Raw genomic sequence first — 72,089 nt, 5'->3', positions numbered from 1 at the left:
TTAAGTTTTACGTCCTACGATTATGCCGACTACGCTAAAGGAGACAGTCATAATGAGAAATGAATAAAACGGTGGAATGAAGGAAGTAGCAGGAAACGGGAGAACCCCGAGAAAACCCACGCACAGTGTTAATCCATCACAAAGTTCATTTGGCGTGAGCTGGTATCGAACCCAGGAGCCCCCATGCACTAGAGATGAGCGATCTACCACTGAGCCACCGCGGCCGCGAGAATCAATTTTGAACTGGACAATTCATATACGTGTTAAAAAATATCCCACCTTAAGACTTCACGTTTGTGTAACGCTCTCTCTTTGCACTGAAGTACCAGTTGCCGATTGCAGTTTTCGGATCAAAGTCCTTAAGTGAAGGGCCGTTGATGGAAATTGTCAGCAAAACTCGCAGGAAAACTTGCACAAAATGTGACTCGGAAGCAAATTTGGGAATCTCGTAATGAATTTTCGACTGAGAGTGGGAACGGAAAAACGAATTACAACCTTGTGAAGAATCCACTTTCCATTTCCGTTGTGAAGACTTCATATTCCGTATTTTCTCTCACTCAGTGATAATTATTTTCGTGCGAAACAGAAACTGGCAGCCCTGTGAGTCTAGGCAGAAACAATTCCTATCAAAAACTGGTCGCCAGCTCTAAATTTTTAGTCGCCAATGACGACAGCAAATTTTGCGCCTTATATATATCCTCTTTACTTCCCTGAGCATAGATAACCTTTATCAGAAACCTTTCTTATTCATTGCTTTCGTAACAAAAAGAGTTTCCTGTCCAAACTTCACCTTTGTAGATATACACGGCAAGTCAAAATGATTGACCCGATTTCACAAATTTATTTTGTGAAATCTAGTAAACATATGTTATTGTAAGACATGTGTTAAGAAAAGCAAATTATCTAAGTTTTCTTCAAACATACCAGAAATGTTTTATTTGAGCACCTCGCGTAACACGGCACAAAACAAGCCAATAGTTTATCTCCTGCCAAACCATGTTGCGGTCAATATAAGTAATTTATTTCATGCTCGCTGCTGACTCTTCGCGGTAGACAGTAAAACTTCGCGTGGAAACTATAAACTTTGGTGTTTATGAATGAGTCACTTTTTATTCATTCATTTAATAGTATAGACTGCTGCCTTTCCCCTATCAGGAGCAGGATTTTTTCAAAATGGTGAAATACATGTTTCTTTATTTTTAATTAAGAGTTATAATCAAAAACTTTCTTACACTAAGTATTAAGAGTTTATTTACCGAATTTTACATCTGCAACTCAAGCGAATCTTTGCATTCAGCATTTTCTCAATAAATAAAGGGAAATTAAGATATTATAAAAGTGTTTCTCTTTTTTAACTTAAGAATTGAATTTTCGAAAACGCCGAAATACATGTTATCCTTATTTTTAAAGATTTTATATATATCGATTTTACATCTCCAACTTAAATGAATCCCCACATTCGTCAGTTTCTGACTCGAGGAAGGGAAATTTGGATAACATAGAAATGGTTTCCATTTTTCTCCTTACTAGAATAATGTTCGCAAACCCTGAAATAGGTCTTTTAGTTATCTTTTATAAAAAATCTAATTATGGAATTCACATCTCCGGATTAAGCGATTTTTCACATCAGGTACATTCTACATAAACAAAGGGAAATTTGAGTATTTTAGAAATGATACCCTTTTACCGTTACGAAGGAAATTTTTGAAAACGCTGAAATATCTTTTGACATTTTAAATGAAGGGTTTACATGCCTGTTTTTTTTTTTTTTTTTTTTTTTTTTTTTTTTTTTTTTTTACATACGAAACTATTTTTCAACATCTTTTAAATCAAGATTAGCCTCCTTGCTTGAACAGAGACACATTTGACGATCTTGATAGGTCAGAGTATTACTTCCAAGTGAGCAACTAACTCTTTTCTCTCACGCTAACAGCAACAGAACAAAACAAACAAACATGAGATTCACAGAATAAGATACTTTTCTGAATTTGTTAGATTACATGGTAGATAGAAACCTAGTTTCTAATACCTGATTATACATTCGCAACATAGCTAATAGATTTTTTTTTGTAATTTAAATGAGAAGGAAGAGTAGATATGTATAGTTATTCGCATAAACAAACTACTAAAATGGGGAAAATTTAGCACTAAAACGTGGTGGATAATTTCCTATAAAACTCAAGTTTGATATGCTTTTCAGTGTAAAATATCATTCGTGCCATAGTTGGAACTATATCATAAATAAATAAATAAATAAATAAATAAAAAACATAACAAACGACCAGTATGGCGACTATAGTCCGCGTAACTCTATTTGGCGTGTGGGTTCAGCCAATAAGCTCGCAGTGCCCTGTTATTAGACCTTCATCGAGGAATCAAATCATTCGTAATTGATTTTGTTCGTTTTTGTGTACAGTTATGAATGATTCGATTCCTTCCTGAACGCTTAGTAACAGCATAAAGCGAGCTTATTGGCTGATGCCAAACGCCATTTCGGGTGATGCGGACTATAACAATTACAACAATTTATTAAATGTTACATTTTCGCAAAATATCCCGTTTTTCATTGGTTAAAGGCTGGAAATTTATGTGTAATTGTGCCTGGATATACCTCGTTACCTGTTGAAATGGAATCAGTACTTTTAAAATAAACTAGTTACTGATTTCTTGTTATATTTAATGCGTGAGAAAGAATCACTTACTTCGAGAATGTTTATAGTGATCTTGGAAGAAAAACGCTGATGGAAAGATAACAAGAGGTGCTGGCTGGGCTCACGGCTTAGTGGGCATCTGTAAAATTTCTTATGTGAATGCTTCCAACGACATTTCTTGGTTGGATGAACACAGAGAACACTTTTTGCTCTCTTATTGAAGATTGAAAAATATGATAAAATGTGGCCCATCCGGTTAACCTTTAACCTTTTTATTTACCTACCCACTGGGTATTTACCTGACTTACATCACTACTTGTACCTCATGAAGAGCATTGTACTGTACCGAACAGAAATGTAGGAATATGGGAACGAGAATGAAAAAAAAAAAAAAAAAAAGACAAGATCAAGTACTAATGTCACTAAAAGGAATTTTCTTTGTGGTGGAAAAACACCGTGTGCGTGGGTTTTCCCTGGGGCCCTCCCGTTTCCTCCCACTTTCTTCATTCCACCATTTCATTTATTACTCATCATCACCGTCTTCTTTAGCCTAACCGTCATAATCGTGGGACGTAAAACTCAAAGATTTCATTTTTTAGAAGGAATTTTGTTAGAATGTTGAAAGTAACTTAATGATATGCAACCAAACTGCCGTTGAGATATAGTTGGGTTGCATACTATCAAGGGACAACCAATCACAATAATTGACTGAATCGATAACTCCAACAAGAAATTCGATTCCTAACTTCTAACCAGTGGCGTAGCACACTTTTGCGGCCCCCCCGCAAAGTATAAAGAAGGGGCCCTAGTTGTAAAGCCGACAGAAGGTCGAAGTTCTACTTCTTTAAATCTTTATTCATCGCAAGACTTCGGGGCCCCCCATACCTCGGGGGCCCCCCGCACTGCGGGGCTTGCGGGGGAAGCTGCTACGCCACTGCTTCTAACCCTCTACATCCTGAAAAAAAAAATGATGGTGATCCATAGTAGTAATGGGGACACTTGATCTCAATTTTGTGTTGCTGGGTCCCTGGTAATGGCCATGGGTGAATAGGAGTAATAGCCATGGGTGCATAGTGCATAGGGCAGAGGTACACTCATGTCCAAAATGATTGTCGCATATCCATAACCGTCTTCTTGTAAGAATATAATATGTTAATGATTTTGCAGGCTACTTTTAATACTGATACTATGTATATAATCGGGAAATGTATATTTGTGATAAATTTCATAGGAAAACAAATGAAATCTTTAAGTTTTACGTCCCACGATTATTCCGTGTAGGCTAAATGAGACGGTGATGATGAGAAATGAATAAAATAGTGGAATGAAGGAGTGGGAGGAAACGGGAGAACCCCGAGGAAACCCACACTCATGGTGTTTGTTCACCACAAAGTTCACTTGACGCGAGCTGGGATCGAACCAGGGACCTTATGCACCAGCGGTAAACTTCATAGGAAAAGGATTATAAATACGAAAATTAGAGTGCGTAAAACAAAATCTTTCTAAATGGAGAAGAAAGTTTTATTGCTCTTATTTCCTGCTCTTTTCACATGAAATTTTCCACATACGTGTCTTTGCCGATTATACACATACTAACAATATAAGAAATATCGGACGAATTCGTTATCAAATTATATTCCTACAACAACATCATTATAGAAATGCGACAATAATTTTGGACAGGCACGTAACCATGGGGGAGGTCCGGACCCCCCTTCGCGACCAGAAATGAAAAAAAAATAAGGAAGGATTAAACACAATGGAATGAGAAAAAGAAGGATCAACGTTAAAAAAAAACTACAGGAAGCTTTGAGTTACTCTTTCTTATGAGGAGATTTGTATTATTTGCAATACATGGTGGCGAGGTAAGCGAGATACGCTGGAAGACTCAGAGAATTTGTAATTTCAAGAAAAGTTACTGAATTCTCAGAATTTCTGTTACTAGTCAGGAAGATTTTAAGCTTCCGAAAGCATATTGCCGTTGTGTAACAGCGTGGACATTTTTTATCGTAACTTTTCGTCATACTGCTCCTTTAATGTCATTTGGAACCGACAGTAGTTGGCGGAATAATAAAAACAAAAATTTGTGTGGAAAGTTCTGTTAGCATTTGATTCAACAGAGAAACGAACGCAGATATTGTAAAATAGTTTGCAAGACATATTGAGTATGTAGTTTTTATAATAGTGAATATGTACTTTTTATAATAGTTGAGGTCTTAATGAAAGGAAAATTGTTATATTTGAATAAACTGAAGAAGAAAGTGAATATTGTAAAATCTTCAATACGTTTTTTCTATTATTATTATTTTACTCGAGATTTCTTTATAGTTTGTTATTAAAATAGTTACCAACATATGCTTATTTTATTGTCCTAACAAACCAATATATGTTGCTAGTAAACTAGTTTAGATTGATCAAGCTCCTGAGCCTTCAGAATTTCATGTCACCTCCCACACCTCGCATTCCGAAATCCTGGCTAAACGAACCAATATATGTTTCAGTAAAATAGTTTAGAATGATCGAGCCCCTGGTGTGATGACCACAGTATTTCATGTCACGGACCCCCCTTCTTCACGAAATCCTGGCTACGTGCCTGATTTTGAACATGAGTGTACACGGATCAGGGGCCCAAGGGCACACAATTGAGATCAAGTATCCCAATTACTACTTCCATCAACTAGTTTTTGAGATCTTTTCGTGGCCCGAACGGACGATAACACAAACTGACAAGTTAAATATATAAATGAGTTTTGATTGGTGTATCAGCAGTTTCCTTAAAAACTGAGAAATGTGGGTATATAACCAAACCACTTGGGCGTTTTTGTGGGCCTAAGCTGCTCTAGCGCCATCTGTTAGCGATCGGCTGAGCTACGTTTAGCCTAGAGACCGAACGCGTGGTCAGCGCGGTGCATGACTCTGTCTCTAACAGGTGTATCAGCCGTCACGTGTTTTATTCACGTGACTCCGCAGTTGGGCTCACGACGCTACGTGGACGCCGAAAATTGGGAAGCATCGGCAAGAAATCGAACCCGGGACCACCCGGAAATATTATCCAAACTAAGGAAAAAGTACCAATATTAGAGATGGAAAGAAAAAGAAAGACGGTTATAACGTTATTGGAAAAAAACATATTCTAATATTGATGTTATAGAAAGTAAACGAGAAGAAGAAGAAGGAGATTAAAATTAATGGATTATATTAAACAAAGTAAGTGGGTACTTGAATTGAAATTTAAATCAATTTTCAATACCTAGGCTATATAAGACGTGAACCAAAAGCCCTAATAGGGAAATCGAACCCCATAATCTCCCACCGGGAATCGAAATTGGAACATCCGCGCCGCTAACTAAATAGCCACAAGCTCACTATTGCATAAAAACGAAAAAACGGAAGATCAGTGCTCATAGAAGCTTGTTAACTTTTGACCAGTAAACATAGAGAATTTAACGATAATGATATCAGCTTAACTTGACAAATGTAGTGGCAACATTGTAGAAATTTACTGTGTATGTTGGGACTCTGAAGATACATAGAAAAGAAATTCACATGAATTGTTCTTTGTTATCAAAATTATTTTTCTTGTTGCTTTGATTTTAGAGAGAAAACTTTACTGGTGGGTGCTGTTTTGTCCTTCAGGAGAGGAGAATCTACGTTCACTGCCATAAAATTAAAAAAAAAAAAAAAAAAGCTTTGAATATGAACGAGAAAAGAAGACAGAGATATTCTCATAATTCATACACATGCAAGCTTGGAAACGTCAGTTATCTTTTGCTTCCTTTTCACTGGATTTTCCTTTTTCACAGAATAAAAACCACAGCTTCTGTTCTTAATGATGAGTTATCATCATCAACTAGTGCCCAGCAACAGCTACTGCGGGGAAATTTTTTTATTTTCTTCTTTCTTCTTCTTCTTCCTTTTTTAACGGTGGTAATTTGCACTTCATTTTATATTTGACAGAAAAGGGGGCGTGAATTACATTTCCATGCGTAATGAAATCCTTTACTTGTTCAACTTACAAATTTAATTTTGTCTTCGAATACAAGAAGTAGTAGAGGGAAAAATACTTTTTTTTTTCCTTTTTCTAGAATACTTATTTCAGCCTTCTCTGCGTCCAATGCCTATTGTCAGTATCTGCCTTCAACATTTCTTGTTCGTTTTTGTGCGTTAATGAATGCAAAAGCAAGTAAAAAAAAAAAAAAAAAAAAAAGAAAAAAGAAAAAGAAAAAAGGAACTCAACTTCACCACAATTCATTCAGAAACAGCCAGTTCTGTCCTTCAGATGAATACTTAACGTTTCCAAAATGAGATTTTGCTGTTCTTTCGGCTTCAATTTCGTTGCTACAACACTACTTTAATACTGAATATCTTTAATGCTTGCAATGCATATTTTTATTGCTGTAAAGCCGACTTCTCTTGTACGTTTCTCTCCAACATTTTGATATACTGTAATACTACAGGATATGCTATCCTCATAATCATGGTATGTTCTCAACAATTTTTGTATGTATATTTTCTTCCTTTTGAAATATCATCAAGTTAAAAAAAACTGTCTTGAAAATAGCTGTTAATAAGAATATATTTCTAAAATTCAGGATAATTTTCAGTTGGAAATATTATAACAAAAAACATACTTCAAGGTATAATACAGAAAGTTCAAAAAAGTCACGCAACCTAATTAAGTTTCAATTTCTGTTCTGTTCAGGGTTGAAGACGAACACTGTGTCGAATCGGATTTATGTAGCTATTGTGTAAATGTTGTAACAACGTAATTCGTTATCATACGGTGCATTAATCCTTGTAAACCTGGCCCCCCACCTCTCGGTACAAACGATTTCAGCATATCAATAAAAAGTACTTCGTTGTACCGTTTCGTACCGCAAATATTTTAGTTTGTACTGTACTGTAGTATGAAAAATTAAAGAAAGAAAGTGGGGGGCCAGTTTCACTCATCCCCCTCACAATGACCTAGGATCGATTTAATTGGTTCATTTGAAAGACTTTTGTTTGTACAGGATTTACCTTAATTTGTTTCGTTTGTAGCGTCTTCGATTATGAAAAAATAACGAAAAAAAAAATTGGGGCCCAGTTCAAGCAGGCTCTCAAATCAGGACTTAACACCGGGTACACATGTCTTTTGTATTGCATGTCATGTGAAAGTACTTGGTTAGGCCCGAATTTTACCACAATGAGTTTTAGTTTAAGTATAATAGATTATGAAAGGTTAAGAAAACAAAATTAGGGAGGCTGCGTGAACTTGGGCACCTCACTTCCCAGTACAAACGATTTAATCAACTCATTTGAAAGAATTTCGTTTGTACCGGATTCTACCGTAGCTTGTTTCATTTGTACCGTTTTAGATTATGAGAAATTAACGGAACAATTCAAAAAGGCCCTCAAATCAGGACTTAATTCACTGGGTACACACGACTTTGTATATCATATAAAAGTACTTCATTTGTACCGGATTGTACCGCAATTATTTTTATTTAAATCTTAATAGATTATGAAAAATTAAGAAAAAAATTTGGAGGCTGCATGAACCTGCCCCACCAGTACGTTGTATAAACGATTTAATCGGGTCATTTGAAAGATCTTCGTTTGTACCGAATTGTATCGTAGCTTATTACATTTTATCGTCTTTGATGAGAAATTGAGGGAACAAAAAGTGGGGACCCAGTTCAAGCAGGCCCCCAAATCAGAACTTGGAGGCCGCGGTAGCTCATTGATAGAGCATTCACCTCTGCACCAAGGTTGGGTCCTTGGTTCGATTCCCGCTGAAGTCAAGTGAAATTTATGGTGGACAAACACCGTGTGCGTGTTTTTTGTTTCCCCCACTTTCTCCATTTCACCATTTCATTTATTTATCATGATGACCGTCTCCTTTAGCGAGCTGGTGTAATGGTTCAGTTTTACCTCCTTAAATATTTAACACTGGTAAAACTGTCACGGGATATTTTTCCCCAGTCATATTATTCTTAGTGAGAGATGTATGTGTTATATATGTAGTAATCTTTTACCTAGTTACAGTAGTAAGAATAATATGGCAGGATGGTAATAATATCCCGGGACAGTTTTATGCCCTTGTGTTTCTCATTGTTGAAATTATTGTGGGATGTGAAACTGTGTTGTTGGTTTTAGTGATGGATGTAGGTGTCATATATGAAGTAATATTTTACCTAAGTAACATAGGTAGAATAATATGGCAGCGGGGTAAAAATATCCCGGAACAGTTTTACCGGATTTAAATATTTAAAGGGGTAAAACTGATCCGTTACATCGGCTAGGCTAAAGGAGACGGTCATCATGAGAAATGAATCAAATGGTGGAATGAATAACGTGGGAGGGAACGGGAGAACTTCGAGAAAACGCACGCACACGGAGTTTCAAAACGCACACTTCCGCCACAAAGTTCATTTGGTTTCAACAGAGATCAAGCCTAGGACCTCACGCACCAGAGGTGAACGCTCTACCACTGAGCCATCGTGACCCTAAATTCTGATTTGAGGGCCTGCTTGACCACTTTGTTCCGTTAATTTCTTATAATCTAAGACGGCACAAATGAAACAGGCTACGATACAATCCGGTACAAACAAAGATCTTTCAAATGAGCCGATAAAGTCGTCGATACAACGTGGTGGAAGAGCCAGGTTCACGCAGGCCCCAATTTTGTTTCCTTAATTTTTCATAACCTATTAAGATTTAAATAAAACTAATTGCGGTACAATCCGGTACAACTGAAGTGCTTTCATATGATTTACAAAAGTCACGTGTACCCGGTGTATTAAGTCTTGATTTGAGGGCCTGCTTGAACTGGGCTTCCATTTTGTTCCGTTAGTTTTTCATAATCCAAAACGGTACAAACGGAATAAATTACGGTAGAAACCGGTACAAACAAAAGTCTTTGAAATGAGCCAATTAAATCGATCCTAGGCTATTGTGAAGGGGCTGCGTGAACCTGGCTCCTACTTTGTTTTCTTTATTTCTCATACTGCAATACAGTACAAACAGAAATATTTGCGGTACAAACCAGTACAAATGAAGTACTTTTTATTGATATACTGAAATCGTTTTTACCGAGAGAAGTGGGGACCAGGTTCACAAGGGAGGTGTATTTGCTCTGGCAGTTATACAAAAACGTAAATACAGATAAGCTCTTTCAAACAAATTCTCCAACAAACAGCTAAACAAACAAACAAACAAAAAAAACGTGAAAAACGAATGAATTAATCGGATATATCGAGAAGAAAGTTGACCAAAATCTGTTATGGAGTAAATGTTCACCCGAAGTACCTGTTGCATATGTTGTGATTCCCAAGTAATGATCTTGTCAGAAACAATTCCCATCCTCAAGGTAATTTTTTCCATAATTATCCAGTTCTTGATGTATTATCATGTATTTTTTTTTTAATACTGCTCATTCTAGTTTTAGAACTGCATGGTAACCATTGTTCGTAGGTATCCGAGAGAAAATTTTCCTCGACTGGCATAAAATGTGTATTTTTTTTTTTTTATCAAATTTTCCCTAGTTTGTTGATTGTTCAATTTCTATGGTAGAAGTTATGTGATAAGATTCATTAAGGTGGATCACCACCCGGAATTCAGTACATGTTTTAGCTCATTCCCTTAAATACTGCGCAATGAAACGTTACATATTATAAATATTGTACTATAAGATAAAGTTATGTTTCAGCTACAACACAAGACACTAATTCATTTGGTTGTGTCTTCTGATATCGAAAAAGGTAACAAATAAAATAAAATATTTGATTCGTTTTACAATAAGCACACAAGATGGCACTTGCTGTTAGATCTTACTAGAAGTGCTCAATTTTATGAAATGTTTATTTGAATGTGTAAGGTACTTTAAAGTAACGATCTTATTACGAAATAGATATATTTGACCGATTTTCGTGTTATGTTTCACATTTTATTTAATTATTAATTTACATTTAAGGAAATAGATTTTGAGATGAAACTTGCGCAGAACGCCATAATGCGTTGTTGCTAAATGTGTACGTTTAATTCCTGGAATCTAGCGTTGCAGTTCTAGAAGCGGAACTTAGGTGTGAGTTGCGGTAAGGGCCGAAAACTAATTTCTCCAGTAAGTATCCAAACAGAATTCCATGATTACTTCCTTTATTATCTGGCACCAGTAAACACTCGATACTATCTGGCAACGCCGCACTATTCAAGCAGTGTTTAGCATAGCACGGAGAACATGTAGTGATCCACCTTAAAGGAAGCGGCAACCACATTTGTTTTATTCATTTGCTTTTCCCCCCTATTTTTTTTTTACTATTTTCTGCATTTTTTAAACAAAGGTACACACAAAAACACCTAGCCAACAATGAATGCAAATTATGCTACTTTGAACAGACGAGTGCATACACACACACACATATATATAGGGCCGGATTAAGGGGGGCCTTAGGGGGCTGTAGCCTCGGGTCTCCAGGGGGGGACAGGGCCTCTATTCTGATCAAAATTTTAATTGGTTATATGACCAAAAATATGAAACATATTTAACTTTCCCTTAACTTTCCTACTGGACTTTCACAGAATAGTATTAAGCGAAGTCAGTGATGCCACATTTTTTTTTTTTTTTTTGCCCCGGGCCTCCAGATGGGTTAATCCGGTCGTGCACACACACACACATACAGACACTACTGCTATTGTGTTGATTTATTTCTGAAGAGCAAAGAAGAATTAAGCATTTATATTGGTCAATCAGTCAGAGCGAGAGTTTCCCTGGATTTTTTTTACGTTTTATCGAAAAATTCCCTTTTTCCCTTTTTGCTAAATTTACCTACGAAATTTCCCTAGATTAGGGAAATTTCCCTCAAACTACGAAACTTCCTCAAACTTAAAATAAAATATGACCCTAGCAAACACCTATTATTAATAATGATCTGTGTCATTGACTAATTGTTAATAGTATGTGTGCTGATAACAAATTAATAATAATTCTAAAATGCATTATTAGCGTTTAACAAAAACAAAATGTCCTACTATGACATAACACTAATCAATACATCTTATTAAGCTGAACAAAATAATATGAATGAGCAGTGGCGTATTATGGGGGGGGGGCTTCCGGGCATAAGCTTTCTCCTGAAATGTTATTTACTATATCAAAGTAAATGAAATATCTTGCAGAATGTTCACATTTCGTGCAGAATTTTCACATTTCCAGAACTAAAGTAGACAAATCCCCCCCGAAACAAAATCGTAAATATGCTACTGTGAATGAGTATAAAAGCTCATGCGTGGTCTTTGAGAAAATCAAGAAAAAACGAATTTGTGAATTTAAAAGTTGGTCCTGAACGAGAACCACGCCATCTGTTAAGGTGAAACCCGTGTCCGCCTATCTGAATGTACAGTTAGGGATAGGCAAATTCTGATAGATTGAAGTGGCACCAAACCTAGAATTGTATTTATTTATTTTACAATAGCGCCCTCTAGAGCCACTGTGGTGCGCTCAGGAAGTTCAAAAATATTCAATATGGATCGTAAATAGTTAAAGATAGTCAAATTCATATTTCAAATTTAGATAACCCGCGATCTTAAAATTGCAATCACGTAAATGTTTGAAAGTATCTTCTCATAGGACACCAGAAAGATCGCAGATAATTTATTAATTACTTCGGATGGGAACTTTAATTTCAAATTTAAATCTTAAATTAGAAGTAGTCCAAGACGCAGAGGGATGCAGCAATTTACATTCTTTCCCAGTGATGCCCTCTAAAATCAACAAATATATACGAAATAGTCTTTATTTCAATGTTAGTAGCTTGCCACATTCTGAACATTACGCACATATAAAATGAATTTTTTCGGTTTACGTCCCACATATATCCCCCGTAGGATAAAGAAAACGAATGATTAATACGAGTGAATTATTGTGAAATATTTGATAAAATAAGAATGTCGGAGAAAACGGGAGACCAACTAGAAAAATCCACGAAAATGATGTTATTAATCACACACTCGCGTGTTGACTGGAGATCGAACCAGACTCTTCGTACCGAAGGTTACAGCTCTACTACAGAACCACATATCATCATAGAAGTATCTAGTTTAAAGCAGCAAAAAGTAGAAATCCCTGGTCAACAAGGTTTTTGTCACAAACAATCTGAATAGTGTTCTAAGCTAGATCGAGAGTGCTAAATTCGAAAATGAAATCAGTTTTCTTCTATCTGATATATATGCCTGGTGACATGCTATCCCCTTCCTATTGAAATTCTTGAAAATCGGTAACAACGCTGCATATGGTTTATGCTGTCATGGCTGAATTTAAGTAACTTGCAGATTTATTGATTGAAATAAAGTTGAAAGAAAGTGAGATAAAATCGAGAAAAGTGCAAGGAATTCCGATGCATGCCCCTGAGGTCAAGGAACAAACTCCAGGAAATTAACGTTTGGCAACATTGCCGATAAGTCATATTCAATCTCACAGAATTGCGTCGTAATTCTTGTCAGTGTCGCAACATTGTGAGTTCTGATAGCGTGGGAAGTAGCTGCATGTTGTTCTGCGTTAGTAAAATTTGAGTGTTGCGGTAATTCAGAAGAAGAAAATGCCTCGTACCTGTGTCAATAGTACAAATTCTTTTTGTTACATCTCTGCAGAGGTGACTCTCAAGTCGCAAAAACGACAAGTGACCGCGCTCGGAAAGAAGTGCTACAAACTTTATTTCGGATGGAAGTTTGGCGACCAAGACCAGAAAAGGGCCGCCACATATGCTGCTTGATGTGTGTGAGACTCCTGACAGGCTGGGCAAAAGGTTCACGACATATGTCATTCGCTATTCCCATGACTTGGCGAGAACCAACGGATCACAGAACAGACTGTTATATTTGTCTAACAAAAATAGCTGGAATCACGTCAAAAACAAAGGAAAGTGTGCAATAGACGAAATTTACCATCTGCTATGACCTGTATGCCACAGTGAGGAATTACTGGTACCGGTGCCTCCAGAAAATGTGATAGTGAGTGACGATGAATCTGGTAACGAGGATGAATAAGGTTAAGAAGATATGGATCCACTCATGCCGATCTAACATTTGAATTGCCCTGTGAATCAAATATCCCACATATTTTGACACAAAGTGATCTCAACGATCTTGTTCACGATTTAAATTTGTCAAAGCAGCAATCTGAGCTTTAAGCTTTTCGATTGAAAGGATGTAATCTTCTTTCTTCCGATGCAAAAGTGAGTGATTTTCGTGACTGCCATGCTGTTTTTTCTAAATATTTCTCGAAGGAAAGTGACGTGTTTTATTTGTCACAATATCGGAATTCTTGGCCATGCATACAGTGTAAATGAGCGGCGTTTGTTCATAGATTCTAGTAAATTGAGTCTGAAAGCAGTTCTTTTCGTCAACGGGAACAAATTTCCTTCTGTTCCGATTGCTCACACAGTTAACCTTAAGGAGATTTATGAGATTTTTAAACTGCTTCTCAACCTTATTCAATATCACAAATACAAATGGAATATCTGTGGAGATCTTAAGGTAATTGCTATTCTGTTTGGTATGCAGCGGGGGTACACAAAATACTGCTGTTTCCTATACAAGTGGGACAACATGTACAGAAAAAAAATCAATATTGTGTGAAAAAAATGGCCTGCTCGCAATGAACTGCTGCCTGGACATAAAAATGTGGCGAACACTCCTCTTGTTGACCCTAAAAATGTGTATTTATATCCACTGCACATTAAATTGGAATTTATCACAAACTTTATGAAAGGCATGGACCAAATATCACGTTTGTTCGTAGGGAAGTAATGAATAATGAGAATTTTCTTGACTTGTTAAGTGATGTTGAGAAAATGACATGACTGTCCTTTGTAAATGTGTGAAAGAACTTTTAGGCAATTATAAGGCAGACAATTATGGTCATATTGTATAGTGCCGGGCAGAAGTTTTTGATCAGGTAAGGGCGACTGCTTTCAAACAAATGCAGAGTAAAGTACGTACATACATAGTATGAGAATTAAATCTGTCATATCTGTAGTTTGGTGTGGAGAAGAAACAAACTTGTGAACCAAAGGTTTAAGAACAACTCACGTTATTAATATTAATTATGCCAAAGATCATTGACTTATGTCATGATAAAAGAAATACAAAATAAGTTTTGAAACGAAGAAATAGAATGCCACTCATTCTAGCTTTGGAACTTCTTTTATAAAATAACAGACAAATTCTGACCAAAGCATATATTAACTAATAAATAATAGCGTTACAGTTTCGGCAAATTAACTTTGCCTTCATCAGACACATTAACGTGTCTGATGAAGGCAAAGTTAATTTGCCGAAACTGTAACGCTATTATTTATTAGTTAATATATGCTTTGGTCAGAATTTGTCTGTTATTTTATAGAAGAAATAGAATGTCAAACTTTGTAAGCGGAGGTAAAGAAACCTACAGTAAACACACTAAAGACGAGTCACTTACTGCATAGTGATTGCGGTTCAGTGGTCAAGGCGCTCAACAAGTAGTATGGAGGTACTCGGATCGAATCCACGTCGGGCAAATATTTCTCTCGTTCTTACAAGTTAGAGTTGAAACGACATCCTTCACAGGGGAAATACTAATAACATGACGTCACAGTCTACAATCTTGATTCGTACTGTCTGTGCACTTAGCGTGTTTAGCAAACAATTCTGAATACAAAAGGGTCATCCTTAGGGCTAGTATGTGTCATAAATACAGTATGTCTGAGACGTTATTGTTTCATTGTGGAATTGTTACTAAGATCTTCTGCACTTACTAGAAATAATAATATTTTCGTTCGACATTTCCAACACGTTCCATATATCCGTTGAACCACAATTAGTAAATAGGAACTATTCTTTTTATATTTGTATTTATACTATTTTGTTAAAATATCAATATAACGCATACATAATCCAAAGTCTTTTACCCAAAGAAAGGACGTTACTATGTATCGTAATGAAGACAAATCCTACTTAGTTTCTGTTAAGGCATCCGAAGATTCGGTTTCATATTGTCCTGGAGCTGACACCTTCTTTTCCCCCTCTTTTCCTTCTAAAGTATCTCTTATAAGGCAATTCATCCTTATAGAGGGTCCAAAAAATTTCATTTCATTTTTCTTAACTTCAGTATGTTCATTTGCATTGGAATAGGACGTAATATTGAGATCTCAAATATTTAGTAATAATAATAATAATAATAATAATAATAATAATAATAATAATAATAATAATAATAATAATAAATATAGAAGACAAATTCCGTATGAGGACAAAGTATATTAAAATCTGTAAAACCGCTCCTAGCGCTAGGCAAAAGTTAGAAAATAGTCGGGATTGGAGACAATTGTAAGAACCATCAGGACATACCCTCTGCATACGTCCCTAACTAGCTAAATGTTAAACGGAAAGTTTCCAAGCAAATGTCATGTAGAAAGTAGGGATACTGAACTCACAAGAGCCATAAAAAATTTGTTTTTAAGTAATGGTTATGCCGGCTAAGCTAGAGAAGACGTCGATGATGAGAATGAAAGAAATATTGGAATAAAGAAAGCGGGAGGAAGCGGAACCCGGAGAAAACATACACACGCTGTGTTTGTTCAGCACAATGCCCACTAGGCAGGAGCTGGGTGGAACAGGGTGATCCATTAAATTCACAACACTTCATTAATTAATAACTATCATCGAACAGTAAGGCATATAATAAACTAACTTGCAGTATATGTAGATATAATTATAAAAGCTTTGCTACAAAAATATATACACAGATCATAATTCAGTGAGCTCTGAATAACAAAATAACAAAATAGTGTATAAGATTCAGTATATAAAGCAATTGTTACTTAAAGTGTGGACATACACTATTTCGAGAATCGAGATAAGACGAAAAATGTATACGATACTTTTCGCCTCCTCCCAATTCTCTTCTCGAAAGCGAGACGATAATTTGAGTTAACCTTGTCTCGTCTCGAATGTAAAATGTTAATTCTCATCCCGATTTTGTTTGTTTTGTTTTAGAATCGAGAGAGAAATTCTTCTTCTCTTGGGCAACATTAAACAAAACCGATTTTTTTTTTTGCCAAATGTTACGTTTATGCTTGTAATGGTATGACCTGAGCGATAATAAGTTTCTAATATTTAATCTCCTATGAGATTTATTATTATTAGTTTATTATTATTATTAATATTACTATTACTAAAGATTAGATAGTTGATGTATTGAAACATCCGAGTATTCATATATCAGAATATAATAAAACGTGTGTCATCGCTGATCAATCGCTAACAAAAATCCAAAAATAAGAAAAAATGCTTACCCGACAAGGATTCGATCCAAGAACCTCCAGATTAGTGATCGAGCGCCTTGACCACTGAACCGCGATCACTACGCGGAAAATTATTCGTCTTTAGTCTGGTTACATTAGGCTTCTTTGACTCCGCTTACTAACTTGTATGTTATTTTTCTTCGTTTCCAAACATCTTTCGTATTTCTTTTATGATAATATAAGTGAATAACCTTCGGCAAAGTTTATACTAATAACTTGAGTTGTTCTTAAACCTTTGGTTCACAAGTTTGTTTCTTCTCCATACTAAACTGCAGATGTGACAGATTTAATTCTCATACTCTGCATTTGTTTCAAAGCAGTCGCCATTACCTGATCAATGACTTCTGTCCGCCAGGATACATGAACTAGTGAGACCATATCAGTATGGGAGATGTAATATGTCACTTAAACTGCATTTCCCGACCGGGCTGCAACCAGACACAGAAGTTTGGGGGGGGGGGTCATGAATAAGATAGAGGGGCAAGTCATTAAAAATTCTCTTACAAATATCTAAATTGTGACTTTTGTATTAATAATAGCATTTTGTATTGAGGTCTGGAGGGGCCATGAAAAGTTTAGCGGGAGCCAGACCCCCTGCCCCCCGCTAGTTGAGGGCCTGTTTCCCGAACGACCATTTGTTTTCACCAGGATATTTCTCAAATAGAAAAGCGTTATCAAAGGAAGGGACTGTAGCAATGTTGTCCGACCTGACAACGGAACTTTCCTGAGGCAAAGTTTCGCAGGAAATCGGGTAGAAAACATTTTAGGTAAGTTTCTGAATTTTTACTTACTTGTATGCTACTCATTCCTTTGATTCCTTTGGGCACTAATACCGATTTTTAAAAACTTTATGTAAGAATCTATTGTTGCCAGACCATGTCTTTATGGGAAATACATATAATACATAAGCTGCCATAGACATGCACAAAAACAACTTTCACATGGAAACTAAGGTCAATGGAGAAATTCTGTAATTTGATCTGGATTCAGGGCCAAATTATCTGCCAGAATCAGTTTGTTTTGTTCTTGTGACAGAAACGATATATTTATTTTTTATTTGTATACCAAAAGTAGAGACACCTCGTGGGATGCCGTTTAAAATTTATTAAGTATATGTAAATATTTTTAAATTTAAATTTAAGATATTTTGCATACGGATTGTATCTTTGGATATTTCTAATTTTTTTTTACATCCCTACGTAGAACCGGAGCCGGGCCCGAGGGGCACAAGTTTTCCTAGGGGGTGATTTTTTTTAGAAAAAATTTGCAGTTTTTTCCCATGTTTCCGGTTCAGGTGTATGATATAGATATGTGAGTGGTACCGTTGGAAAGGGCCTGTTGTACTGAAGGAAATGACGTTTGAACTATGACTCTAGGTCAAATAGTAATGACACAGTACATTTTTGATATATATATATATATATATATATATATATATATATATATATATATATATATATGAAAAAATTGGTCACCTTCAGACTTTCAAAAATTTCTCTCGACTTTAGTTTTCAAGATATAAGATTGAAATTTTGCACACGCATTATGAACATAACAACGTATTCTTCTAAAAATTCAGATACCTATATGAACAAAGGCCCGGACAAGAGGGGCGCAAAAATGTAGAATTTTATTCAAAAAATCTCCCGGTTTTATCCGATTTCTTCGTTTCTTATGTATAATACGGACAAGCGAGTGGTACCGTTGGAAAGTAAGCTCTATCTTGAAAGGAGCGAGGTATGAGCCATGATCTTACGATAAATAGTAAGGAAGCAGGAGCTGTTTGAGAGAGTATAAAATTTATCTCAAATGTGGAAATCCTAAAAGGGTTAATATCTCAGACCTGACAGAAAATATACTTATTACCTAACCTTCAAAAAAGAACTTGCCTACTTCAAGAACTTAAATGCCTTACCTACTGGTCTAACTATCGCTTGGGCATTTGCTGTACGGCTCCCGGGTTCTATTCCAGGTGGGAGAGCGTTGAAAAATATAACACTTTACTGTGGTTCAGATTACATCTTAAATTTTCTATCCACGTCTCATTATACAATCAAGGTTGAAATACATGCTAACCTTCAACAAACAACAAATTTAATTAAAATCAAATAAATTTTACGAAAGTTGTCGCGGAACAGACACCCATATACACAGGGGCGACCTTAGGCAATCTGCCTCCACGTGCAATGACGTCATTTGCCACCTCAGAAAGAACTAATCTTAAAAACCACGATTTTAAGTATGCTACTCATCATAAACAGCAAAGGGAAAGGAAAGGGCACCTGCACTCAGAAAGGCCTAAACAACAATCTCGTGTCTGCTTTTATTTTTAATAATAATAATAATAATAATAATAATAATAATAATAATAATAATAATAATAATAATCTATTATGTTAGTGAAAGATAAAGGAAACACACCTGCAAAGAAAAGATGGTAATTCTTTTTATAAAATTCAGTATCTAGCTTCAATCTCAATATATCATTTTACAACTCCAGTGCAATTAGCTCTTTTATCCTTATTTCTTGATTTTCCTTCTATATCTGTTATTTTTTATATATATAAAAAGCTTGTTTCTTTCCTTCAAAGATAAGGAACTTATTCGTGACAAAGACTAGTTTTCATATGAAAACTGTAATAATTAAGTAAATTTTAAATGCAACAGGTGTTTGCTGAGAATTGAGTTCTTGTATTTAACAACAATCAAGCAATTCATTGCTTGACCATTTGCACTGTTCATTCGACCTTAAACTAATGCGACCTAAATATGATTTATGTATGTAGTATTCATATAGTAAGTCAACTTAGTAATCATCATGGAATCTGTTTCCAAGAAGAAACATTTATGTGGGCCCGCGTAGCATAGTCGCTAGTGCTCTCGTCTTCAGTGTGAGCGGTCCCGGGTTCAATTCCTGGTGGGGGCACTCGGTCGAAAAAGTGTAAAACGGTTTTTTGGGCCAGCCACCCTGTATGAGGTTTTCCTGTGTTTTTCTCATTCGCATCAGGCAAATACCGGGGTGGTACCTAACTTATAGGTCCCAGGCTGCTTCCTTCCTTTCCTTTACTCGGATAGTGTGCTCGCCGAGGGACATTCTCCCTCAAAACGTGACGGGCTGAATGGTTATAGATGACGAAAGACCAGAAATCTAAATCCTAAAGAAATACTTATTTTAAATAATATAGTTATGACAGATTTTGCCGTCCCTCAAAACTTGACCCCGTGCAAATGTACGTATTGTGTATATGGTAGATCCGGGCTTGCATATACATGTTCAGTTGTACGCTAGAAGCTCGCTTACTCTTGCTACAATTAAAAGAACTGATCCGTTGTTACTGAACATCATCCGAAAACTGAATACATCACTTCCCTCCAAACTCTGAAAGAGTTCTTTACGGTTGCGCATCGTTCTACGCAAGGCAAAAGTGCATGTCTGTTTCCCAGCGATTTTATTTAAGTTACACGAATTCGCATCGAGATAACAGTTCTCCGTTAGTCACATTGGTGCAAAGCATGTGCAACCTTTCCTTATAATCCTGTTTCGACGTGGTTTCGTTAATCTATTCTGTACCGCTCTGTTGTACTGGACACTTCAAAAAATTAAGGCGAGACTTAAAATGTTGCCTAATTCAAATATTGACGAAGCACAGAAACGTTTAAGAAGTGTTCTCCACAAGGCAAATAAATTGTTAGTAACACCGGACGATCTTTCAAACTTATCATCAGTGGAAAAACTAACACATCACGGCTCATCAATGAAATTGCTTCACATAGGACTGCCTGTGCTAATTTGTGTGATTAGTGTCACGGTGTTATTTGTGTATTGCCTCGAGGTACGGACACAACAAGGTGTTACTTGTCTTTGGAATTCTGAAGACAGACATCCAAATGTGGTACGTATATTCTCTTATCCATAAGAAATATATATTATTATTTTCTCCATAAACTATAAGTCGTATCCGTGGGTTTTCTCAGGGTACTCCCGTTTCCTCACACATTCTCATTCCACTAATTATTCCATCATCATCATCATCATCATCATTAATTTGTCTTAATCATCTGTCTCCCTTAGCCTAAAGGACATAATCGTGGGACGTTAAACTGAAAGATGAAAGGTAAACTATAAGAAGTAATGATGGCTGTGTAGTAAAGCACTCACCTCTGAAGTGAAGAGATAATGGTTCGAATCCAAGTCATGTAAGTTTGTGGTAGACACCATCTTGTCCTGGGTTTTCGAGAGAAAAAGGGATTTACTAGTTCAACAACTTAGATTTCTTGATTTTTTTAAAGTTATTGTTTAACAGGGAGTCGAACTATGATGTTTCCCACTCAGAAGTTACAATCTCTTATGGCTGAGCTACCAGGTACCAAACCAAGATTTCTCATTGCTAAATGATTACAGGTCTTTGGCGCAGACAACCCGAGTTCGAATCCTAATAAAATCTCATATGCCTTGCATCTCACGTAGTTGTAGGTCCACGTTTCGTATAGACTCGGTCCTGGAAACGTCGGTTAACGCAAAACAAAACAAAACTAAAAGCTGCTTAAAACAGATAGTTTTCGGTTATCTTAATAATGGAATACTCGTCTGCTAAGTAGAAGCAGTAAAGGTCCCCAGTCCAGCAAAGGTTTTACTTGTATTGTTTTGGATATTGCTCGGGGGGCACGGCGTCTCCCTGGTAGAGGGTTTCCCTCTGGTGCATGGGGTCCCTGGTTCGATTCCCGCCTAAAGTAAATTTGTGGTGAACAACAGCGTGTCCGTGGGTTTTCTCGAGTACTCCCGTTTCCACATTCTCATTCCACCAATTTGCGTTAATCATCCATCTCCCTTAGCCTAAAGGACATAATCGTGGGACGTTAAACTGAAAGATTTCATTTTTTCGATGTTGCTTGTTTTCGTTGCAGCACCAAGGTTATGAAGAACGGGTGCTATTATTAACGTCGATTTTGAACTAGCACCGGGGGTTGGATCCGGTACAATTGATGGGAGCACGGAACATCATGTAAGATTAATTGTCACAGTATAGCCCGTTTCCCACCACACAATTTCACCTCCAAAAGAAGTGAATTACAGACTACACCACCGAATCTGCCTTTCATTGTTGTGGAATTTATGGGTGTCTTCGCAACGATGACTACGAAACATCCAGATGCCCATCGAGATTTGGACAGTAGTGGTGAGCTTTCAAATATTTTCTAATCAGAGGGTACTGGTATGGCACTAACTATACTCCTCAAATAGTCATCATCATCATCATCATCATCATCATAGGTATCCTCGATTATCGGCAGGTCATTTGCTGTAGTTGAAAAGTTTCCATGCTCCACTGTCTTACGCTGACCTCTTCGTCTTCACGTACGATTTCCCTGTTTTCATAATTGTAAGCTCCTTCACCCTCTCCCTCTCTTTCCTACCACCTCTACCCTATACCTCTTTCTGATACCCTCTAGCACGTCGCTCATGATACAGTTCCTTGTTGGCAATGTCCCAACCAGTTTCTCTTCCCCTTAATAATATCTAAAATTCTTCTTTTCTCCTCCACCACTTCTAAGACCCTCCAATTCGTTTCCCTAACTAATTCTTTCCATTCTTCTTCACACCCACATTTTGAAGGCTTCCAGTAGTTTTTCATCATTTTTGCATAATGTCCATGTTTCTCACCGATACAGCACAATACTCCACAGAAGTACTTTATAAGCCTTTTTTTCTCAACTCTTTATTCAAAGTCCCAGTAAACATGCTTAGATTTTGAAAGCTTTTTATCCGGATAACATGAATGGAATATTTCATTTCCATGAATTCACTACGGGGGAGCAAAGGGAGATCCGACAAAATCACGAAAATAATACTATTATTGTGCATTTTTGGAATCACTGGACGTACAAGAACGAAATTTAGTATATTGGGACCTATTGATTGAGAAAATGGAGAAATGCATTTATTTCCAAGGATGGTATAAATTTCACCCCAAGTCAAGGAAAGAATGGAACACTGACAATTATTACCTGTTTTGAACCGTGTAATTCTGGTTTCTTTGATTGATTTGATTTTAAGTTTAGTGTGCCGTTCGTCCGTCCGTCTGTCGATAGCATGAGAACAAAAACGGTAAAAGATACGAAAGCGGTTCTCTGCAATCAATTCAACGTCCCAAGAATAGGTTCTATCTTATTCATTTACCCTCTATTCAAGCCGGAAGTGGTTCAAATTAACAATTTCCGGTTTCAGGATTTATCGCTATAGAACAAAAATGGTAAAATATATCAATAAGTGGCTTTCTGCAATCGATTCAGGGTATTAAAAGAACATGCCGTCACAATCTACTAAACTCTACCAAAGCGGAAAGTGTTGAAATTTACTACTGCTTCCGGTTTCCATACAAAAATGGTAAGAAGTATCGAGAGATTTAGTTTTATGTAATGGATTCAGCTTTACAGCTTCTATCTCCTCCCTTTAGCATTTGTTGAACGCGGAAATGGTTCAAATTAACGATTTCCGGTTGCAACCTTCATCGACATAGAAAAAAAAAGAAAAAAAGTAAAGTATAACGAGTAATAGCTTTTTTATGTGAATTTAACGTTCGAAGAGCAGGTTCTTTCTTTGATCTTATTATTTTACTCCAAAAAGTAGTTATAGATGTAGACTACTTCTTCAATTTTGAGTGTTAAATTCTCATAGTTTGCAAGTCTACTGTAGTTTCACATTGGGAAACGACACTTATTTGTTTTCATTGTCGTTTGCTTAAGGTCGGTTTAAAGGGACAAATTTTGCCGATAGATGTCACTACACTCTTCGTATCTCTCTCATGTACTTTTTTACCTTTCATGAAATTTCACGATTTCTCTTACAAATTTCAACCTAGAGACTTAAAATTTTTGGAAAAGGAACTTCATAACCTATCAAAGGTAACAATCCGTGCCGATTTTTTAATTTAAAATTTTCTTAATTGTTTAAATGGCTTGATTGTTGAAATGGATATCCAAATATTTAACAATATAACTGTTTCAACAATGAAGAAAATTGTAAATGAAAAATCGGCAGGGATTGCTGTCTTCGATAGGCTATGGAGTTTCTTCTCGAAAAATTTGAAGTCTCTAGGTTGAAATTTGTAATAGAAATCGTGAATTTTCGTGAAAGGTAAAAAATACATGAGAGAGATACGAAGACTATAGTGACTGACATCTACCGGCAAAGCTTGTCCCTTTACACCAACCTTAAAGTATTCGTTCTTGTCTCGTCTCGATTCTCGATAAGATTTTCTAATCTCGTATCGTTTTGTAAATTGATGTACGCAATTTTTACACTGTTTTCAGACTTCCAAACTATACTATGCACAAATGTCTGAGGTCTTATATGGATTCAGTACCAAGAATGTGTTTCACCTCTGATTTTATCCCACTATTGCTACCGGAAGTGATGAACATCAAGTAGCACTTCCGGTTTTAATCTCCGTAGAGAACAAACATTTAGAGATGGTGAGTAATAGCTTTTCGATATGGATTCAGCGTCCGAGTGCCTCTATCATTGATCGTAATCTTCTATTGTAGTTAGTAATTATGGATGTACTATTTCAAGTTTGGGTACTGAATTAGCATAATGTGGAAGTCTACTATAGTTTTATACTGTGAAACGAAACTTGATTTGATTTGATTTTAGTTTAGCGTCCCTTTCAGCAGCGAGGCTATATGAGACGTGGACCTACTGATTAACGTGAAATCCGAACAACTTGCTTTTCTTAATTTTTATCTAGAAGCTATCATAATCCTTCCGCGTCAAAAGGTCCACGAAAAGTGTGATATAACAACAGTCCAGGGGCGTCATTTCAGATTTCGCTTGAGGGGGGCACGAGCACCACCGACATAAGATTTTCACGTTTTGTACCAGTATATTAGTACACAATCGATTAAAGTATGTGTATTCCTCAAACTCTTGGGGGGGATTTTCCCCTCCTACCCCCCTAAATGACGCCCCTGCAACAGTTAAACCGTATTTATTGCTAGAATATATTATGTAATGACTTGCATCTTTTTAAACATTGACGAATGACTTTCATTGTGTTCATATAATCACCTTCTCAATTTATAGTTTTTATACTACTGTATGAATAAGGTAACGATAAAAACAGTGTTGCCTTGACAGGCGAGCACCGAGATTTTTCTTTGGTGTGAGTGGTCCAAAGCTTTAGGAGGTGCAACACTACAGATTACACCATGGGCGGCGATTAGGGGGGGCAAAGGGGGGCAGTTGCCCCCCCCACTTTTTTGAAATGACCCATTAATGTATATAGTTTTATTTGGAAATATAAAGTTTTTGTATGCATTAATGGTTCATAGAATAAAATAATTGCTGTTCCGTGAGTAGGTATTGATTGTTTTCCCGTATAGTAAAGAAAGCTACAGGAATTGCGTTTTTATTGCCACGAAAAATGGCCCAAAAATTAACCTATTGGAGCGCCACAATTCGAGCGTAAGGGCTTGATATGTTAGACAGCCGCTTTAAAACTAATTGAGATAACATTTTGCAAAAAAAAAAAAAAAAAAAAAAAAAAAAAGTTCTTTACAAGTTATTCTTTAATTGCACAAAAATCGACAGTTCCTAAAATGTCTCTTTTTCTTTCTAATAGCAAGGAACATTTTGATTTGATTTTTTTGAGTTTAACATCCGGTTCGGCAGTGAGGCTATATGAGACGTGGACCTAATGATTAACGTGGAATCCGAACCACATGTACTCCCGCCGGGAATCGCACCCGGGTCTCCTACGTCAAAGGGGCGTATGCTAACTGCTAGCCACGAAGGAGCTCAGTAAGGAATATTAATTAAAGAGAGAGTAATAAGAAATAATTTCTACTTTTTCCATTGCTTTGCAATGTAATATACGAGTTTACGAGTGTACAGATATAATTTTGTATATACAATTAAATTTAGTGAATTCAGCATAATTCTAGGTTTTAGGATTATTTTGTATAACTGGAGTTATTCTAAGTGTTGTAGAGTTTTGATGTATTCCAAGAAAGTAAAAACTGTACCTAATGGCAACGAACGTGTTTCGGGAAGCTGCAAAAGTATTTCTTTAAATGTCGTAGCACATCATTGTAGTATTTACTGTCTTTCTAAGAGTAGTACCATATATAATAGCATGCGTGGAATTAAAAATGTAAGTTGTTCATTAATTCCCAGTTTCAATATAACTTTTGCACAACACGCCTCATTATTAAATACTATGATTATTTGATTAGTATTATCTTTTCTATTTATTTGTTATGCAAATTTGTTACTAAATAGACCCCTAATCTTATAACAATTTTCCAGACAGAATTTTAAGATGTTCATGAGCAAGGAATCAAACCTCTTCTTACACCTTGTGTTTAAGAGTACAAGAGGTAGTGTCTACTTGGATTGCTCTTGTCAATATATGAAACACGATATACGGTATTTTAACTGCAAAAGACAGTATCCTAATTGTTATACAATCTTGTGTCAAAGTGTTAGATGCAACCAAGAAAATTAACATTGATATACAAATATTCAGATCATGTCTTGCCCCCCCACTTTTAATGTCCAACCGCCGCCACTGGATTACACCACACATTATGTAATATTGGGCCGGTATTATTCTGCACTCTAAATAAAGATTAATTGTTAAGTATTATCACCTGGACTTGAAACTACGAATTCTCAAATAGAAAGCATAAAAGTGGATTGTTCTTATAATTAAAAAAAAGAAATGAAATGAAATGTTTAAGTTTTACGCCCCACGTTTATGGTAGCTAGGCGAAAGGAGACGGTGGTGATGAGAAATGAAAGAAATAATGGAATGAAGAATAATGGAACCCCGAGAGAACCCAGGCACACGGTGTTTGTCCACCACAAAGTTCACTTGGCGTGACCTGGAATCGAACCAAGGACCCCATGCACCAGAGGTGAACCCTCTACCACTGAGTTATAAAGAAAAAGAATATGTGCACAGATGAAGCATAAGATCAAACCTTTATGTTATATCAATCATTTATGTGCTAAATATGCATAGTTTTATTAGGAAAGTATAGAAACTTATGCTGAGTTACGAAGCTTTGTGTGTGTGTGTGCGGAGGGGGGGTCCGGACCCGTTGGACTCCCCCTTCCGCGTGGGTGTGTCCCTGCCTTGTGTGAACTTGTGCTGCTCACGAAACTCGCGAAATCTTTCGTCTTATCCCGCTTATCCGAATTTAAAAAAAATACTTATCGTCTCGTCTCGTTTCAACGGTTTCGAGACGCGACCTGAAAGTTGTCGTCTTTGTACAATATAATCATCACAGTCTCCCTTAATCTCGAATCCTAAACATTAAAAAAAATGTAAACCTGAATCCTCCTTGATATAATTCTGTGTACGTTACTGCCTCTACTATATTATTATTACTATTATTATTATTATTATTACTGTTATTATTATTATTATTATTATTATTATTATTATTATTATTATTATTATTATTATTATTATTATTATTATTATTATTATTATTATTTGACAATGGAAATGTTAATGTTACCAATCATCTCTGAAATATGGGTCATTTACTCCCTGTCCCCAAAGGCAAGATTAATGGTGTGATAGAATTCGCGACATAACGTTCTTTATGTGCCTGTTGGGAGGCTTAATTCCAATTTAATTTGATAAACGAAGCTCTCTAAACGGATTTTATTTCCCCCTGGGTCACATTACATTAGGTAGTTAATTACGTATAAAATGGATGGATATGGATATTCGTTTATATAACGTCTACTAACACATTTTGTCCCACTTTTAAACAAATTAGTGTATTAATTGACAAATCGAAATACTACGTGTATATGTACATTACTTGAGAGATCTAAAAATTATTGCGCTGTTCTGAAGGGTTTTGGGTTTATAGTTTATGGACTTTTCAACTATCTAACAGAGTTCTCCAGTTGACCATAGTAGACGCTTTTCAATCTTTTTGATTCTTGTTTACAAACATATTAACAAGTCCAATTCAGTAGGGAGGCATTTAGGTCTTGAAACGAAGAAATGCAAGCACGTCTATAATAAATCTAAGTTTGCCCACAATTTTCCTTGATAGACTAACTTTATAAATCCTCTCTGTATATGGGTTTACCAAGTGTAAATTTTAAGTTATGCTTTACAGGTGTGTCAGTTTAAAGGACAACGTATTAAAATTGTATACATAAAATGCTTATATTGTACTATTGTCAAGTCTGAAGCAAGCCTGCAATCGAGAAACTAGCAAATTTGCTATAGATTTTGTTAGTTCTGCAGCCATGTAAATGCAAACTTGTTCAAGCCTACTGACTTGGCCTTGAAGATTTGAGTAAGGATATTAAAAGCCTAGAATTCTATTAGAGTAACTGTTCTGGGCGCTACTTTGTTCTGCACAAATCGTATGGTATAGACTAAATGTCACGTTCGATAAGCGATGAATGGCAAGATGGGATTATGGTCTACTGTGAAAGGATTACCATCCTCACATTCTTTAAGATAAGGTGAAATGAAGAAAATAGATATTCGCGTGATCGACGTGATGAGGTTAGGTTAGGTGAAAGCAATTGAATATGAAAATTTGTATTAAGCTGGGTTGTCAATTTACAAGAATCTTGTAGCTGCCATTTTAAAAAATCTTGTAACCCAATCTTTTTATTTACAGTTTACACATTATAACTTTCTGAAAGCAAGAAAAATACAGTATCTCCACCCATGCAGCACTGCACTCTAGTGGACAAATAGTGAACCTTCTCATTAAAAACGTGTATTTTGGCGCGCTTCCTTTCCCCGTTCAAAAGAATCTGTTGTTTCGGAAGCGGCGAAACTGGTATTTTTCTTTAAATGTGAGCAGGAGGGCGATAGCAGGTAGCAAGCATGACGACCCAGAAAGTTGCACATGGTTTGACTCCTTACAAGAAGAAAAAAAAAATGTATGTCTCTTTCAAGACTATGTTTACATGGAGAAATATTGTAGGGTTGTAAGATTTTTTTTTAATGACAGCTACAAGAGTCTTGCAAAGTGGCAATCCAGCTTTAAGTCCGAGTGTGGCAAGGGAACTGAAGTTTATGAAAGGGATGAAATAGATAGCATCAATATGAATAACTGAAGTCTTCATGGAGATGACTTGTTGTAAAAAATAAAAATATTGCAAAAGAAATTCGGTGAGATGAGAGATATATGAGAGAATATGAGGGGTCTGTGTCAGTAGATGTGAGATCCAACTTACCTCCTCCTCCACTCTACAAAATTTCTCCACGAGCTTTGGGTTTCCAGGGATTTCTTCTTTAAATTCTGATGTGAGACACAATTCTAGTATATAGATATGAAACTGCTGTTGTGGATGATCAAATCACGGGAAAACGGCTGAACCTATAAAGTACATTTTGAAGTGTAGTTATCATGTACTTTAAATTGGATTTTTATCGTGTCAATTTGATTATAATACGTATGCTACAGGGGGAGCGGGGAGATAAAAAAATATCTACGACGCCATGAAGTTTGGAAGATGAAACTCGGTATATAAACTTTATTTCATCGTGTCACTTTAATTTGAGGACAAATCCTAAATATGGACTCAACCAAGCTAAGTAAAGAAACAAAGTTTAAGTAACTCAAATAATAATAATAATAATAATAATAATAATAATAATAATAATAATAATAATAATAATAATAATAATAATAATAATACGTATAGACATAAATATACCAAAAATAGAAGTAGCTAAACAGTTAGAAGTAACTAACTAAATACTAACAAGATCAGAATTAAATAAATAAAAATACCAAACAGAGGTAGGAAATGACAACGCAGATCAGTAAGAGTTTAGATAATTTTGATTTGATTAGCAAACAATTTAGTATCTGAACATGTTAGTGTCAAGATCAATGGTCAAATACCCTGGAAATCGTATTAGTAGATAGTTGAGGATTGCATAGTTTAATATTAGAATATGTTAGGGGCAAGCTTAACGGTTACAGCACTTTGGAAATTAGAACAGTCAATAGTTGAGTTTTGAATAGTTTATTCTTTGTTCATTCTTTGTTTTGTTTTGTTTTTGTTTCGTTTTTTTTGTCTCTTGTTTCTTGTTTGTGGTTTCCTTTCCCTCCCTTATTCAAATCCCCTTTCACCTATTCCAAAATGCAAAACAAATAAATTAAAGAAATAAAAGGCAATGATGATAACCCGTGCCGGTTTTAATTTTCAGATACCGGTTCTGAAAGACGGGCCTGAGCCTAAAAGAAAAAAAAAACCTAAAGAGGGTCATCTGAGGGCAAAGTTTATACGGAAAATTGAGTATTTCACGATCCCATTAAATCAGAAACTCAAACTCAGTTTCTGAACTATTCACTAAAAAATAAGAAGACCCATGTCCAGTGTTTCTGAGATTCCCCATTGAAGACGTGGTAAAGGAAATGTTTTCTATATTTTTAAAAACACATTCAAAGTAACATTGTCTTCTATTTGTACTCATGTTACGGGAAAGCGACTGGACAGTTTGAAATGAATTTGGTCAGATAGTTAGTACCTACCTCGAGTTAGTTTTTGTCTTTTGTTATCTTACTTTGATTCAATTAGATAACTAGGACAATTTGAAATTTGCATTTCGACAATGAATGGAAACGAGAAACAAAAGTTTGCGTGAGAAATAAGGTAATGAGAAATATTTTCTCATCTCTCCTCGACTTTCGAAAAGCTTTATTCGTAAATTTATGTCCACAATTTGACCTGACTCTGCTCTTAATTTCGTTTAGAACAGTGGATCTCAACCTTATTCCTATCACGACCACAATTTTATCACATCCTCTTGCCAGTGACCTCCTTATAATTTCTGGTTTGTAATAAGCTTGTGTGGAATTTTTAATATACCTATTACAGAGATATCACGATATCCAGCTATTTCTATAATAGTAGAATTCATTTCTTGTATATAGTGGATACAGTACCTTCCCTAAAGCGAATGGATTAAAACCAAATCCGGTCAGTTCATTCATATTACAAATATCGAATCCGATCCATCATACTGGTTCAAAACGGAGGCCGTTTGAAAAATTTAGAACTTCAAAACCCCTTAATTTTGGGTCATATCATAAAAAAAAAAAAAAAAAATAAAGTGACTTCCAATGTTGGTTTAAAAAAAACTTGGACATTTGTTAAAAAAGTTATTGAGTATTCTACATGACTTGATAAAGTCCGTCATAAAGATTGAACCGGACATTGCCGCACTAGTGAAATCACACCATGCTCAGGTATCTCATTAGCTTTCAATTTTAATTATATTTCAATATGGAAGTTCTGTTGCTTTTGTATTTTTCTGGTATTTCAATATGCAGTTCTCATTAGTTTTATATTGTGCCTCTTTCATTTAAATTGATTTTTTTTAAAAACTCTGCTCCCGTTGAAAATGTTTAGTAGACCAATGTTTGTACTTAACAGTAAGTACCTTTAAAAATAAAGATATACCTATCAGAACAAAATTCAAAATAATATTTAAAATATTTTCCGGTGTTACATTCTAATTATATTTATCTCTTCCGCTTGTCTTTGTGACCGCCATGAAACCCCCTCGCGACCCCCCCCCCAGGTTGAGAAACCCTGGTCTAGAACTTACCAGAATCCTTTCGTGTTACGAGGTTCTCAAAGGATGTGGTACAACATTTAAACCATATTTATTATTGGATATTGTATAATGACTTGGGTATCTTTAATCCTTAATAAATCCTCTTCATTATGTTTCGGAAATTACTTTATCAATCTATAGTTTTTATATTATGGATCATGTTAACACTAAAATAGTGTTTGAGACCTAAGACTTGGGTGAACTATAGTACTCGCGCCGAGTCGTGAAGCTTGGGCTCTTATTCAGTCATGGCAATATTTTGCTTGAGCTCCAACACATCGGAAAACTTCGGTACAATTCGTGGAGCCGCTTCCCGAACACACACTTGGAGAAATGTCAAACAGCTGAAATTCACCAACAATGTTGCCAAACTTTGAAGACATAGTAAACGAGTATATGAAAATAAGCGTTTAAATATTACCAATAATAACACTGCACAACAAAACTACTGTAACAACTATTATAAAATGGTAACAATAGCACAAATAGTAACAACGAAAACATAACGCAACAAAAAAGAATTAACAAAACGGAACTTGACGCCAATCGGACAACACTGTACTCTCGGGAGATGTTTTCCGTGTAGCGCGAGAGAAGACACTGACAAAATTTGATGGGTGGGGGTTGACGACCGGAACACAACCTCGCGTTCTATTGGGTAGTGAAATCGGTAGATCTAGGTCAAGCTTCACGACTCGGCGCGAGTACTACCATATAGTGCTACCCACGAGACTCATAAAATTTCTCGTTTCGTCTCGATTCTAGTCTGGAAAAGGAGCCAATAATTGTAATGTTTCTAATCTCGTCTCGAATTCAAAATCGTAATTCTCGTGTGGACTCTCGTCTCTCTTTTAAGACTAGACAAGAAATTTCTCGTTTCATGACAACACTAGATTAGGAAGAGAGAATATGATAATTGCAGTGAGGTGAGTTAGCTTACATCAGTGCTTTCCAACTTTTTTTTTTCTGAGAACACTTTTCTGAACACTTACAACATCGCGACTTAGGTATGATAGGTTATGTTGGAATTGAGGTTTGTTACTGCTGTTGCACACACTAATTCATACACTTTGTCTGAAAATCGATTTTTTAAGTTACTATTATAGATCTTTTGAATGGCATACAATTTTTCTTTAATCTTACAATTTTTGAAGACACCACATGAAATTTCACGACAAACCGGTTTTACGGCTTGGCTTCCGGTCAGGGAATTAATTTAGAGTACAGTGAAACAAGTGACTTGAAGTATAAAGTGAAATAAAGGGACAGGAAGTATAATTTGGGATGAGGTAAGGCAAGAGTGAGGGAATGGAGTTTTTATAAGGACGAGGTGAAGTGAGATTTCAACGAAATAAAGATCTTTATTCTGAGCAGTCTGCAATTTTTATTTATTGAAAATACAGGGTGTCCAATATACAATGCAACCCGGAGTTTGGGATAGTAGAACTTTTGAACCTGAAGTGATACACAAATAATGGTTATACCAAAATTAAGACTTGTTCATGCATATATTTTTTAACTAGGAAGCAACCATTGAAGTACACTAGGAACCACACAGTGTTGCCAGATGTAACCGAAGTTGTAAATCTTTTTTTTTTTTTTTTTTTTTTTTTTTGCAAAACATGTAAATTGACTCATAACTCATACGTATGGATGTTCTGTCGTTAATTTTCAGTTTGTTTAGTTGAAGTGGCTTGGAAAGTATGGAACAGAAAAAAGAATTTTTCATTTGCATCGATAACTAATCGGAAGAGGCCTATGTAAGGGGGAACTACTAGGGAAATCGTAGTTTTCATAAAACACTCTGAATTGGCAACATTACTAATGTTTCATTGTATCAAAAGGTGTGTTAAGGATCTGTCTACATTATGCGGTTCCTAATAACGAAAAATGAACTTTGAAATTATCATGATAAAACTGTTACTTACATTGAAGAAAATTACCTTGTATTGCTATAATTAGTGTTTCATTAAAAAACTTTTTACAGAATTATAATATACCATATCTCTACTAGAAAGTTCATAGAAAATAATTTTCTTCAAAAATTATATAATACTATGAAAATGTATATATATATATATATATATATATATATATATATATATATATATATATATATATATATATATATATATATATATATATATATACTCGCCTGAAATGGCCCTATTCATCCTAACATATCTGGATGAATAGGGCCGTTCGTAAGGTGAATAGGGCCACATGTATTAAGCGGATTGAAACCACACACAATTGTAAAGTCGTACTAAAAGATAGAGTAGAATTCGTATACATAATATTTTAGAATAATAGAAGGTGTAAACGGTAGATTTACGTGCTCATAAAGTCATATATTTATACTCGTATATGGGTGGGAACAAGTTTCTCTCCAATGTATTTTAAGAAAACATAACACAAATAAGTAGTCTCTAATACCTTCTTTTTGTATCACAGAAATTACATTACAACTAAAAATTCTTGAACAGTCTGTTAATAATAAGACGAACGATCTCTTTTTTTCTAATCAGCAAAAAATTGTTAATTAACCCTTGTCTATAGCCCTAGCCTATCATATACGAAAAGAGTACACAAAAACAAAACTTCAGTTTGCATTGAAGAAAAACAGTAAACTTTTTCATTTTTAGCTTTTATTTCGTTCTGTTGCTGGATTGCTGAGACAACGTCCACAAGTAAACATTTTTTTTTTGTTCTCCTTCAATACATCGCATATGATACCACGCTTTGCACTTGTAGCAACATATCCAGTACCCAAAGGATGAAAACAAAGGGCAGTAATGGGAAATGCTGCAAAACCAACACACGATCATTTCATTTTTATTTGTATTTTTTGTTACTTCATCTTCATCACATTCTTTTTCTTCCGTCAGGTCTTCTGAAATTGCTACTGACGTTCTATGTTGCCCTTTTAAATAATGCTTTTCGAACAGATTGTGGAGATGTTAGTAGCTCAGCACGCTGCTTAGGTCTAGATTTACTTTATATATTTTTAACAATCTTTTTGGGAGTTGGTATTAAATTATGGAAAGAAATGCTTGCCTTCTTGGACATAAGCATACACTCAACTCTTTTTTTTTTTCACAGATGTAGTTGTTGACGTTTCTTACTCTGCAAACATTGAGTTGTTAGCATTAATTTCTGCTTCCTTATTAGATATTTCAATTGTGCAACAGGGCAAAAACTTGTACTGCTTCTTGTACGTCATCTGTGTTTAACACTCATATTTTCCCATCTGAAATAAGAAAGAGAGACAACAAAGAATATGTATAAGACGATAGATAGGGTGAATGGATGGGATGTGGTTGATGCATGCATTCGTACAAAATTAAAGTGGGAAAAATCTTTGAGTTTTACTTCCCAAGGTTATGCCGGGTAGGCTAAAGGAGACGGTGAAGATGAGAATGAATGAAATGGTGGAATGAAAAAGTGGGAGTAAACGGGAGAACCCCGATAAAACCCGTCTACACAGTGTTTGTCCACCCGAGCTGGGCTCCAACCAGGGACCCCACACACCGAAGGTGAACGTTCTGCCACTGAGCCATCGCGGCTCCCTAATCAAAAAGTATGGCCCTGTTCACTCTAACTAGATAAGGTCCTATTCACCCTAATTGGTAATATATAGAAAAATAAGTTGGGAACCCTGTTTAAGTTCCTTCACGACTATCATGCTACTCATAACAACTTGAATCAACCGTGTTGAAGGTAAGAAAATGAAACTTCTGCACTTCCAACAAAACTACATAGCGTAGCAAGAAAGAATACATGACAGAAGTATTAAAAATACGCTATTTTTCTTAACACTTGCCTTCAATTGATGATGAAAGTTGCTCTGTAATACAATCAGCGTCCAGTATTCACTCAATATAACTGCACAATGAACTTGTAGAGACTCACAGTGAAGACACGACGTGGCACTCGCTTCTCTGCTTCTGTTCTCTAAAAAGGTGAATAACGTAACGAGTGGCCCTATTCATCATGTGGCCCTATTCCACCGAAGCTACTCTATATACATGAACAAAGCTTCATTCTGGTATAACCATTATTGTGTATCAGTTCAGGTTAAAAATTTCTACTATCCCAAACTCCGGGTTGCATTGTATATTGGACACCCTGTATAATAAAATCTTTAGCTTGACTCATAGGCGCCAACAGGAGTGTATAGTATGGGACTTTTACCCCCGGAGAGTTTACAATTGAGACATACTGTACAATCCTTTGCTTCTAAAGAGTTGAGAGAAGGGTAGCCCATTGTCACTCTTATGAAGCGGATAAGGAGGCTACAGCAAATCGAAGGTATTTATACCAAAATTTAAAAGGAAGAGCTGGCATATTTTACGTGTAGATACGCCAATTTCAACACACTTCTCGAAATGTTTCATCTTGTTTCTTAGAAATCTCTTCAACACAAAATAATTCAGATAGATCTTGCAAAGTCCCCGGAGATGATTTAGATCTCCAATTATCGCACATTTATTAAGTCTGAGATTTATATTAGGTGTCAGTATCGATAAAATATTAAAAGTTGATTGATATATCAAAATCTCGAAAATATCAAAAATATGGAAAATATCTATCTCAAATGAAAATAAAACCTAATCGAAATAAACACTTATTATTATTATTTTCGACAATATGTTATTGCCTTCATCACACATAGTATTAGATGAAAAGGCAACAATGCAATGCCGAAACTGAAACACAGCTTAGTAACAGTGCTTGCTTTGGTTAAAGTTTATTTATTTATTTATTTTAGTTATGCATGGTTTCAAAACTAGAATGAATAACATTCAAGATATCTAAATATGAAATACCAAAATATCGAAAAATATAGGAAAACATTGTCACATCGAAAATCGAAAAATATCAAAAATCAATATTTATAATAATATTTTGATACTGATATTTCAGTATTTGAAAGTTTCTATAGATATATCAAACTATCTTAGTAGGCCAGTGCATAGACCCTCTTTGAGAAACATACCATTCAACAACAACAACAAAAAAATTAAAGTTTCACGTCACACGGTTATATCGGATAGGCTAAAAGAGACGGCGATGATGATGAGAAAAGAGTGAAACGGTGGAATGAATAAAGTTGGAGGAAACGAGAGAAGACAGAGGAAACCCACGCACATGATGTTTGTTCACCACAAAGTTCACTTGGCGCGAGCTGGGATCGAACAAGGGAATCCAAGTACCAGAGGGTGAACGTTCTACCACTGAGCCACCTCGGCCCTTACCATTCAACGAATGGCTCACGATTTCTGCATAAGTTTCTAGCAATTTTGTGTCACAAGAACCATATAGCACCCATATATTATGAATAGACGACAACAGTCTGAAGTAGGTGCCTTTTATAAGCGGAAGATCAAAATGATAACTTAACCTGGAAATTTTCATGAGTGACGATACTTGAGCACATCATCGAGTCTCAATGTAGTCAACTTGTTAAACATATGCCATTTTTACAGTATTTCTTCTTCTTCTTCTTCTTCTTCTTATTATTATTATTATTATTATTATTATTATTATTATTATTATTATTATAACTACTACTACTACTACTAAGTATTCTGCCTGTTGGCAGGTTCTGCGACTATTGCTTTTTTTTTTTTTTTTTTTTTTAACTACGTTTGGAACAGGAAATGTTTCTTCCACGTTTCTCGATCTTCAGCTTCCTATTTTAACTCCCAATATTAGTGATAGCTCGCACGCATCCACTCCCAGCACTTGGTTACTCCGTTCTTCTATCTCAGTCGTTGCGCTCCTTCACTCTAGTGTTCCTCTCGAGCAATTCACTCTGATCGTAAAAACGTGATCTTTTACGTCATTCACCAGCCTCTTGGAAATAACTGCACTTTATTACTGTAATATCATTTCAAGAGCCTCGTGTGTCCTACGGTTCATATTCTAATCATTTCTGAAACATATTGATTTGATTTGAACAAAATTCCTTTTAAATGTTTTTCCACGTAATAATAATGTTACTGACCTTTTTTTAAAAATTTTACAGGGCACAACAATGAAGAAAAGCGAGGACCAACTGAAGATGGTTTCTCAACCTGTGCGCTCCCGTATTAACCTGGAGAACGAAGAGACCACAGCCTGGGTGACTTGGAAACAGCTAAAAGTGAAAGATCGGTGACATTACGAAACGTCAGTGGATGGGCGAACAAAAAAGACTTTGGTGAGCGAACAGTAATGGTTTGACGAATGTTACGTTCAGTATTGAGTACATACAGAAAAAGACAAGTGTGTCTGTTTTCTTTTCAAATTGGATAGTGTGTTTGTGTAAGCGTGGTTTATGAATAATACTCTAAGGAAAATAAGAAGCAATGTTTTGAATGTGTTTTACATGTGTTACTTTTTTTTTATTGACATATGAAAGTAAAACTATTGGAAGTCAGATGTGAAACATCAACTACACAATACGGCATATACAGTCTTGTTCTGAAAACATGGTCATTCACTTCTCTTTAAACAGGTATAGTTTCGCACAAGACTAAACATCAGACGGCTCAAAAGTGTTTTTATTTGGTCCATAAATGTATCATAAATGAATAATGTGCAAGTATAAATCTCTTTTAAATCGGCAATTTTCCTCCCTCATCACATTTTCAGTGGCAATATAACATATTTTGACGTAAGAGTAACAAAAATAACTTGACTACACACACACACACAGATATACGTAGTATGAGATAACTAGGAGTTTTGTTATTGCTCTTTAATTCAATGTCAAAACGTTATGTTCTTATCTTAGATTCTTAGTGCTTTTTTGGTGATCTAAATAAGAATTTATAATTGTGGGTACGTCATAAATCGGACGCTACTTTGATTATGCTCGCAAATGACGGCAAAATTTGCTTCTTTACGAAGAATAATGAAGAGTGAGCAATATATACGTGAAGAAAGTGGGATGGGGTGGATTCGGAGGGAAAGAATGTAAAAGCTATGACTCACAGCACCAATTTTTGATTTCGCCGTCTTAACTGATAATTCCGAAAGTCGACAGACAGTATTAACTTACTTCCTTAAACAAGTGTTTGAACATTCCTCCCAACACAATCATTTCCTACTGCTACTGATACAATTATACTACGTATTACAGAGAAACAGGCTTATACAACTAAAAAAACAGGCATATACAACTAAAGAAACAAACGTATACAACTAATGAAATAGACGTACCGGGTATATACTTAAAGAAACAGGCATATACAACTACAGAAACAGGCATACACAACTACAGAAAAAGGCATATACAACTAGAGAAACAGGCATATACAACTAGAGAAACAAACATACACAACTAAAGAAACATACATATACAACTAAAGAAACATACATATACAACTAGAGAAACATACATATACAACTAGAGAAACAGGCATATATAACTAGAAAAAAAAACTTAGAAAATCAAAACTGGAAACTTGCGTAATTGTAATTTAAAATAATTTCGATTTTGTAAGAGTGAGCAATTTATCTTGTGTACTGTTCTTAAATTTATTTTTTTGGATATTTTCCTTCTCCCATCCCTACAGGTGGTCACCCAATAGGATAATAACGCTCCTTCTCTCCCCAAGGTTCCGCCACCACTGCTAGAAAAATTGATTTTCACATTATGTACTTGGATATATCCCTCTTAAATGAGCATTTTATAGAATAACATCTTATGAAGTAAAATTATACAGGTGGCCGAATCCTTATTTATTTTACTGTTAGCATAAAACAAAACTTAGAATACACTGTTGTTAAAACTACATTCACTGGAAGCCACATGTGTGGTGTTAGGATGACAGTTATCTACAAATGTTATCTTGATTTGATTTTCAGTTTAGGAACCCTTGCAGCAACAAGGCGATATGAGAGATGGACCTACAGCTTAACACGGAATCTGAACCACATAAACTTCCGCTGGGGATCGAACTCGGATCTCTCACGCCAAAGGCGTGTATGCCAATTGCTTAGCCACGAGGGAACTCTACAAATGTTATCTACAAATTGGAGAGCCGAAGAACTAAGGTGAAGAAGAGGAAAACATGGTGACAGTGTTTCTAGATGCCGATTATATATATATATATATATATATATATATATATATATATATATATATATATATATATATATATATATATATATATATATATATATATATATATATATATATATATATATATATATATATATTCAATATCAATATATAAACAGCCCAGAAAAAGAGGGGGAACGAGAGGCCATTTTCAAATCGAAACTAAGATACCAGCACTTTCGAGATCTTTAAACCAAATAGATTTAAGGTAATTGCAAGAACATTAAAAGGCAGCAAATACCATATTTTTATGAAATTATCAACGATCAGGGGGGTGAGGACATGCGAGCACAGTTGAGTTCCACACGTGAGTTCCAGCAAATTGCTATTGGTGGAATTATTCAGGAGTACTGGAATACCTGTTCTCGTAAGATCAGTGAAATCAAATGGTTACAGGTCTAGTCAGACAAAATATGAGTTACTGCTTGTACTCACGAAGTAGTGTTTGCGTCTAACATCCACTCAGAGCACAGTAGTCTCCATTATTAAACACGTGGCCAAAACTCTCTAAATCGGAAGTTCCGTTTTTGAGACTATCAAAAACCTAAATAGTTAAGTTGGTATCTTCATCGTTAGAAACGACTATTTTTTAAGGGCAGACACACATGTCTAGCTGCCGAAATCTATGTCGATATAAGTCTCAAACTAATCAAAGAGGATCTCTTTCAGCATGTAAGTAAACGCAGTTTCCAATCGCATCTCTCTACATATATACTGTTTTGTTTATTATTCTAACTTTTTATAATAAACGAATTAAATTAAAATCCATTGTGAATAGAACTAGAACAAGACGATTTTGTAAGCGCAGACATTTCTTTTCGCCCATTAAAGGTCGGTTTAAAGGGACAAATTTTGCCGATAGGTGTCTCTACAGTCTTTGTATCTTCCTCATGTATTTTTTTTTTTTAATCTTTCACGAAAATTCACGATTTCTCTTACAAATTTGAAGCTACCGACTTCAAAGTTTTAAAGAAGAAACTTCATAACCTATCGAAGGCAACAATCCCTGCCGATTGTTTACTTAGTATTTTCTTCATTGTTGAAATGGCTTAAATTTTAAAACTGAATATCCAAATCCTTAACTATATACTGTTTCAACGATGAAGAAAATTCTAAATAAAAAAATCGGCACGGATTTGTTGCCTTCGATAGGTTATGAAGTTCCTTCTCTAAAAACTTGAAGCCTGTAGCTTGAAATTTGTAAGAGAAATCGTCAATTTTTGTGAAAGGTAAAAGATACATGAGAGAGATACGAAAACTGTAGTGACATCTATCGGCGAAACTTGTCCTTTAAACCAACCTTAACCGCGATATTCCTGTAATTTGGATTCCATTAGTTACCGTACTTACGATTGATTCTTGCGTTTTTGAAAACTATTCTTGTATTCTTGAATAAGTAGGCATGCCAGACAAGTGTTCTGATTAGAATATATTTTGAGGTTCTTTATAAATTAAATTATTTGAATTTGTAAATACAATTTGGTAAATATTAGTAATATAACTGCCATTTGAGCTATAATAAGTAACAAAGTATAATACGTCATAAAAATTCTAATCTAAATAATTATTCAATCTTGTAATGATTTAATTAATATTTCTTTGTTGCATCTTTGATAAATTATATTACAGGTACATATTCTATGTGTAAAAGCTTACCAACATGTATACATTCTGTATCCCATAGTTATAATATCTAATCAAAATTGATGTCTTTATTTCCCCTTAAAACTAAAGTAATTTATTATCTATTGTGGTGGCTCCTTTTATTTTAGAAATAGTTCGATTTTTTATCATGAAAATAGAACAATTTTCATTGGCTATTTTGTGACAATTGTAGGTAGTGTAGAGCAGAAAAACATGCAAACATACCGTTAATATTTGTGTAAAGCTTATTACGACTGAACTTTGTACTATTTCGTAATAAAGACATTTGTATCGTATTCATATTTTAGATTTATTGTAAATGCTTTTGCCTTGAGTTGAAAATAGTTGTTATTCTGTACTTTCGTGCCTCTTTGTGTGTGTTTGTTTATTGCACCAGAGGCCCCATCACGGCGAAATTAAAATTCCACTAATTTTACAATAATTATGCGATATCTTCAAATAGATAAAAGATAATCGAGAAGTGAAACAAGAGCTCGCTAGACAATATTATTTTACCTGAGATACCGTTATCACGACTTGCTTATCTGCTTTCGATTACCAGGCCTTTAGAAAATCCGCATTTATTTTCGAGTTTATACATTTCTGCAAACAGAAAGCTACTAGGTGACTCTTGATAACGGTACCTCATGCAAGATAATATTGTCTAGCGAGCTCTTGTTCCACATTTCGATTATCTTTTATCTATTTGAAGATATCACATAATTACTGTAATCAATTACTTTAAAATTAGCAGTATTTTAATTTCGCTGTGCTTAGGCATCTTAACACAAATTCATATTATCAGGAATGAATTTTCCTGTATAATGAGCAAATATTCCTTTACTCATTATAGGACATAATTTCATTAACATTTCCTGTTTTCTCTCTCTGTCTTGGACAAGAATGAACTAAAGGATGCGCACCTAAAATTTGCCTCAACCATCAGAGGAACCAATAAACTAACGCTAATGTCACTGGTAAAAAAAAAAAAAAAGTCCAAGCTTATATGCATTTCTAATCAATTTTTAAAAATAGTAATTTAGGGTTGCTTAATTCAATGGAAATATCTTTAAATATATCCATACATGAAGTCATGAAAAAATAACGTCAAATCTAGGATACTTAAATTTATTTATATCCAAAATTTGACATTTTTATCGTGACCCTTTAGACAGATACGTTTAGAAATACTTTCATTGGTAATTCAGAATAACCGAAATTAGAAATCGATTCAGGGGTAACGCAGTGGAGTATTTGGGGCAGAAACTTCGCCATAAAAGTCAAAAATTTAAAATTTCTTCAATAGTTGTAAAAGTTGTTGTATTTTATAATAGCTGACTGACTGGTGTGTCGATCGAAATCTATTTCAGAAGCATGAGTCATATCCAGTGGCCCCTAATCTCTGTTGAAGAACAGGGTTCTTTGTGAGTTGACTTTTTTTGTTTTATGACTGCTACTTTGTTATTACTTTAAATGAATATTTTTTGTGGCTTTGTGAATTGATGAATTACAATTGAATCAGGTTTACCTGTTAAAGAAATGTAAGACCTTTAAGACCTTTTTTTAAAAAAAAAAAAAAACTATCTAGTAAGTTAAATAGTTTTATTTGTAACATAATAAGAAACTTAAAAACGTAAAAAAGAGGTTATTTTTAAAACCATTAGCTATAGCTATTGCCCCCCCTTGACGCTCAGATATACACTGGATAAAATGGCCTTCAATCCAGCTTTACACTGGATAAAACGGCAAACTATGGTTTAGCCCCTCCCTTCATCATATCCTGGATCCGCCACTGTATATATATATATATATATATATATATATATATATATATATATATATATATATTGCCCACCTCACATTCAATGAAACTACATCTATGTGGATTTTAGAAAGGGGGGGGATTTAAGGGACTTTTGATACTTCCTTGTATCAGCGGAACCTTTTTTGTTCGGAGCCCAAGGGGAGACAAAAAAGTTCGAATTATCCATAATAAGAAATATCTAAAAATACGCATTTTAAAATACTTAGTCAAGCGAATAAAATTAATAAAGAAAAAAGATAATATGTTGCACACTGTTATTTGTGTGACACAGTACCATAAAGAAACAAACTATTTTAACTCACACATACATTAACCCACACGTACCATGGAAAACACGTACAGTATCACGTATACAATATCATGTATAATAAGTTATCCGAAAGAAACACATCCGCGAGTTGCAATCTTAATTTTTCCTAACTTAATGAAGGTTGATCTTTGTTTCCGAACTTTCCTGGACGTCAGTGTGGGCTTTGCTACAAACTGTGGAGCATGTAGATGATTCACTTTTCATCAGTTGTGATCAACTGCTTTACAAATGGCTCAAGAGAGTTAAGTTTCAGTGGACATTCGTAGGAAGAAATTCGATCGAACAAATGTTCTTGAGTTAGATCATGTGACACCCAAACGTCGAGCTTCTTTTTGTAGTCAATTTTCTCCAAATGGTTCAACACTGTTTGGTGATGAATACCTAAGTTATAGGCGATATCGTGACTGCTTGCATACCGGTCTTATTCAATGCTTTCCAGAATATTATCCCGTTTTGCTGCGATTGGTCCTCTAGTGCAAGCAGCACCTTGAATAACAAAATTTCCAGAAGGAATGTGAATGAACCATCCTCTGGCTATTGCTTTTGATAACATATGTTGCCTATAAATAGTACATATTTCTCCATGGTAGCGGTCTGCACGGGCTCGGGCCCGACACGGCCCGGGGACTGTTCTCGGGACTACAAAGCATAGACCGCTTCGGGCTCGGGAGGTTCGGGCCGTAAATTTTTAAATACACAACCATATTTCTCGAGCTTTTTCGGGCCTAACTTTGAAAATATACCGTACAACGATACATATTGGACCGTTCTTTCTGGAGAACTTTGAAAGGACATCTAAATTTCTAACTTGAGACGCCCACACAAAAATTCTGATTATCATTGTCCAATTGAGAGTAAAGTTAACTCTGTAGTGGAGACACAAAACTAAAAATAACAGTCTTAGCTTATCTGATAGTGAAAGTTTGAGCAGCAGAGTGTAAATTCCATTCTTTTTCTTCACAGCAATCGACAGTGATTGCTTTGAGAATTATCTGAGTAAGTCCAGTACATATCCATCTGCATAAGAATTTACACACATTGACATTTTATTTCAGAGATTTGAAGTATTCACGTTTCTATTTCATGACAATTTATATAAATGAAATTAAATATTTACCTTAACGTCCCACAAATACTCACCGAGGCGAAGAGAGACGGAATTTATATAAATTACCATTTTGTTTAGAGAATTCATACAGTTTGTAATTAGGAGAATTCATATAGTTCTCCTTATCTGGAACAAGGAAGAATTGCCACAAGAGTGGAAAGAATCAATCATTGTTCCAATTCACAAGAAAGGCGACAAAACTGACTGTAATAATTATCGAGGCATTTCTCTTCTGTCAACATCCTATAAAATCCATTCAAATATTCTAATAGCAAAATTGACCCCTACGCAGATGAAATTATTGGAGATTAACAGTGTGGATTTAGACGAAATCGATCAACTATCGACCAAATATTTACCATTCGTCAAATACTCGAAAAAAAGTGGGAATACAATACCCCGGTACATCATCTATTTATTGATTTTAGAAAGGCGTACGACTCGGTTAGGAGAGAACCCAAAGTAAAGTCCGGGTAGGAAAACCTTTGTCCACGACCTTTCACGTCGAAAATGGCCTTAAACAAGGAGATGCGTTGTCGCCATTATTATTTAACTTTGTTCTGGAATACGCTATAAGGAAAATCAAAGATAGCAACCAGGGCCTACAGATGAACGGTATTCACCAGGTTATGGCATATAATGATGATGTAAATTTAATAGGTTATGATAGGAGAACATTAGAAAGAAATGCAGAGATCTTATTAAACTCTTGCAGGGACATGGGTTTAGAAGTAAATGGAGAGAAAACTAAATACATGGAAGTGCGTCGGGACCGGAATACAGCAAATTATGGATGCGTTAAAATACTAAATAATACTTTTGATAAAGTGGATACTTTCAAATATCTAGGATCAATATTAACAGAGGAAAATCATATTCACGGAGAAATTAAATGTCGACTAAAAGCAAGGAATTCGTGTTACTATTCGGTTCAAAATCTCTTGTCGTCGCGAATTCTGTCAAGGAATTTGAAGCTTCAAATATACAAAACGATAATCATGCCTGTTGTTCTGTATGGTTGCGAAACATGGTCACTTACTCTGAGGGAATAACATAGACTGAAACAAGATCCTGAGATGAATATTCGGACCCAAGAGGAACGGGAATGGGGAATGGCGGAAACCTCATAACGAGGAACTACATAATTTATATGGTTTACCCAATATTGTCAGAGTCGTCAAGTCTAGGAGGCTTAGGTGGGCGGGTCATGTAGCTAGAATGGAAGAAAGTAGAAACGCTTTCAAAGTCTTAACTGGAAGACCAATCGAAAAACGACCATTAGGAAGACCTAGGCGCAGATGGGAGGACAATATTAAGATGGATCTCGCAGAGATGGGAATACAAAGTAGAAACTGGATGCAGTTAGCTAAGGATAGTAGTCAGTGGAGAGCTTTTGTGAGCGCGTCATTGAACCTCCGGGTTCCATAGGCCATAGAGTTAGTTAGTTATATAGTTTGTAACGGTAAACGATAACCTTTATTTCGTTATTCTCTCTGAATTATGTAAGCTTTTAAAATGCAAAATCAAACCTCAAATTAAATTTTAAAATACAATTTTGTGTTAATTATTAAGTTTCTGCAATTCGGGCTTATTTCGGGCTCATTTGATTATCACATCACGGACTTGGGCCTAAAGGCGATAACATATTTCGGACTCGGTCAGGCCTCACAGCTTGTTTTGTAAGAATCACAAGTTACTTTTGCTCTATGCATTTTCCGGTACCAAATTTGTTAATTATTACCACTGGCCTCAAGATTATTGAGGAAACATTGGTCTAGTTTTCGCCTGTAGACAATTTTGTAGCTGTCTACATATTGCCATATTTGCTGCCAATTGATGAAAATTCCCTTTATCTCTTTTCGAAAAATTAATATTTAAAAATCCTACAGAATGGGATTTTCCCCACAGGTTGGCATCACTGTGTACATCTAGCTTCACTGCTGTCGAAAGACATTAGACCTAACACTGGATCTTATATTCTATGCGATTTGGGACATTAGCGCCATCTTGCACGCAAAATGTATTGCTGGGCCGTGAAGATAAGTGAACTTTTCGCACAAGTGCGCTGAATTTGTCAATTTTATTTTAATAAAAGCGTAAGGCTGTGCAGGCCCGTGAAGAAATTTAGGCAAGATGTGTTATTAAAAGCAAAGTTTATTTTTGTTGTTATTTCAGTTTCACAAAAATAGTCTGTGAATGTAACTGCTTAAGTTTGTCTGACAATGAGATTATTTCTTCCAATGTAAGAATTTTCTAATTGTATGTTTTGTTCATCAGACAGTGTGATGGAAGTTAATTTAAATTTTAGGTGATGATATGGTGTTCAACCTAAAAGTAGTATTGGTTATCTAAGATTTCTTCAGGCAACTCTTATACCCAGGTGTAATGATTTCAACCCAAATTTTGGGAGCCACAAACAGCAATGTAAGCACCTTTCTGTTGTATAAATGCTTCAATTTGCTTCATTGTAGAGAGTAAGTAATCAGTAGGAATCAATGGTAATAAGTAGATATAGAGAGTCAGTGTTAGTCAGTAACACAGAAACTCAGTCTGTCAAAATTATACATTGAAGCCAAATCATCGTAAAGTCATTGATACTTACAAGGTAAGCTATCCAACTCCTCGACGAGTATCGCATTGAAACTTGCACAAGTGGAAGGACAAATTAAAAGATGAACATATGCTTGCTTTTACGATTCGCAACGTCGTCGAACCGGAAGTAGAATGATCGTTCCCCCAAAGCCCCTGAAAGTTATGTACTCTGGTCATACATGCCAGAATGTGATACACTGGAATCTGTTTTCTCACAAAGTCAAATATTGCAAACTCAAGATGATGATAGTCAGTGGTGATTGGGATCTCTAGTACGTCATTATGCGAACCGATGTCAAATGGAACACGATACACGATCCTAAATTCCAAACGAAGACGTTTACCCGGTGGAGAAAAGGGACACGCTGAAACCACAACGCAAAAATGGCTTTATACTATTATTTTTATTGTTATTAGTATGCCTATTATTATTATTATTATTATTATTATTATTATTATTATTATTATTATTATTATTATTAGTAGTAGTAGTAGTAGTAGTAGTAGTAGTAGTAGTAGTAATAGTAGTAGTAGTATGATTAGCATTATTAATATGACCTGTATGATAAGTAATAATAATAATAATAATAATAATAATAATAATAATAATAATAATAATAATAATAATAATAATAATAATAATAATAATAATACAAATGTATTGTTGGACCCGTTAAGTAACGAAGGACTTCGGCCCGTCTTGAGTGTCCTCTAGCACTGCTATAAAGGTTTTAAAATCCACAAACTACCATACCCCAGACGGGATTCAAAGTCGGAGCCCTTGAGTTGCTGGCTTGACGCTTCAACCCACATGAACACGACGTCTGCAAGAGGAAGAAATAGTATAGGACAGGGTTTCTCAACCTGGTGGTCGCGAAGATAAGGAAAGAGATAAATATAATTAGAATTTAATACCGGGAAATATTTTTTAAAATAATTATTATTTTGAAATTTGTTCTGATAGGCAATTTTTATTTGTATACATAGTGTCAAGAACAACAAAAAATCTGTCTACTAAATATTTTCAACAGGTGCAGAGTTAGTTACAAATCAATTTAAAAGAAAGATGTTCGATATGAAACTAATGAGAACTAAATATTGAAATACCAGAAGAATGCAAATGCACTTTTTTTCTTTTTATCACATGACCCAAAATTGAGGTTGTTATGAAGTTTTAAAATTTTCAAACGGCCTCCATTTTGAAACAGTATGACGGATGGGATTCCATATTTGTAATATGAATGAACGGACCAAATTTGGTTTTAATTCATTCGCTTTTAGGGAAGATCCTCTATTCACTATATACAAGAAATGGATCCTACTATTATAGAAATAGATGTATATAGTGAGACTTCAGCAATAGGTATATTAAAAATCCGACACAAGCTTATTACAAGTCAGAAATTATAAGGGGGTCACTAGCAAGAGGACGTGATAAAATGGGGATCGTGATCGGAATTAGGTTAAGAACATTGATATAGGATTATTATTATTATTATTATTATAATTATTATTATTATTATTATTATTATTATTATTATTATTATTATTATTATTATTATTATTATTATTATTATTATTTCTTTGTCGTCTTCTTCTGTTAGTGTTATTGCCACCCTTACGTTGGTGTTGGTTGAGGCGTCTAGCCAGCGACTCAAGAGTCCCGTCTAGGGTATGGCTGTTTGTGAATTTTAAAACCTTTATAGCAGTGCTAGAGGACACTCAAGACGGGCCGAAGTCCTCCGTTACTTAACGGGCCCAAAAATACATTTGTTTCTTCTTCTTCTTCTTCTTCTTATTATTATTATTATTATTATTTTTACTTATCATACTGCTCATATTAATAATGCTAATCATACTACTACTATTACTACTACTACTACTACTACTACTACTACTACTACTACTACTACTACTACTACTAATAATAATAATAATAATAATAATAATAATAATAATAATAGTCATACTAATAACAATAAAAACAATCGTAGAAAGCCATTTTTGCGTTGTGGTTTCAGCGTGTCCCTTTTCTCCACCGGGTAAACATGTTCGTTTGGAATTTACGATCGTGTATCGTGTTCCATTTGACATCGGTTCGCATTAATGACGTACGAGATATCCCAATCACCACAGACTATCATCATCTTGAGCTTGCAATATTTGTACTTGTGAGAAAACATGTTGCAGTGTATCACATTCTGGCATTATTCGTTACTTGGCAGAAATGCCAAATATATTTCGCAAAGCTTTGCTCATACCAAACAATAAATAGCAACGCAAATTCTCTGAGGTAGTAACAAATTATTTCTGATATGCTCGGAAGGCGATGTGGTTGGTGCTGCAACCTGGGGCCTACAAACAGATACCATTCTCACAACATATAAGGTGTTCCTACGACCCGTCCTCACCTATGTGTTCACAGCTTGGATCGCTGCACATTCAACCTTTTACAACAAGCTCAAGATCCTAGAACGACACGCCCTGCGTATTTCATATCATATCAAGCTACCCAGCCCTATACAAAATCTGTATGATCGCATCTCCTTTCCTCACATCCTTTACCACATTGAAAAGCTTCGACTTTCCTACATCACCAATAGACTGGCTCAGAAGCATCACCTTTTCCTTGATATTCTACACAGTGATATCGACTACGCTCCACAACATCCTGTCCACCACCCGCCACTCTCCCTCCTCTTTACTTTATATCGTTATTCACTCCCACCAAATCATCCAGATCAAGACATCGCAGCTGCCTTTGCCATTCATTCAGATTCGCACTACATCTTCCCATCATACGCACAGTAATCCATTTCTTCTAACAGGGCTCATTGTGTCTCTCATCATGATCCTGAGCAGCCCCAGGATCGAAAGATAACATGCATTCGTCTACCGGGTAAACATGTTCGTTTGGAATTTACCCTTCCCTTTACTGTGTTGTGGCGTTCGGTGCACCTCACCCTCATCTCCATCTCATCGCCCATCCTAATGGTTATAGCTAAAGGCCACAATGTCTGCTATGGTACTTCAATACTATATAATTTATGATCAATAAAGTTAATACAAATTATTAAATCACTTAGACCGTCCCTGCTGCCTCCTTTCCATATTAATATTCCTTCTCTTCCCGAGAAAAGGGCGTAACCCTTGTAAGGGGCTAGCATGCCTTCAGCATGCTAGCATTGTTAACAAAAAAAAAAAAAGTTGGTGCTGAATTAACACACAAGTAACACTAAAGTGGTAGTAATTTTGTGTGGTTTCAAGATTTCAGATTGAAATTTTGCATACGGATTGTGTACTCCTTTGAGTATTAATCAGTTTGAAATCTCTACGTGAACCCAGACTCGGGCCCAAGGGGTGCAACTGTTCCGAGGAGGTGATTTTTTTTAAAAAGAAAATGTCCAGTTTTTTAAATCGAATTTCCCGGTTCAGGTGTAATACGGACATGTGAGTGGTACTGTTGGAAAGGGCGCGTTATACTGAAGAAAATGACGTACAAACCATGATTCTAGACCAAATATTAATGTTGCAGGAAATTTTTATATTATGTAATTGTATATAAGTCTATATTATAATATATTTTTGACCTTCAGCCAAATTTTGAAAAATTATCCCGTCCACATTTTTCAAGACATAAGATTGAAATTTTGTACACGCACTGTGTATATCTCTAAGTATTTCTCATGTCATTTTGAGATGTCTACAATCCTGTCCCAGGCCAGAGGGTCTCAAATTTTTCGAGAAGGTGATTTTTTTCGGAAAATTTCCTGGTTTTTCCCTAATCTCCCGTTTCTGGTTCATGATATGGGCATGTGAGTGCTATTTTTTGAAAGCTTGCTTTAGTCTGAAGAGAATGAGGTTGAACCATTATCCTATGGAAAATATTAATGTTGTAGGAAATTTTGAGAATAACATATACACATGAATTACCTTGAGATTTTCAAAATATTTTTCCGCCCTTTGTTTTCAACATATAAGATTGAGATTTTCCATATGAGATTGAGATTTGTGTACATAACTACGTATTTTTCAAGTGATTTCTAGTTACCTACGTGAATCCAAACCCGGGCCAGAAACGAGCAAAATTTTGATTGTTTTTTCGAAAAGCTACCGGTTTTCCGCAATTATCCCGTTCATGGTGTATGACAAGGTCAAGCGAGTGTTAGTACTGGAAAGGTTGCTGTATTCTGAAAAAAATGAGATATGAATCATGATCCTATGATAAATAATAAGGAAGTAGTACCTATTTGACTGAACGTCTAAAATTTACCTCAGAAAGTGGAAATTTTAAAAGTGTTAATCTCATGCAGGTACACCCTGTAGGCTAAAGGAAAAGGATGAGGAATGATGATGGAAAATTGGTGGACTGAATAAATAGAGTTGGAGGGAACGGAATAACCATAGTAAAATCAATGGGCATAATCTTGTTCAATGAAACTCACATGTCATGAGATCTAACTGGAGATACTGCACAACAGATCAGGAATTTATTGTTAAGCCCGTCTGAGCCATCATGCTTTCCGTTGGTAATTAACAGTAAAAGACTTTTGTCAAATGTTTAATTGAATGTGTCATTTCAGAATCTAAGCTAACACGTAATTCAGTTTACATAAACATTTCAAGCATTAAAAAGAGAACTACATAACATAATAAATACAAAATCCAGAGTTATAAAAATAAAACTACTCAAACAATATTGGATTTCGAGTTATAATAATACAAGATCATGACTTTTTTTAAAAAGAAATGAAATGAAATCTCGTTATACCCTTTAGGCTAAGGGAGACGGATGATTAAGGGAAGTGAATGATGAAAGAGTTGATTGAGCTGATTTTGAATTTAATGTCCCTTTCAGCAGCGAGGCAATATGAGATGGGATCTACTGATTAACGTAGAATCCGAACCACATGTGCTCCCGCCGGGAATGTAATTCGAGTCTCCTACGCTAAAGGCGTGTACGCTAATTACTTAGCCACGAAGGAGCTTTGAGTGATGAAATAATTGTGAAAGGAAACGGTAGTACCGCGAGAAAACCAGCAGACACAATGTTGACCACCATGAAGTTAGTCGGGGATCAACCCTGGGACTATTTAAATCAATACAAGATCCAGAGTTAAAACATTAAACAGTTTTTTTTTTTTAAAAATAAGCACTACACATAGAGTTATAAGAAGCTATGTAAAACTATTAAAATCTAAAGTTAAAAAATAAAACCACGTATAATACTAAGTGTTAGAATATAAGAATACATAGATAAAAAGTGTTTAAAAAATGTGCACTAGCCGTTCCTAAGGTAATTTGGGCATGAGTATGTGCAAATAGAAAGTTACAAGATTTAACGAAGATATAGATTATGGATGTTATGTAAGATATGATTTATGATTTCAAGATTACAAGAAGATAATGATGAGTAATATGTTTTAAGAGATTTATATGCAACTAGGATAAAGGTACAGATAAAGAATAAACAAGATTCAAGAAGATTTACTAAGCATTGATTTTGTGTAGATTACTGTTGTAGTAAAATAGATACAAACGAAGTGATCTAGATACTATATAAAGATTTCCGATTAAGTAATTTAACCTAACAATTTGGCGCAGTCGGTAGGATAGGATTCAAGCTCTAGGATACCAGTATTGATCCAAGAAGAATTAAAGTTAACAGATTGTATTGAAGGATTAAAAGAGAGAGCTAGGATACACAATGTCTTCATTGCCAAGTTTTCCACCTTTCAACTGTGAAACCGATCACCTGCAAGCATATCTGGATCGTTTTGAACATTTATGTATAGCCACACAAATCCCAGATGACAGAAAGGTCTCAACTTTGTTTGCTATTATTGGTTCCGAAGCGTATGAGAAAATTTGTAATATGTGTTGGCCAAATTCACCATCAGAAAAGTCATATGAAGAAATCAAGACAGCTATGAAAACATATTATGCAGCAAAAGTGAACGTTATTTCGGAGAGATTTCAATTCCACAGCATGAAGCAGAAGCCTTATCAGTCTATTAATAGCTTTGTACTAGATCTAAAAAAGCAATCATCATTTTGTGGCTACACTTGTTGCTTGGATGAGAATCTTCGAGACCAGTTTGTGTTTGGAGTCACTGATGAAGCGATTCGGCGTAAGCTGTTAAACACAAAAGATTTGACTTTCCAGCAAGCTATAGACATTGCGTTAACTATTGAAAGCACCGAACAACAGTTGAGGTTATATAAGCCTAAACCAGAGTCTGGTATAAATATGGTGCATCCGACACTAAGTATTGGATCTAATATCATAAAAAAGATATGGGAAACAATATAAAATCCAGCAAGAGCAAGGCAGAACTATGTAATACAACATGTACAAGACACGAGTTCTGCTTTTAACTTTGGAACTTGTACTTATTATTTCAAATAGATTTTAATAATTTTAGTTCCAAACACTTATTATTTTAAGTGGTTTTACTTTTTAAGTCTGGATCTTATGTTTATACTTCGTTTTCTTTTAGAATTCTGCATACAGTAATAATTGTATTTTCCTACATGGCTTATCTCTAGGTCTTGTATTTATTGTCTTGCATAATCTTCTTATAACTCTCGATCCAGTATTGTTTTGCGTATATTTATTTATAACTCTGGATCTAGTACTTATTGTTTTAAGTTGCTTTTTTAATACTTGAAAAAGAAGTACAATAATAATAACTATGTAAAATATTAAGTACAAGATCATGAGTTGTAAAAGTAAGAAAACTATGTAAAACAATAAATACTATGTCCAGAATAATATACGTATACATATAAAATTAAGATTATATTATGTATCAGTCTGAAAAATTTTTATGTCCCGTGATTATGCCCTATATAGTGCAAAGGAATTGGGTGAAGTGAGGTTGAATGATAATGTTGAAGGAAGCGGGAGAATACGATATTACCCAACGTAAGCTCATATTACCCAGGGCAGCAATTTCCAACTGGACTTCTTGGATTGTTGGTAAATCCCTCATACAGAGCAAGGAGAAGGCAACAAAGCTAGCGTTGATAGAAGTCAATGGTGATAGGCAAACCAGTCGTAGTCGATGGTTTTGCAGGTAGACAATTCATGGATTCTTGACTAATCGAACAATGCCAATTGGTTCTCTTTCTTCTGCCTCTTGATTATAAAAGCCTGCTCCTACGTCATGCAATACGGGAGTTGCAAATGACTGACTCACCATGTCCAGCCTGAAGATCTAGTCTTGCATTTCTCCCTCTGTCTGCTTCTGAATTCGCACGGTTTCGGAGATACACTGTATACAGGGTCAACCGTAAGACACAGCACACGACACAGAATGTGAAAGTATACTTGGACAGAGCATGGGTGAGCTGAGAAACACGTTGATATGCTGAAAACAGACAACGGGATACTTTGTAGGCGTAGTTAAGGGGCAGACGGCAATGACTACTATAGGAGTTACATTTAATTATGACAACCTAAGGAGAGAGAGAGACGTCTCTAGGGAGGGAGCAACGCCATGATCTCTCACTGGGCATAACGTTGTTAGGAGAAGTGTTCTAAATGACCACCATATGAACCATGATCGTCATCTTTCCCATACTATGTGAGTCATGTCATCTACGGTGGTGAGCATATTGTCGAAAACCCTATATCTCCGGAACAGTGCGATATCAAGTATATACATATAGACATTTTTGTTTTCGGTCCATACAGTATACCATAGACCCTAGAGATTGCTACATTGGTACACTATAGAGATTTGGATAGGCATTGCTATACTAATTAAAATGACGTACGTACTAGGTATTTGTCTCAATTCTTAGAAATAATTGTCGCTTTCCTTTGCTTTTATAATATTACAGTAACAGTTTTAGATAGTTGTAATTATGAGTTATGAAAATTATAAAATTTTAAGCAGTGTTGAAAACTTTGCCAACGTCTATCATATCTCCGGAACGCCTTAACTACACATTTCTTGATGTTAGCAGTCCTCTTTTCCTTTTAAATGCTTGTTTAGCCTGCGCTATTCTGGAACTTACTTTTTTTTTTTCACTTCTTCCGTCCGAGAATATTAGACTTCCTAAATATGGGAAAGTCTTAATGTCTTAGATTTTCTCTCCACCTAGCCATACGTTTGTCCCTTCCTGTCCTGTCCTTGTGCACTTTATCACTTTGGTTTTCTTCTTATTTATCTTCACTTTGCATGCTTTTCTTTTCAATTGGTCGTTCAAGTTCGAAAGTGCTTCCTGGAAGTCCTTTTCGTTCTCCTTTATCAATGCTATGTCATCAGCGAACTTCATTGTGTTCATAACCTGACCATTTACTTTTACGCCTTTCTCGTTTCTACCAAAGAATTCTTTCATAGCCTTTTCTATATAGACGTTTGAACAGGAGAGGTGAAAGTCCACATCCTTGCCATACTCCTTTACTTATTCTTGCATAATTCTGATCTCTTCCTATGTCAGCTTCCTGGTTCCTGTAAAGTTGGTATATTATTAATCTATCTCTGTAATGCAGCTTAAGATTCAGAATAGACAAATAGCAATTCAAAAATCGCTAAATTCCTGTATTATGGATGAACTAAACTTTATTCTTGCTATGAAAGGACGTTCAGAAACTTGCTAAATCCATATTTTTAAATTTAATCTTTATTATAAAATTGAACACTTTCAATTTTATAATAAAGATTAAATTTAAAAATATGGATTTAGCAAGTTTCTATGTTTGTGACTTTTAATCTCCTGAACCGCCCGACAGATCTCGATCAAGTTTTCAACATAAATGCGGTTTTCGTCTGGGAGTGTTTTTAGCTATTTACTTTGACGGTAGATCTTAGGGGTGGGGGAGGAGGGGGACATAGAAACAATTAAATAAAACTTAATAACTCTTGAACTATCCGACCGATCTTAATCAAATTTTCAATGTAGGTGAAGTTTGGGACTGGGATGATTTTTATCATTTGACTTCGACGGAGCAACGTCGGTGAGGAGTGGAGGGGGAAATATACAAAAATCAGACTATGTTTGTGAATTAATAACTCTTGAACCACCCGATTGATCTCAATCATATTTTCAACATATATAAAATTCAAACCTGGAAAGTTTTTTTTATCGTTTCATTTTGACAGTAGATCTTAGGGGAGGGGGAAGGGAGGAGGGGAAATATATCAAAATGAATAAAACTTAATAACTCTTGAACCACCCAACCGATCTCGATTAAACTTTCAACATGGATAAGGTTCGGGCCTGGGATGTTTTCATCATTTTACTTTTACGGTACATCCTAGGGGAGGGAGAGGGGGAGATATATGAAAAAATAATAAAAATAAAAGTGACTGTCTTTGAGACTTCATCACGCTTTAACCACTTGACCGATCTTAATCAGATTTTCAATATGGATCATGTTTGGGCCTGGGGTGGTTTTTATCATATCAATTTAACTGTAGAACTTAGGGGAGGGGGAGGAGTGGATAAATCTATAAAAAATAAATGAAACTTAATAATTCTTTAGCTACCAGACCTATCTTGATAAAACTTTAATCATGTTTTCGATATTTCACTTCTACGGTACAACCTCGGGGAGGGGGAGGAGAGGGGGAGATATATATGTAAAAAAATAAAAACAAAAGGGACCGTCTTTGTGACTTCATCACGCTTAAACCATCCAACCGATCTTTAAAACATTCAATATGGATGAAGTTCGGACCTGGGGTGGCCTTTACCATATCACTTTGACGGTAGACCTTAGGCAGAGGGAGGAGAGGGGACAGATATATAAGAATATATAAAACCTAATAACTTTTGAACCACCCAATCGATCTCAATCAAATTTTCAACATAGATGAGGGTCGGGCCTTAGGTGTTTTTTTATCGTTTCACTTTGACAAGCCAACGTAGAGGAGGGAGAGAGATGAGATATATATATAAAAAATCAAAATAAAATGACTGTCTTTGTGACTTCATCACTCTTGAACCACCTGATCGATCTCAATCGAATTTTCAACATACATGAGTTTAGGGGCAAGGATTACTTTAGGCTATTCACTTTGATGATGCAACGTAGGGGAGAGGGATGGGGAGAGAAATTTTTAAAATGATGAAAGATGGTCAATATTAGTGTTGAATCCGTAGTTTTCGGGGTCAATTAGTAGAAACAGTGACACTTCTGATGCTATTTCAATCCAAGTTCGGGTCTGATAGTAGGGGAGGTGGAGGGTACGACGTAGGGGAGGGGGATGAGCATTTAAAAATGATCAAAAATGACTAAATTAGTGTCGAATCCATAGTTTTAGGAGTAGTTGAGATTAACAGTGACGATTCTGATGTGTGCCGCAGCACGGAGGTGGGAGAGGGGGCCTACATATAATAATGATCGAAAATGACCAATATTAGTGTCTAATCCATAGTTTTCGGGATCATTCAGATGAACAGTGACATTTTCGATCCAGTTTAAATACAAAATCAGCTCCGCCACTTGGGGGAGGGAAGAAAGAGATATATAAAAATGATCGAAAATGGCCACTATCAGTGTCGAATTTAGTTTTCTGGGTCCCTTAGATGAAATTGAAATTCAAACCCGCAATTTGGAGGAGGGGAGGAAGAGATATTTAAAAATCATAGAAAATGACCGTTATTAGTGCTGAATCCACATTTTTGGGGTCGCTGAGATGAACGGTGATACTTCCGATGCCATGGCCCGCAACATGGGAAAGGGGGAACTATATATATATATATGGTCAAAACTGACCGATATTAGTGTTGAATCTATAGTTCTTGCGGATGAGTAGGGGTGACATACATTAAAATGATCGAAAACTAGCAATATCAATGTGCATTTAAATTATTTATTTCAACCCAGCGAAGCGGGTAATATATGCTAGTTTTATATAACTTAGAGTAATCCCTAGAAAAAGTTATGATTATTTTGTTGTTGTTGGGAATTTTAAACTTGGAAAATCACAATTGAATGAAGATAACATAAGAAAAAGATAATCCCTGAAAGGCTTTCTCAAATGTCCGGACCCCTTACCCCCTTACGAGTGGCCCTACCCTTTGTCATGTTCACATCATACAGGTATAAAATGGCAGTATTTCTTTTATCAATTAGAGTAAAAGTTGCAAATGTGTTTCAAGACAAATGGTCTAGCTAAGCAAACGCAATTAAAACTAATAAATTTGTAATTGGAAGATGGGAATAAAAGGAAAGAAGAAAGGAAAAGAAAGATTATTATTTTCTTCGTATTTTCCTTGGAGAGGATGGTATTGAACAAGAGAGTGGAGTTTGTGGGCTTCCAATGAAGAACAGCATGGATCCTTGTTTAATAATTAATTAATTCTGGGAAATTATTAATTTCTCCATCTTCTTATTTTCCTGCAACTCACGGTCTTTAGTGGTTTTAATTATTGTTGGTCTGGCTTCCAGACCGCTGAGTGTGGGAAGAGAAACGAAGGAAATGATGATGTGAAATATCTTTGACTTTTAGAATCTTAGTTACCTCATCGTTACAATAGTTACGGATGATGATTAGATCCTTCTGGTAGTTTCTTCACAAGTAGTATGCGCGTAAGGAGTATGTATGTCATGGTTCGGAAACTACAAACAATAAATTAGTACTTCACAGTATATTTTGCTACATACCGTAATATACATAAGAAATAACAATTTCTTCCAATAAAATTTAAAAAATATTAATTATTATTGGTAACGAACGAGATATGTTTAATGCCTCAGAAGTTAGTTTTTCTTCGATTTTTCTGAAAATTTACCCTCAGGCAGGGACGTATGAAAGGAGGTGGGTCCTGGGGGTCCGACTTTCCACGAAATTGTGACTTTTCTGTCAATGTAGTCTCATTTTGGGCGTGATTTCGCTAATTTTAATATAATTTATTCTCATGTTGAATTCCAAATCGCTCAAAACCTTTGGACTCCTCCTGAAATAAATTATTTCGTACATGCCTCCCTCAGGTAAAAGAATGTGTTAACTTGTTCAGCTTGAGGTAATTTTTCGACTGATACTTATGTATGTTTGAGTAACATGATCAGTTTAACAGAAATTAAAATTCAAGACCTAATGGCAATTTTAAGCTTATCTTATGCTATGTGATGTTGTCTTGCTAGCAGGACAATGAACTTTGCGATCGTAAGCGCGTATCTCTAAGTATCGGCAAGTACAATTGGGTGTATTGATAGCCAGTGATGCACCTGTGGGAAAAAATCCCATTTTATGGCATTTTTAAAAAAGTTTTTGAAAAGGCATAAAGGGGATTTTCGTAGCAATTAGCAGGATATATCCCGATTTTTTATATAACGGGTATTTTAAAAATGGCGCCCACGGACTACAAAGCACTATTCTTCAAGTCAAAATAAAGCTAAAAATATATATATCTTTCGGGTTTTCATCTGGAGACGCGAATTGTACTGGCAGCATCGCAAATCAAGTACCACATAGATCATCTATCAATTTATCAAATAGTTACCGTACATTGATCCTTTCCAGACGGAAGTTAAAGTCGATAGATGCCGACACTAGCATCACTTATTATCGTAAAAATCGTTGTAATTGCTTGATACATTCGTGGCACAATGCTGATCGTTCCAAGTTAATTTGCGACGTTGTCACATAGTGAAATTTTGATTCACTATAGTGGCTGAAGTACACTGTGGAGAGTATGCCATTATATAGGATTTTCACTTTATTTTGACCTAAAGGATAACGCTCTGTTGTTTGTGTGCGATATATATATACTTCATCTACAGTGGTGGCATTCAACCTAATTCTTATCATGACCCCCACTTTATCACATACTCTAGCCAGTTACTCCCTTATAATTTCTGGTTTGTAATAAGCTTGTGTGGAATTTTTAATATCCTTATAATATCTGACGATATCCATCTATTTCTATAATAGTAGAATCAGTGGCGTATTTACGATTTTGTTTCGGGGAGGGCTTTGCTAACTTTCGGGAGGGGCTTTGCCTGAAAATGTAAGAATTCTGCAAGATATTTCATATACTTTACTATAGTAATTAAGATTTCGGGGGGGGGGGAGCTTAAGCCCGGAAGTCCCCCTAAATACGCCACTGAGTAGAATTCATTTCTTGTATATAGTGGATAAAGTAACTTCCCTAAAGCGAATGGATTAAAACTAAATCCGGTCCGTTCATTCATATTACAAATATCGAATCCGATCCGTCATTCTGTTTCAAAATGGAAACCGTTCGAAAATTTTAAAACTTCAAAACTCCTTAATTTTTGGTCATATCATAAAAAAAATTAAGTGATTTCCAATTTTGGTTTTAAAAAACTTGGACATTTGTTAAAAAAAAGTTATTGAGTATTCTACATGACTTGATAAAGTGCGTCATAAAGATTCAACTGGAAATTGCCGCACTAGTGAAATCACACCATGCTCAGGTATCTCATTAGCTCTCAATTTTAATAGTATTTCAATATGCAGGTTTTGTTGCATTTGTGTTTTTCTGGTATTTCAATATGCAGTTCTTATTAGTTTTATATCGTCTCTTTCATTTAAATTGATTTTTAAACAACTCTGCACCTGCTGAAAATGTTTAGTAGATCTATGTTTTATTCTTAACAGTATATATAAAAGTAAAAATATGCTTATCGGAACAAAATTCCAAATAATGCTTAAAAATATTTTCTGGTATTATATTCTAATTATATTATGTCTTCTTCTTATCTTCGCGATCCCCATGAAACTCTCTCGCGACCCCCAGGTTAAGAAACCATGATCTGCAGCAACAAAATTCTTCATGGACGGGAAGTATTACCGATGAGTTATCAGTAACCATTAAATGAGTAATGATACCTGACAATTTTGGTTACTGGTAGATGCATGCATGTTAGTGCAGTAGTAACTTGTCATGAAAAAGAAAAAAGACTTCAAGAAAATGAAATCGTTCTCATGTATTTTTAAAAAGAAAATAATTATCGGTTAAAAAGTAAAATACGAAATGACAAACAATAATCTTGGGAAACGTTTCGCACGTGCTTTTACTATTTTTTGCTTGTTAGTGCCTTTTTAAAGGTAGGTTCATATTTTTTAAAGTATTTTTTTTTCTCTAATTATACAATTTTGTGATAAACTCCGTAGGGTTGAGTGACACACTGGTTGGGAACGCCTCCGTTAAATTAAATATTTCTTTTAGTGTTTATTTCTCTTACTTCTTTGTTTTTCTCTCACACATTTCTTTTTCAGTAATCAGTTTAATTTAAAAATCATCTCCAATTAATTTCTCTTTTTACCATCCATAACACTTCCTTTTTTTTTTTTTTTTTTTTTTTTTAGGTCTTTACACCTAATTTTTGTAAATTGTTCCTCACACCCACACTTAGAAAACTTCTAGTAGTTTATTGTAATTTTTTCTTCTCTGTAATGGCCACAACAATAAACAAAAATATTTTCTTTGGAAGTTTGTTCAAGAACTCGTAAACTACGTTTCTTTTCCACCTTTGGGGGGCGCGGTGGCTCAGTGGTAGAGCGTTCACCTCCGGTGCTTGGGGTCCCTGGTTCGATCCCAGCTCGCGCCGTGTGGACTTTGTGGTGGACAAACACCGTGCTCGTGGGTTTACTCGGGGTTCTCCCGTTTCCTCCCACTTCCTTCATTCCACCATTTCACTCATCTCTCATCATCACCGTCTCCTTTAGCCTAACCGGCATAACCGTGGGACGTAAAACTTAAAGATTTCATTTCATTTCATTTTTCTTTTCCACCTTTATATTCCTATACATCTTTTGTTTCGCAGTCCCGGGTTCGATTCCCGGTGGGGGCGCTCGATCGAAAAAGTGTAAAAAAATACTTTTTCAGGCTAGCCATCCTGAATGAGTTTTTCCTGGTTTGTTCTCAGTCACACGAGGCAAATGTCGGAGTGGTACCTGACATACAGGTCCCAGTCCGCTTCCGTCCCTTCCCAATCCTTTCTTCCTTCCTTTTCCTCGGAGAATGTGATCGCCGAGGTACATATTCCCTCATACATAACGGGCTAACATGGCCTTAGATGTCGAAAGACCAGAAATCTAATTCCTAAATCCGTAAATCCTCTTTTATTTCCGTTCCGATTTAAGCTCTTAAAGACACCTCCCGTATCTACGGGGGGCTAGGATGGGCCGGGACCCCTCAAAATTTTTACTGCCCCCCTAAAATTTTCACGGTAGGCTTGCAAATGAACTATAATATGGTTCGGTCGGCCCCCTAACTTCTACGCCCCCCCCCCCTACATTTTTGGGCTGGCTACCGGCCTGCCGAGTAGTATATGTCTGACCTACTTCTACACCTCATAACTTACACTCAACCCATCTCCCTTCCTTCTCATCACTGATATTGTTTTCGTTTTTGGTTTTCTTTATGGCTTATGTTCTGTATAGTTTTTTTTCTTTATATCAAGTTTTCTAATGTTAAATTTCGAAAGTGGTATGCATATCTTTGTACATTTCGGTTTATTTAACTCGAAAAAAACTACTGGTCCGGTTTCTATGAATGCTTTCGCAGATGCCTTCATACGAATCTCAAGATAGTTACAGGCTGTACAGTGCCGTGAAGGAGGGGGGACGAGATGGGCGACGGCCCCGGGCGCCGTAGTAAGAGGGCGCAAAATTCGGGTGGAAAAAAATAAAAGAAGGAAAGAAGAAAGAAGGGAAAATTACTTGGAATATTTGTACTTAAATCCTCTTGCTGCTTTAGAAAGTGGCCCTATAATATTACTCATGTTAGGAAAATTCATGTGCATATATAAAGACATTCACTTTAACCCTTTTAGGATTTTTGGTAAATTTTGCTATCATGCCCTATTATCGTCTTTGACTGTTTATTTAGGTTCTATAACAGGTATTTAAGGGGAGTTATTTTTATTGGTCAAGTCAAGAATGGACAAAAGAACAACCAAGATGCGTTTTGAAATCGGATGGTCAACTTGGCGGGCCGAGTGTGGGCGGGGGAGCATGTCATTGTCTTTTTCTAAAGGCAAATTTTTTTAAAAAATCACGCCTTTAGTTTTTAAGATATCAGATTGAAACTTTGCATATGGATTGTGTGTACGGTTGGAAATTTCTAAAATTGTTTTGAGATTCCTACGTGAAACCGGGGCCGGGCCCGAGGAGCGCAAATGTTCCGACAGTGTGATTTTTTTTTTCAGAAAAATTCCAGTTTTTCCCGATTTTTCCAGTTCAATGATATTTTCCGCCCTTTGCTTTCCAGACACAAGATTGAAATTTTGCACACGTTTTATGTACATAACAACGTATTTTTAGAAAAAAAATCAGATCCCTACGTCAACCCAGATCCGGGCCATATATATGAAAAAAAAGGGCACCTTCAGACTTAAAAATTTCTCCGACCTCAATTTTCAAGATACAAGATTGAAATTTTGCACACGTTTTATGTACATAACAACGTATTTTTAGAAAAAAAATCAGATCCCTACGTCAACCCAGATCCGGGCCATATATATGAAAAAAAAGGGCACCTTCAGACTTAAAAATTTCTCCGACCTCAATTTTCAAGATACAAGATTGAAATTTTGCACACGTTTTATGTACAAAACAACGTTTTTTTTTAAAAAAAAATCAGATCCTTACGTGATTTCGTATCTGCGCCCTTGCTAGAGGGGCGCAAAAATTTCGAAAAACTTTTTTTCGAAAAATCTCCCGTTTTTTTCCGATTTTCCGTTTCTGGTGTATAATATGGACAAGCGAGTGGTACCGTTGGAAAGTATGCTCTATTCTAAGAAAAAAAAAGAGGTATGAACCATGATCGTACGACAAATAGTAAGGAAGAAGTAACTGTTTGAGTAAAAGTCTAAAATTTACCTCAAAAAATGGAAATCTTAAAAGGATTAAATATCGATCGCTCCAGAACCTTCAGCGTCGTCACTCTTTATGGTAGGCTACTTATCTGCCTTAATTCTATTTTTGGTAAGTTATCTTAAGTCACATTGGATTTAATATACCTTCTGCTCCAGCGGTCCTTGTTCCTCAACCTCCTGCTTCTCATTTACCTTCGATCTCTACCACTCACTCACGCACCCGCATTTGCCGGTGCGTCACGAAATAAGTTCCCTCGTGCAAGCATACCTAGTAAAACTGGAAAATAACCAATAGAATGAAATATCTTTTAAACATTAGGTATTATTTGGAGTTCAACATCTGTTTTCAGAAACTAGACTATATCAAACGGGACCTATTGTTTAAATTTGTGTCCAAACCACTGGACGGGTTTATATATCCAAAGCAAGCACCAGAGCTGGAATCAAACCCAAAACTACATATACAGAAAACACGCACATTGTGTACTCGACTACGAAGGGACGCACAATGGGAGTTGAGTTAACGTGTAAGTTAGTATGACGTCTATAGTCATACGTACTAATATGCGCAACTATTATTAATTTAGAGCCTCTGAAGGCACCATGAAAAGATTTTGTCAATAAAAGACTATTATAGCCATTAGACGTATATGGTGGCACTCAGATTCCTAATCTGCACGGATATGACAAATGTGTAAGATGAAGCTTACAATCCAGCACATGTGTGTGTGTGTGTGTGTGTGTGTGATCACGCATCATAGTCCACACATAAAGTCCTTCCTTAGAAAATTGTTCTGCAATCGTCGAAAAGATTTTAAGCACATCTGAGATGCAAGAGAAGAAGACAAAAGAGTGAAGAAGAAGAAAGAGAATGGTAGCAGCAGCAATCAAGAGAGAAGAGCTCGAGAGAATAGGAATCCAACAGGGATTTGGTGGAACGTAGTCTTCCGGTTAAATATGTCGTCGTACTTGTCTCAGTCGAAAACTAGACCCCACCAGGGAACTCTCAAGCTGCACAACACAATATGAGACGAGTAAAAATGTGGACCAACTGGGAAATGGAATTGTGGCTCAAAGAATAGCGACGGCGAACACTCTTACACAAGACTCTCGAAGAGTTAGCACAACTCCAAACAATGGAACCCTCTGGTTAAGCTTTAACTATACATGGAAAATGCTGCTGTGTAAACGGGTCTTTTTGTTTGTTCATACGTAAACGATCTTGTAGATGAGATAAAGAAACTTATAAAGTGTGTCTCACAGGAATTGTTTCTATCATCTCCACTCACACCATTTTTTTTCCACACACACTTGCACGGCCAGAATTTTACTTTTAAAAAATACAAACGGAACGCTTTATCAAACACTTCGTCGGTTAAATATTTTATTTACAGTTTCTCGAGGAGAATTTTAGTGTCATGTATAAAAATAACAGCACACGTAAAATTGCTTTTGTTATTTTACTATATAAAAGACCTTTTTTGTTTTCAGCAATATGGATCACTGCAACTACAGGATTATTTCTTTCGATTTCATTATCTTCTCTAAAAAATTTGAACTAAAACTTTTTTCCCTATTAGTTAGGCTGTGTTCTGCAGAAGCGAGTAGAAGAAGATTTTCATCACCTTACCCTTTACCAATTTCAATAACATTTCATAAAGTCAAAATATATATACAGGGTGTTAAAAAACGTCATTTACAACTCTTGGGAGGTGATTCTACAGATGAAAACAAGTAAAAATGTCTATGTAACACAATGTTCATCTCTGCCTCCTAACCGAGTTACGGACGTCCAAAAGGGTGGGAAAATGAATTTTGAAGGCTAATTCTGGCAAAACGACAAGAGATAGAAGGGCGGTGTTAGGCGGCCCACACAGACTCTCAACATGGACTATCCAAAGATACTAAGATTAGATGTGTACAAGGCGAGCGCAAGGGATTCCCCAAAGGATGCGAAGCATGCCGCGGACGTTATGAGGGCAAAGTGAGGCATCCTTTGGGGAATCCCTTGCGCTCGCACACATCCCTTGCGCTTGTACACATCTAATCTTAGTATCTGTGCATAGTCCATGTTGAGAGTCTGTGTGGGCCGCCTAACACCATCCTTCTATCTCTTGTCGTTTTGCCAGAATTAGCCTTCACAGTTCATCTTCCCACCCTTTTGGACGTCCGTAACTCGGTTAGGAGGCCGAGATGGACATTGTGTTACATAGACATTTTTACTTGTTTTCATCTGTAGAATCACCTCCCAAGCGTTTAAACAACCTTTCTTTACACCCTATATATATATATATATATATATATATATATATATATATATATATATATATATATATATATATATTACGGAATTTTCATGGAACATGTTTTATTTTAAATTGGAGGGCAAGGGATGAATACACTCTTTCGTTATGGACTGATTGCAACCCGAAGTAGCGGAGATTGTGGGAAAGCGTCGTCAGTCGTTCACCCACAATTTTTTGTTGGGAGAGGTCCAATATTACAACCCCTACGTCTATGTAGTATTGAAGAGGTATTATTCCGCACCCAAAAAGACAATAAGTAATTGTAAAATCCTTCTATCTATAATTTTAGGAAAAAATGACAGAACTATGTTTTTTTAATCAGGGAAAGAGTACAGAAGAAGTGTAAGTTAAGTAAAAATTTCCAAGCTATAGCAATTATTTCCCTGTTATTCAAGTATGGTTTTATTGAGAAAGTGTACAGATATATGTTAAATTTTGAGGATCCGGAACCGGTGGAAAGTCTCTTTAACCTCTATATTTATATTTATTGATTTAAGTAATTTTCTAAAATTGATTTAATATATAGACCATTTCCTCCTTTTTTTCAAACAAAATGAACAATCAACGTCAATATACGTTTATACACCAGTGTTTCTTAACCTGGGGGCGCGACCCCTGGGGGGTTGCGAGAGGGTTTCATAGGGGTTGCGAAGATAAGCGGAAGAGATAAAAACAATTAGAATATAATACCAGAAAATATTTTTAAACATTATTTTGAATTTTGTTCTGATAAGCATATTTTCATTTTTATACATACTTTTAACAACAACTAAAAAAGGTCTACTAAACATTTTTAACAGGTGCAGAGTTATTTAAAAATCAATTTAAATGAAACAGGTACGATATGAAACTAATGAGAACTGCATATTAAAATACCAGAAAAATACAAACGCAAAAAAACCTGCCTATTGGAATACAATTAAAATTGAAAGCTAATGTGATACCAGAGCATAGTGTGATTTCATTAGTGCGGCAATGTCTGGTTCAATCTTCGTGACGTACACTCATGTCCAAAATTATTATCGCATATCTATAACTGTCTTCTTGTAAGAATATAATTTGATAATGATTTTGCAGAGTACTTTTACTATTGATACTATGTCTATAATCAGGAAATGAATATTTGTGGTAAATTTCATAGAAAAAGAATTATAAATACGAAAATTAGAATGAGTAAAGTAAAATTTTGCTAAATGGACAAGAAAATTTTATTTTCGTTTTATTGTTTTTATTCACTGATCTTTTGACATGAAATTTACCAGATATGTGTCTTTGCTGATTATACACATACTAACTTTATAAGAAATGTCGGACGAATTCGTTATCAAATTATATTTCTACAACAACATATTTATAGACATGTGACAATAATTTTGGACATGAATGTACATTATCAAGTTATTTTTAACTGATAAGTGATATCTTGTCTTTGTTTTAATGCTTACCATGGAAGAAAAGCCACTCCAGCCAATGGTGCTTATTTTGAAACAATATGACAGATCGGATTCGTTATTTGTAATATGAATGAACTGACTAAATTTGGTTTTAATCCATTCGCTTTTAGGGAAGTTACTGTATCCAAGTAAATCGCTATCGTGAGATCTCCACAATAGATACATTAAAAATCCCACACAAGCTTACAAAGGGGTACTAAAAACCAGAAATTATAAGGGGGTTGCTGGCAAGAGAACGTGTTAAAATGGGGACCGTGATAGGAATTAGATTGAGAACCACTGTTATACACTATTTATATACGAAACTTTTATACCGATGTTATTGAACAAGAGAGAATTAGAATATACTGTATAGCATGTGCTGTAAGACATGAATGATGGCGTTAAGGAAAAAGAACAAAAAACGCATATGCTCATACACGTTGTTAATTTTAATAAAGACATTATTTAATTAAATAAACCGTCCCCTTATTTAAAATGGGAGCTCATTCTTCGTTCTTTTTGAGTTGCAAATTTTTCTATTACCTTCTGATTGAAATCTTGAATGCTACTCACCAAGTCTCTGAATAGGAAGCATCGCTAACGCAAATATTTCCCCCTTTATTTTCTTTAAGGTAGAGAAACACCTCTCTCCTCCGACAATCTGTAGTTTGTTAGAATTTTTTTTTCATATTAATGTAAGGAAATCATCCAATTTCCAGTGACCATGTGCAGTATTTTTGTCTGCGGCTCTAGTGGAAAGATGCATGAAATCTGTCATTTTTTCCTTCAAAAATAATAAAACAAAAAAATGATTTTTTTTTGTTCAACGTTCTGCGATTATAGTATCTTGGGTAAGGATGCCCCACTGAATGAAGACGCCCCAGCTTGAAATGCTAAAAACCTGTGACTCGTAGTCACAGCACTTACCATGCGCGTGAAAAAGGTACACAGTCTCGAACAAATGTATGTGGAAGTTGCATCAAAGAAAGAAGCTGCTTTTGTTCAGGCCTGTTCACAAGGGTAAGTTATTCTTATTTCAGTGTCTATAACTTTACAGAGTGAAACGTAGTAATACTCTTGAAGGAAGTTAAATAGAAGTACATGAATACGTAAAATATAATTGCTTAAGAACTTCAGTCTTTTATAAACGCTAATATGCTTTGTTGTGTTCTTGCATCCATGAGTATATCACGTGATTGACTGGGGCGTCTTTGCTTCAAAATTGGGAAAGTTGCCCCAGTGAAATCAAAGCAAAGATGCCTCCTTAAAAGGTCTAAAACACTTAAGGGTCTTCACTACAGCGTAATTAAACTACCGCTAATTTTAGAATTTTTCTGTAATATCTTCAAAACAAATAAAAATATTCGAAAAGCAGAAACGTAGTGAACCAGACAATACGATTTTGCATGTGATACCTTTAACACAATTCACCTATGCCGTTATGCCGGTATGCCGTTATGCCGGTATGCCGTTATTTATAGAACCGCAAGAAAATGCTAAATCTATCTACAGTTGCTAATCGAAAGCAGACAGATGAGTTGTGATAACGGTATCACATACAAAATCGTATTGTCTAGTTCACTACGTTTTCACTTTTCGAATATTTTTATTTGTTTTGAAGATATTACAGAAAACCTCTAAAATTAGGGGCAGTTTAATTTCGCTGTAGTGAAGACCCTTAAAAGATTTCTGTTCGGGACAACAAGTTTATGACGTGTTGGAAGGATTCGTACGTTTGTTATGTTTTAAACAATGTTTGGTTTCAATGTGAGTCACTAATTGTTCTGTAATAACCTGTAATTAATTGTTCATTCAGAAGCAAACGGGAAATTCCCGTTTAGAGCAGTGGCTTGGTTACCTGACTGGGTTGCTGTTTCAATGATGTAACATTCTATTTATAAACTTTTTTCTTTTCGCTCCTTACCTCATGAACATTGGACTGAATGGACTTCACATATACGTATATGAAATAGTTGGCTACCAAGCTGTCAAAAGAATATGCATGGATTTAGTTTTAAGCCGTTTATGCGAGCTGAATATGTGTAAGAAGTGTTCAAATACTTTAAAAAAAAAAAAAAAAAAAATCCTTGGGAGAGGAGTCCTGCGACATATTTGATTAGTCAAAACTTCCTTTAACTGGTTGAATCATTTTGAAAAAGTAAATCTCTGGGTGAATCAAATACCCCTTCATTGCAAAGTGAAGAGCATTTCCACTAATCCATCAGATATCATCATAGGTGTACCAGTGTTGTAGCCAGCAAGTTGTTATAAGGGGAGGCATTATTTTATGAGGGAGTAAGTTTTCACATATTAAAAGAAAGCCGTCCTCCCCTCTGGTCTAGTGGCTAGTACGTGTCCATTTGGTGTACGAAGTCCCGGGTTCGATTCCAGGTGTGAACGCCTTGGAAAATTTGAACGATTACGGTAGTTTGGGTTTAAACTGTAGGATCACGTCTCATATAGCATCGTTGCTGAAATGAGACGCTAAACTTCAATAAGCAACTGAAAGTGAAGTACCACTGAGGCGTAGATTTCTAGGGTTATTCACGAAAAAAATATAATACTAAAAATACACACATTGTAATGTAATAATAGTAACAATATTTGTTTCACCTCCAGTCCACCAAGCGAAGTAGAGCGCTGGGTTCGTATTCATTAGGTCGAGGGTTCGATTCCCATTGCCTATCATCCTGACTGGGGTTTTCCAGGGTTTTCCTCAGTGGTATGGTACCTACTAAACAGGCCCTGGCCGATACCTTCCCAAATCCTTTCCATTGTTATCGTTGTTGTTAGTTATCCAGTATAAAATGTCCTCTGAGCTGTATCTGGTGATTGTTAAATAAATAAAAAAATAAATAAATAAATTGAAAAATCTAAATTGAAAATAGTCAATACTAAAAGGAACACTTATGGCAAGATACTCACTATAGATCAACTCTGACAAACACACAACAAATGATGAAATCCATTACGAAACACATGCATGCCGAAGACGCCCCACTTGTAGCTTTTTATAAATGGTTACTTTACGTCCTTTAATTTACTGAAATAAAATTGTCTTCCGAAGTATTACAAACAAGAGATCAGTCTTCTAATTGATCATAAATTCAACGATATCTAGGGATGCGCATGAAACAAGATTTGTGGTTGTCTCGTCTCGAAAATGTGCTGTAAAAGTGATGTCTCGACTCGAAAAATGTATATTTATCTATTGGAAGAGCCGTGTCTCGACTCGAATTTTGTCAGGAAAATCCTGTCTCGACTCGTCTCGTGCGCATCCCTAACGATCTCACCTCAATTGCAGAAATGGAAAATGGATAATAATGAAAAAGTCGGGCACAAGTTATGCCTTTTAGGCTAAAGGAGACAGATAATTATTGAAAGTGAATAATTGTGAGATTAATTTTTTGTAGTCTCACCGGAAACCGAACACGGGACCATATGCACAGGTCATAGATGCCAGTTAGTCTTAAAATAAAATTCTCGACCTATTGGTACAGCCTGCCGGTGGGAACCGATTTTCTCACGGCATTCGCTCGCAAACGATGCAATTTCCACAATATTCACAAGAATTCTTAAGTGGACTCATCTCGACGAAATTAAAATACCGCTGATTTTACAGTAATTATATAATATCTTCAAATAGATAAAAGATAATCGAAATGTGGAACAAGAGCGACCTAGACAATATCATTTTACATGAGATACCGTTATCTAAAGTCACTCATCTGCTTTCGACTTCGAGCCATTTTGAAAATCGGCATTTATTTTCGCGTTTGTAAACGGCTGAAAACATAAAGACACTAGGTGACTTGTGATAACGGTACCTCACGCAAAATAATATTGTCTTGGGCGCTCTTGTTCCACATTTCAATTATCTTTTATCTATTTGAAGATATCCCATAATTATGTAAAATTAGCGGTATTTTAATTTCGCTGGGATGAGGCCTCTTAAATATTGACAGCGGTAGTCGGGAGAGCAGATTGCGTTATGGTTGGATAACACCTTGATCGTATTACCAATGTCCTCCAGTACACTGTTTTTTTTTCATTCGGAGAACAAGTTTCCTGTTGGGGGCCAGTGCCCCTTGGTACCTACGCTAGCGCCACTGATCACTCCCGGTGGTTCCGGTTATGAATCATACATGCGTAGTTCACCGTTTCTCGTCTTCTGCATCCATTTTTCCCATGTCAGTCTGTCCACATCAGTACCCCCTCCCACTTTGAGAAATTTCTTACATCGCGTTCCTCCCGCCTTGCTTCTGACACCATTGTATCATTCAGGAATTACTTTCTTTAAACTGTTTGAAACTGCTTGCTGTTTCACCAAGGGCATCGACTCTGGGAGGCCCGGACCC

General features: G+C 35.7%; 2 protein-coding genes across 2 annotated transcripts; both read left to right on the top strand.

Moving 5' to 3' along the window:
- The first annotated feature begins 20,426 nt into the window (after positions 1-20,426).
- LOC145666012 (uncharacterized) lies at positions 20,427-39,673 on the top strand. Its single transcript, XM_081733117.1, has 2 exons — positions 20,427-20,862; positions 37,622-39,673. The coding sequence occupies exons 1-2, from the start codon at positions 20,587-20,589 to the stop codon at positions 37,751-37,753; spliced, it is 408 nt and encodes a 135-aa protein (XP_081589243.1). The 5' UTR covers positions 20,427-20,586; the 3' UTR covers positions 37,754-39,673.
- A 13,216-nt stretch (positions 39,674-52,889) lies between these two features.
- LOC145680840 (uncharacterized) lies at positions 52,890-53,495 on the top strand. The gene has a single exon (XM_081751986.1). It carries the CDS (start codon positions 52,890-52,892, stop codon positions 53,493-53,495), a length of 606 nt encoding a protein of 201 aa, XP_081608112.1.
- The last annotated feature ends 18,594 nt before the right edge of the window (positions 53,496-72,089 follow it).

This window comes from Thermobia domestica, chromosome 1, assembly GCF_964235325.1.
Source record: "Thermobia domestica chromosome 1, izTheDome1.hap1.1, whole genome shotgun sequence".
In the NCBI taxonomy this organism is placed as follows: Eukaryota; Metazoa; Arthropoda; class Insecta; order Zygentoma; family Lepismatidae; genus Thermobia; species Thermobia domestica.
The sequence above is the reverse complement of the archived record's forward strand: the minus strand, read 5'-3'. Positions and strand labels throughout refer to the sequence as shown.

What these genes read in the sequence shown, in the direction of transcription:
- LOC145666012 (XM_081733117.1), top strand. Translation starts at nt 20,587, where the DNA reads ATGTTGCCTAATTCAAATATTGACGAAGCACAGAAACGTTTAAGAAGT. An exon ending in AAGACAGACATCCAAATGTG is followed by an intron (nt 20,863 to 37,621) that starts GTACGTATATTC and finishes AAAATTTTACAG; the next exon opens with GGCACAACAATGAAGAAAAG.
- LOC145680840 (XM_081751986.1), top strand. Translation starts at nt 52,890, where the DNA reads ATGTCTTCATTGCCAAGTTTTCCACCTTTCAACTGTGAAACCGATCAC.